The sequence below is a fragment of the Talpa europaea genome (assembly GCF_964194135.1).
Source record: "Talpa europaea genome assembly, chromosome: 5".
Classification (NCBI taxonomy): domain Eukaryota; kingdom Metazoa; phylum Chordata; class Mammalia; order Eulipotyphla; family Talpidae; genus Talpa; species Talpa europaea.
In genome coordinates, this window is record NC_140071.1 from 60894457 (window position 1) to 60966545 (window position 72089).

Consider the following 72089-nt stretch of genomic DNA (forward strand, 5'->3'; position numbering starts at 1 on the left):
CTGCAGCACAAATTCAATCCCTGGCTAGGGAGATAACCACATGGTGCAGCAGACCTTTCCTAACTCACCCGCTGCTCCCCTCAGCAGTGTATTTCAGTAGATGTGCCTGTTCTGCTCCCCATTATCTCTGGAGAGTCCTCTTACCCCTCACACTTCTGGTCTGTACTCCAGTTCTTGTTTGCATAAATAATCTTTAAAAAAATGTCCTAGAGCAAAACTAAACAAGAACAGTCTTTTTTTATCTCCTGTATAAACTATTTTATTAGCCTCCTATGAGGTTTCTCATGCTTCCACTTAAGATTTTTAAGTATTTTACACATAAAAATCTGATTATTTTAAAACATGAGATAAATTTGACATAAATATGAAAATTATACCAATGGGTTATAATTCATGGAATAAAAGAAAATCTGTTAGTATACATAAATATAAATCCATAAACAAGTAACAAATGAAGAAAAGAAAGCCCTTCTTTGTAATAGAAAGTTAATAATACAGAAAATATGATGTGATAAGAGAAGATGCTAAAACTAGTGGGAGAGTTTGATGAGAAGCAGAATATTATACATTTTCAAAATATACCCCCACCACACCGATTATACAATTACAAAGGAAAAAGTAGTATAACAAGTAAACCTTGTTCATCTACACCTTGTTCATATAATAATGGAGTAAAGTGGATGTCAGTGAATCTGAGAAAGATACTATGCCACTTTTATGGTATTCTGTCAAAAATACATTACCTAAATCTAATCATAAAGATATATAAGATATTAAATTAAGAGACATTATATGAGATAACTGGCCGATATTCCTCAAAATTTTTAAGGTCAAAAAAAGGCAAACTAAACAAATAACACTAAATATGAAAACTAAATCCAAATACAAATCTGGAATGAATCCTGGATCAGGAAAAATAGGTATAAAATGTATTATTGGGAAAGTTGTCCCAATTTATAGAGATTATAAATAATAAAATATTTGTATTTTGTATTAATGGTAACACTATAGCAATGTTAACATTGTAGCAATGTTAAATCATGTTAAAATGTATTAATGTTAAATTTTCTTTGTTTTTTGTTTTTTGACCTTTATTTTCTCTCTTTTCCTTTTTTTTTAAAAGATTTATTTATTCATGCATACAAGAACTGGGGTACAGGCCATATAGGCCAGATGTGCAGGAGAGTGAGAGGATTCACCAGAGACAGAGTGGGAAACAGAACAGGCAGACTGACTGAAATACATTGCTGAGGGGAGCAGCGGGTGAGACAGGAGAGGTCTGCCTCGCCATATGGGATTCTTGCTGGCCAGCCGGGATAGAACCCACGCTGCAGAGTCTGCCTACAGCTTCACAGGTCTGCGCTCAACTGCCTTCACCACCAGGGGAGGCTCTGACCTTTATTTTCTTTTGACTTACATGATAGCAACTACCCATTTTAATTAAACAATTCATTCCTCACTAAAATGATTAAGTTCTTCAAGACAGATTCGTTGATATCATTTATTTAATTTGGTGTCCCTTACTATAGATGGATAAAATTTTCTTAATTTTTCTGCATAGAAATTTATTGAAAGTTTTCAAATTATTTTGCTATTTCAGTGCCTACATTTAATTTATTTTTTAAATTTATTTTTAATAAGATTCAGTAAGTAAACATTGGCTTTCTTTTAATATTTATATCTCTCCATTATGTTTTTCTAGTGTGACACTAGATTTTTATTATGTATTATTATTTAATGGGTGTTTTTGAGAGCAGGCCCAGAGTCCGAGGAGCCCAGGCTGGCTCTTCCTTGGTTCTTGACTTCATCAAGAAAAGAAATCAACATCGAAACCATAGTTAGAGAAAAGCAGATTTATTGATAGGTAGGAAGAAGAATAGGAAAGCTCTCTGAGCAGAAAGGGGTTCTGAATGGGTAGCTGCTGAGGCACAGGACTCTGGTGCTTATATGGGTATAGTGGGCAAGGAGTAGGGGTTTGGCCATTGGGTATCTCCGCAATATGTCTCTTACTGATTGGCTGGGCCCACAGGGGTCTCCTTGGCTACTGGGCCCAGTGAGTTTGTACAGGGTCTGCTAAGCTACCAAGGTCCAATGCGTTTGCAGGGTCTTCTTGGCTACTGAAGCCTACTTAGTTTACCCACATTACCTGGCTTACCTTTCCAAAATTGGCTTTTGTTTATTGCTTTAGCATTGCATTATTTTGTTGGTGTTCTGGACATTCCAGTCTTTACTAGGACGTGGGTGGCACTCATTCAGTAATTGGGGGCTTAACTTCTTCCTCATTATTTCTCTCCTAAACCAGAGTTATTTTGTATTTCAAATTCTAGCATGATAATGGTTCAATAAATATTGATCATTAAATGTTCAACATTTGTTGAATAAACCAATTTGGAAGTGAGCCACAGAACAGTTACTGTTGTGATATTTGTCATGATAGCTACAATTTATTTTGACAAGTAATATGTTAAGTCTTTTATGTGCATTATTGTATCTTTACCTTACCTACATTCCATAGTGTGATGAGGTAGTTGTGAGTGAAGTAACTTCTGAGGTAGTTTCCAGTGAACTCCATCTCCTGATACTTTACATCCTTGTGTCATCTCCTTCCTTTACGTGTGCTAGCTGGAGGAGCAACTTGTATCTATCAAATAAGATCCATCAAAATCTGTGAAAGGTGGGGTGATAAAAAGTAGTAACATTGCGGAAGTGAAACTGGACAATGCAAACATGGCCAAATTATCAATTCCCACTGGTATCATGTACCCAAGATAAGATACAATGGAAAGGACACATCACTTATTCTAATAATGCAAGACCTTAATATAATCATGAGAAAATATTAGGCAATCCTAAATTGAAAGGCATTCTATAAGATTACCATCGCTTCTCAAAAAATGACAAGATCATGAAACACAAGACTAAGGAATGATCAAAGGGACTAAGGAGATGTGGCAACAAACATGACATCCTGGATTAGATCTTGGAACAGAAGAACACTGGTAGAAAAACCTGTCAAATATGAATAGTTGTAACTTAGTTTTAAAAAATGTAATGGGATGTCAATTTTGAGAGTAGGTTGTGGAAGACCGTGACTTCTGCGGCAGCCCTCCTGCCTGCCTGTGCCTATCCAGGTGCTTCTTGCTGCCAAGTTCCTCCCTTTGTAGGGCAGCAGCTCTTCTGCCCATATGTGACCATTCAGGCTTCTCTTTTACCAAACCTGTCCTTTCAAGGGCAGCTCTTTCTGCCCATTTGTGTCTATGCAAGTGTCCTTTATTTTCTCTCCCTTTTTATACTAAACCTGCCCTTTTGGGCACATATATATCTCTATTCTATTTTGCTTGCATTTACTCTCTAGCTCTTGTGTGCTGCTCTGATGAAGCAAGTTCCATGACGGGAGCGCACATGGAGAGACCACTTGGAAAGGAACTGAGAAGGCCTATGGTCAAGCCTATGAGAAGCTTTGTCAAACAACCCTTGAGAAACTGAATCCTCCCAACAGCCATATGGTAACATATGAGTGAGGTTGGCTGCAGATTTCTTTCTATGCAAGCCTTAAGATAGCTGCAGCCATAAGGGACACTCTGATTCCAGCTTTGTGTGACCAACAGCCATAGAACCCAGGTAAACTGCATCCATAGGTACTGGATGATAAGTGTTGTTTTAAAACACTAAGTTTAGTATTAATTTGCTATATAATTATAGATAATTAAGAGCTCTGTTTTCTATGCAATTAGTATGGCTATTTTTCAAATAAGGGAAGTGACTTAAAGAAGTTAATTTGCCAAAAATTACATAATTAGTAGATAAAACTGGAATTTAAACTCTGGTCTCTTAGAGACAAAGTTTATTGTTTTACTCATTGCATTATAATGTGCTCATAAGGTCTTGTAAAATAACAGTTATATTTCTGTTTAAAAATTATTCTAAGCCAGGGTAAAGCTTTACAAAATATCTAAACATATTGCCAAATAAATTTAAGAAAAAATACTTAACTATGACAACATTTTGGGGGAGGGTGTTGGGGGAAAATGGTGATCATTCACCATAATATAAATGAACAGTATTATCTCAGAAACTTGTAGTTGCGTTTGGCAATTAACATCCAGTGGCCCCAACAATGATAGACAAAAATCAAACATTTAATAGGATTGGGTGAAAATAAATTAGAGCATCTCAGGATGGCTCAAGAAGAAAATGACCACAAGGGGGCAGTAGCACACATGAGCCGCATTTTCACAGGTTGAAGAGATTCCTTACAGCATGGTACCTTTCAGAGGCTAGGGTACAAAGGAAGGAATTAGAAGTATTATAACGAAGGAGAAGCGGACTAAGGAGCTTCCATGGGAGGGGAGCATCTGAGAGGGGACTTACGTGTCTAGGTGATGTCTCTGTAGCAGCAGGAAGCACAGGACAGGTTCTTCTGATTCTCTGCATAAGGGTGAAGGAGGGAGACCTGGAGTCCTCAGTGGCTTTTTCAGTCTTTTATTGCAGGTACACAGAAGACAGGGTGTCGGGATTGGGTGGGGGGGAGGGGAAGGGGGGGTTGGGGGAGGTGGGGCCAGGAGGCTGGCATGCCTCCCAGTCCCCAGCAGGTCTTCACTCTTTCTGGGCTCTCCCGTGTTCTCTCGTGGCCTTTGTATTTCTGCACCTTTCGCTCTTTTGCTTTCTTCTCTGCTGTTCTGCATTTCTGGCATCCCGTGTCACCGCCCTTATAAGCTCAGTCTCTCAGCCCAGGTGTACCCACCTACGTATGCCCACACCCTACTCCAGGTGTCCACCATCAGGCATACATTCAGGACCCCAGGGATCCATCAGCAATCCTAATGGTAGGAGGGCAGAAAAGCCTGATACTTTACTTACCCTACTGTCATTCAGCCGCCAAGCAGGGAGTCTGGGTCACAGCCTCCAAAGGGCAGCAGCAACTTGGGGTCGTTTTTTAGGTATAGCAGATGTTGCTATAGCAGATGTTAGTCACAGTTGTGCATGTCATTCAAAGCAGGCTAAATGGTCAAAATTCTATTTATTCAGGATATGTTGAAAACAATTGAGTGTGCAAAACTTTTAGTTTGACACTAATGGTCTTTGAGCTAACAAGTTGCAGACTGCTGTGAAGATATAAATAATCTAGGGGTCATATATAATATGTTTATATAATAGATTCATATCAAAATACATCTATAATTGACTTGGTCCAATGGCAGCAATTTGCCTTTTAAAGCATCTTGGATCAGATAAAATCATAAATTTTGGTTTCTGGCACATAACTCTGAACCGTCAAAATAGTATTTGTTCAGGCATATAAGAGATACAGATCTCTTGGAGAAAGGTATTTGTTTTTGGCCAAACATTGCTTTAGATTCTGTTCTAGGCAATTCTATGAGGAGGAGGGATTACTACCTTAGCAAAATATTTAAATTTTGTTTAAATATTTAAAATATTTAAATATTTTAAATATTAATATCTTTAATTTGTTTAACTGCATCATCTTCTGCTACTGACCATCATTCATAAATAAAGTATGAATCTTCTCAATAAGACATACAGTTTTCATTTCAGACACTGACAAGAAGGTGCCAATTAGATTTGTAAATCTTGTCTGTTAAAAGTATAGATAGGGTGTAACAATCTAAGGACAATGTTAATCGTAAAGTCTTCTAAATTCTCTAAACTCTATCTTCAAACCAGAGCTGTAGAAATTAAGAAAATTTAGTTTCCTAATAGAAATATCTGATGAAGCTGTAGCTTAGTTGTCTATATTTTTAGGGTAAACTATGTCACACTGTAGTAAAATCTTATTCAAATAAAATATTTATTTCTAACTCCACTACATACCGGATAAGGATTTTAGTGTTTACCATGCTGTACATAGTCACTGAGAAGCTACTATCTTGTAGTTGTAACATCTATAGTTACGCACAGACACAATAAAAGGAGAACCTTATGATCTGAAAGTGACCCGTTCTGCTCTTATTTCATTGGCCAGAATGAATAACATGTAACTTCAAGGGGACTTTAAAAATTTGAGAGTTTGTCACATTTTGTCTTTCACCTTGGTCCATTTTATCTAGGTTGTCAATTTGGGGGGGTATAGAGTTGTTCATAGTGTTCATTATTTTTTTAACGTCCATTGGATCTATAGTGATATCCCCTCTTTCATATCTGATATTAATATTTGTGTGTCCATTTTTTTCCTTCATTTTATCGTAAGTTTGAAAGAACCAGCTTTTGACTTCATTGATTTTTCTACTGATTTTTGTTTTCAATTTAATTGAATTTTGCTGTTTTTAAAATTACCTCTATTATCTTGCTTACTTTGGATTCAATTTGCTCTTATTTTTCTAGATTCCCAAAGTGGATGTTAGATGATTTATCTTAGATCTCCTTTTCAAATATATATATCTATATTTATATATAATGATAAACTGACACACAAGTTTTGTGACCTTGATCTATCTATGCACCAGTTTACTCATTTGTATAAATGAGGACAACAATATTCTATCCAATAGTGTTATTGTTAAGATTAATTGGACTCATTAATTTTTAAGTCTTTCTGAAGAATTTTTTAGTAGTAAGCACTCAAAAATATCAGTGCTGTTAATATTATTTAATCTATCAATGAAATGGAAAAATTTTTCCCTTAAGACTAAGTCCCATGAATAGTAGTACATCTTAGTAGCAAAGAGTTTGTTTTAAATTGGAGATATAAGCTCATCTGATTGTGCTCCCTTGCACTGGCTTCTATCTAGAAAAGATACCTGAAATAAAAGGTAAAAATCTCGCTTCGTTTGATTTTCTTGCTCTTATTTATTATTGGAATTTTTATTGTTGATTATAAACTATTTTATAGTAAAACAAACTTATGAACAAGTAAATAGTTACTCGTATGACTTTAAGAAAGTTTGTATTGGGGCCTCCCCGGTGGCGCAGCGGTTGAGCGCTGGGTTGCGAAGGTGCCCGCGGCCTCTGTGGCACCGGTTCGATCCCCGGCTGCTCCCAGGCCACTGGAGGAGGGTCCCGCATGGCGCGCAGACCTCTCCTGCCGCCCGCTGCTCCCCTCAGCAGTGTGCTTTGGTCCTTCTGCCTGCTCTGCTCCCCGCTCTGGCTCTGGTGAATTCTCTCACCCTCCCGCGCTTCTGACTGTACCCAGTGCATGTATAAACAAAACAAACAAACAAACATAAATAAAACATGCCTCTAAAAAAAAAAAAAAGAAAGTTTGTATTACATATCAACAATGTATTTTGAGCTTAACAACTTTCATTTTCAACTGTTATAAGGTACAGTCTACATTAGCAATCTAAAGTTTAAGTCAGGCAATTGCATTACAATTAATAAGACCCCAAATACCAGATATTTATATTACTCTCGCACATAGAGATACACATACACGCATATACACACAGTTACATTCCGAGAAATGCATCATTGAAGTGATTGTGTGAACATCATAGAGTGTAATTACAGAAACTGAGCTTATACAGCCTACCACACACTGGTAGACAATACTATGTAACCTATTGAGACCACCCTCTATATGCAATCAATCCATAGTTGATAAGAAAATTGTTAAGAAGCAGTGCATGGCACAATGGAATAGCCACAAAAAGAAGGAAATCCTATCATTTTTGACAATGTCAATAGACCTTGAGGACATTATGTTATGTGAAATAGGTCAGGCATAAACACAAATATTGTATGATCTCTATTTTTTTAAAGATTTATGTATTCATGCATACAAGAGCTGGGGTACAGGCCAGAGGTGCAGAGTGTGAGAGGATTCATCAGAGACAGAGTGGGGAGCAGAACAGACAAAATGACTGAAATACACTGCTGAGGGGAGCAGCGGGTGAGACAGGAGAGGTCTGCTGTGCCATGTGGGTTGGCTCCCTGGCCAGGGATCGAACTCCTACAGCAGTAGCTGAGTAGCTGTGAATTGCTTCATAGTGCTGACATTTGACCCCTTGTACCACCAGGGTGGTCCCTGTATGTTCTCTTTATATATGAAATCTAAATAAAACAAAACACTAAACTCATAGATACAGAATAGATTGATATTTGCCAAGGGCAAATAAAGGTAGTCCAAAGTATAAAATTCTAGTTATAAAATAAATAAATCCTGGAAATATAATGTGCAACATGGTAACTATAGTTAATAATAATTCATTGCATATTTGCAAGTGGCTAAGAGAGTAAATCTTAAAAGTTCTCATCACAGAAAAAATTTTTGTAGCTAGACCTATGTGGTGATCATTTTACAATACACCTGAAGCTAAGACAGTGTTATATGTCAGTTATATATCAATTGAAAAAATAACTTCTCAGGCCTCCCTGCTGGCGCAAGCGGTTGAGCACCACTGTGAAACTGTCTGCAGCCTCTGCAGCACTGGTTGGATCCCGGCCAGCCAGCGAGATTCCCACATGGCAAAACAGACCTCTCGTCGCACTTTGCTCCCCTCAGCAGTGTAATTCGTCAGTCTGCATGTTCTGTTCCCTGCTCTGTCTCTGGTGAATCCTCTCACCCTCCCGTGCATCTGGCCTTTACCCCAGTTCTTGTATAAATAAATAAATCTTTAAAAAAAATAATAACTTCTCCAACTCCTTGAAGCTATGAACGTCCATGTGATACTTCTGGACAATGTGTTAAGCAGGTAAACAAAGAAACTGGGCAGGGCTTTTAACAAGTGTCCTTTTGTGGTTGTCTTTGACTCTGCACCTTTCTCTTTTATTCTAGTAGCATTTCCTTTTGTTGTGCAGAAACTTTGTAGTTTAATGTAGCCCTAATTATTATATTTTCTTTTGTTTTCCTTGCTGCTAGAGATAAATCCGCAAAAGTATCTCTTTAGTTTGTGTTGAGTGTTTTGCCTTGTTTTCATCTATGCATTTTATGGGTACAAGCTGTACTTCCAAATTTTTATCCATTTTGAGTTGATTTTTGTGTACAGTGTGTGATAGTAGTCTATGTACATTCTTTTGCATGTGACTGTCCAGTTTTCCCAGCATCAGCATTGAAGAGGCTTTCTTCACTCCAATATATATTCTTAGCTCTTTTGTCATAGATTAACTGTACATACAATCAGTATTTATTTATGAACTCTCAGTTCTATTCCATTGGTCTGTGTGTCTGTTTTTGTTCCAGTAACATTCTGTTTTGATTATTATAGCTTTCTAGTATTGTGTGAAGTCCAGAAGTGTGATGCCACTATTCTTTCTCTTTTTTTTGTAAGAATCGCTTTGGATATTTAGGGGTCTTTTGTAGTTCCATATGAAGTTCAGTAATCTTTGTTCTATTTCTTTGAATAATTCTACTAAAACTTTGGGCAAAATAGCATCCTAACAATGTCAATTCCAGTCTTCCAATCCATGAGTAAATGATAGTTTCCATTTCTTTGCTTTGTCTATTATTTCTTTTAACAATATCTTGGCTGGCAGTTTTTACCTTTAGTATTTTTGATTACATCATTCTACTCTCTCCCTGCCAATATTATTTCTTCAAAGAAGTCTGATTTTAGCCTGATCAGGGTTCCTTTATAGATTGTTTCTTTTCTCTAGCCAGTTCCAATATTCTTTTTCTTGAACTCTTAAAAGTTTTCTACATATCTTGGTGTAGGTCTCATTTTGTTTAGGTACCCTGGTGTTTTTTCATCCTTATGAATGTGTATATTTAATTCTTTCTCCAGGTTCAGAAAATTCTCCTCTATTATTTCCTCAAATAAATTCTCTTTTCTCTTATTTTTCTCTTCCAACTCTGAAATGTCCATAATTCTTATGCTGCTTTTCCTTGTGTTGTCAGATAATTCCCAAAATGCTTCTTCATTTTTCCCCCTTCATATCTTTCTTTTTCCACTTGGTTTCTTTGTTCATGCTCATTCACAGTCAATGATTAGGTTTCGCACTTGGTCTATTCTACTTCCATAACTTTCTCTTGAATTTTTCTTATCTCCTCTTTTTTTTTTTTTACATCCTGCATTTTTATTTTTTATATTATTTTTTTAATTTTTTTACATCATTGTTCATTTTAAAACAATATTTGCTTCCCGCACCTCCTCAGGTATAGTTTCCTTCACCAATGCACCTGTGCACCATCACCTCAGTCCCCTGTGCCCCTCCCGCCCTCCCTCTGATCCCTCTCCCTCCTCCTCCCCTGCTGTATGTCTCTGATTTATAATTGTCCATTTTTGCTTTGTTGTGTTTTGCACTGTTACTATTTTTTTACACTGATGTCTTATTTGGTTCCCCTATATTCCTGCTGTAAGTGAAACCATGTGATATTTTTCTTTTTCCTTCTGGCTTATTTCACTGAGCATAATTCCTTCTAATTCCATCCACATTGCTGTGAATGGCATGCTGAATAATATTCCATTGTGTATATATGCCACATCTTCTTTGATCTAGCCATCTATTTTTGGGCATTTGGGTTGTTTCCAGGTTTTACCTATTGTAAATAGTGCTGCAATAAACATAGGGGTGCAAGTGTTCTTTTGAATCAATGTTTTTGTGTCCTTTGGGTAGATCCTTAGAAGTGGAATTGCTGGGTCATATTGTAGGTCCATTTTTAGTAGACTGAATAATCACCAGACAGCTCTCCATAGTGGTTGGACCAATTTGCACTCCCACCATTAATGTAGGAGAGTTCCTTTTCTCCACATCCTCGCCAATATTTGTTGTTGCTTTTTTTTTTTAATATGTGCCATTCTTACTGGGTATGGTGGTATCACAATGTGGTTTTATTTTGCATTTCCCTGATTCTAAGGTGCATCCTGCATTTTTGCTATTTTCTTAGTTACTATTTTGATTTTGATCTTTTGTGTTTTAATTATATTTCTCATAGTATTCATTTTTTTAAAGATTTATTTGTTTATAGAAGAACCAGGGTATAGGCCAGATGCATGGGAGGATGAGAGGATTCACCAGAGACAGAGTGGGGAACAGAACAGGCAGACTGACAAAATACACTGAGGGAAGGAGTGGGTGAGACAGGAGAGGTCTGCTACGCCATGTGGGACCCTCGCCCGCTGGCCAGGATGGAACCAGCACTACAGAGGCTGAGGACAACTTCATAGCACTGTGCTCAACTGCCTGCGCCAGCAGGAGAGGCCCAGTATTCATTTTTCTTCTGAGTTTTCGTGTATGTCTTTGATCTGTTTTTCTGTGTTTTCTCCTTTTTCTTTGAACTTCTTTATCATGGCAATTTTGAATTCTGTATCTTCTAGGTTTTTGTATTTGGGTTCTGTAGATTTTTTCTCTTTCTATGGTTTAGTATTGCCCTTAGTACTCAAGTTGCCATTTGTTGTGATTTTTTTGTCTCCCTATCATTTTCTTTTTGCATCCTGCTGTTACTGGGACTGCTTCAGCTGGTTGTGGCTCCAATCTCACACTGGGGTGAGAGGTCTTACTGGGGCTGCAGGCTGCCCTTGCTGTCAGAGAGACCTCCATACTTCTGCGTGGGCATGACTCCACTCCCTATGCTGGATAGGGGGTCTAACAGATGTGGTAGATGACTGCTGCTTCTGATGGTGGAACTTTAGGGCTTCCAAAATATTTTATGTTAAGTCCATGATTGATGACAAAACTTTCTTACCAACTTCAATAGTCATTGTTGCTTCTTAAGTATTATGCCAAATTAAACAGATTAATGTCATTTGGAATCATTTATTCAAACAATAGCATTGAAGTGAAGAAGATGAATAACATCACAGAGGAAATTAAAACAAAAACAAAGGCACTGGATAAGTGTGTACTTGTTCTTAAGCTAATAAGTAAAATGGAGGGGGGGGTGTTATGGTTCTGAATTGAAATGAAAACTTTTCATTTAAAGTGAGAAGATAAATCTAGTTTAAAGTATCGTAAGATTCTTAAAATAAATCTAAGCAAGGAAAAAAAGGGTAAAATGTATATTAGTTTTCTTGGTTATGTGTAACAAACCACAGACTGAGTGGCTGAAAACAACATCAATGTATTCTCTCATAGTTCTGGAGATTAGAAAGGGAAATCAAGGTATCAGCAGGGCCATGCTCCCACCATTTCTTTAAAGAAGAACCCTTCCTTCCTTCCTCCTGGATATAATCCTTGGTGTTCCTTGGTTTATCCATTCATCACACCTATCTCTGCCTCATTCTTTTTTTTTTTTAAGATTTATTTATATAAGCAATGGGTACAGTCAGAAGTACGGGAGGGTGAGAGGATTTACCAGAACCAGAGTGGGGAACAGAACAGGCAGACTGAGGAAACGCACTGCTGAGGGGAGCAGCAGGCATGGCAGGAGAGGTCTGCGTGCCATGTGGGACCCTCGCCCGGTGGCGGGGGATCGAACCGGCGCTGCAGAGGCTGCAGGTAGCTTCGCAGCCCAGTGCTCAACCACTGCGCCACCAGGGGAGGCCCTTTGCCTCATTCATAACATGGTATTCTATCCTGTGTGTTCTGTGTTAGAAATTTTCTTCGTAAAAGGATGCCAGAAATGAGGTTATAGGACACCTAATCCAGTAAAATCTCCTCTTAATTTTATTACATCTTAAAAGTTTCTATTTCCAAATAAAATCACATTTACAGTTAGTGTTAGCAGTTGGACATCTTTTAATGGAGGATAAAATTTAACCTAAAATTGAACAAATTTTGCTGAAATGGGAGACATGCAAATGAGGATGCCTGGAGCAAGTTGGGAGGCAGCCTTGAAAGAAGTCTTTTGAACTTTTATTCAGTCCCACAGAAAATTAATATTTATATTTAGCAATCTACCATGTGAAAATCCACTGAAAAAACACAGATTTTGGTGCCAATGACAGTACAGATAAAATAAACATTCACTTATTCAACTAATTTTTTTATGCTTAATACTTGAACATAATAGGCACAGAGTGGTGAACAACACAATACTCCCTTTTAATGTTTAATAATCTAGCAAGGAGCCAGGCAGGTAAACAATTACAACACCTTGCATAACAAGATCAAACTGACCTGTTGAAAAGACTTCTTTCACAATAGGTAGAAGAGTAGGTTGGAAGAAGAGAGAGACTAGTAAGTGATGATTTAGATGATTATATAACAGAACATCAGTTGCAAGAATTGGGTGATAAAGAAGTTATTTTGAGGACAGAGAGGAGATACATTCAAAAGATCTCCTGGCTTGAGAAATTCTCTCAAGTTACAGTCACCAAAATTACAGATTTACCTGAAGTTTTACCCAATCTTTTCTTAGTCCTCTCTGTTGTGGGGGGCACAGGGAGAAATTTCTCTATTCCATTGGAGTTTTTCTTAGCTTGGTTAGTTGAGCAGATTAACATCAGGCAAATTAGTAAGAGGAAAGGCCAAAATTTAATAACATACACAGGAAAAATCTACATGCTTGTAAATTCTAAAGAATAATGGAGCAGACCAGGGATATTTTATCTTTCATTGATAGACCTGGGACACCAAAGAGGCCAGAGACAAACTGCAAATGTAAAATAAGAAGGAGTATTTTATCTTTACTCTGAGAATTGAGATGAATTTCTTAGAGGACATATTTACTGATAAACCTATAACTGGGTAAGACACCACCTCCCAAAAAAACCTGCATTCTTCTAGCTCAATAAGGGGGACTGGTGGTTGTTTTTCTGATTGGGAAAAAGGCCGGCTGGAGATTAAGATATGATAATCTCCTCTAAGATTAGAGCAGATGATGGATTTAGGTAAGGACAGAAGTTTCCCCTCAGCCTTGGGGGATTTCCTTGCAGTTAGCTCAGAATACTCTGCATACCAGAGCAGGGCATTTTTGGGAAACCAGTCCTGAGACTCTGGGGTGTCTTATATGGGTGCCCACAGTTGCAAAGTACTCATTTCTCTTTACTACAGTACTTTAAACTCCATCCTATCCCCCTGCTGAGCAATCTAGCTCTATTAATTATGTTCTTGCTATTAGACAACCTCTTCATACTTGTCCTCACCATTCTTTGAAAATGCTCGAGCCAGCCACCCATCACAACACACATCTACAACCTCAGGGAAACTCAGTGCTCTGGTCAACTGCTGTCTTTATCCTCCATTCACAGCTGTATTTAGAGAAGTTTGCATTTCATGGGTCCAATTGTTCATCACCAATGCATTCCTTAATCTGTTATTTGGCTTCTTCTCCTACTAGCCCTTAATTGCTCTCATTGCAGTTTCTAACAAACTCTTGTTTGCTAAATTCACTAAACACTTGAGTGACTTACTTCTGACCTGTCAGCAAAATGTGGCAATATTTCCTACTCCAACCATCTTCATGTACTCTCTTGTCTTTTACTGTATACTTTCATTACTTCTTTTCTTCTTTCTTTTCCTTCTCAGTCTCTTCCTCTAGTCATTTCTCATGTTATATTCTTCAAAATTCATCATATGTGTTAGTCCTTTTTCTTCCCTTCAGTAAATGTACCTTTGGCAAAATCAAGCAACAAGAATTACTAGGTTTATGAAGAAAATACTGAAGAGGTAAACCACTCAAAAACCTATACAACTTTATAACCAGAGCCCTAACAAAAGCATGAATAGTCTCAAATCTTAGAACAGAAAAATCTCTATTTCAAAGCAAAGTGAGGGGCACCCTTGCCTGCTTCAAATAGGTTCTGCCATCCACTGCATAAAAACAAACATACTCCACTATGTAAGACCTTCAATAGAAAAGCAGTTTAATGCAATTAGTGTGTAATAGAGAGAAGAGAAAGAGAAGGGATATAGTTTCCAATTAAAGCACCCAAGGCTACCTATCCCCTCATGGACAAAGGCCCAGTTAAATTAGGTTGGCCCAAAACAGGACCACTGAGACCTGAAAACTTGCCACAAGTATAAGGTACCTTCTGGTGAGGACCCGTAGGAAAGGGACAGGAATGACCTGGCAAGTGTGGAAGGAAATTAGTTAAATCAAAACCCAAGTCAAGATAAAGGCTGCCATTGTCAGCCTCTCCACAGGTCTATCACTCACGTCTATGTCTCTTTCACTGTCTCCTTCCATCTTCCCCAAGTCCCAGGTACAAGTCCAAGGCTGAGAAGTGTCATGACTCCTTCACATGACTCTCTGCTCCATGTGCCTCTTCCAGGTATTCTTCTCATCTCTTCTCTTTCTTCCTTCCTTTCTCTTCTCTGCTGCTCCTCAGCCAGTTCTTCTCTCTTTCTGAATCCTTCTCTCAATCTTTTCTAGCTTCACCTCCCTGTCCAGCTCCACCTTCCTTAGGCTGGGGCAGGGAACCTGGAACCCTCCCTTTCCCTAGAGATTACCCTGTAACATCTCCACTAACCATTTCACCCAGCAGCGTTCAGTCTTTCCATTTAGGTTTAAAATGAGGGTTCACCTCAGTCTTTCAAAATGTGCCTCCTTCAGGGGATGAATTCTCAAAAGACCTGTTCCATCAAAAATGAAAAATCTGAGATTTAGAGATAGCTTTGCTGCTTCTTCGTTTGCCACTGCAATTCCAGTAGCTACATTAACATTTTAGCAAACATAATGATTCTTAAAAACATTTACTCATTAAAAAATGACCCCCAAAAGAAGTACTTCTGTAGGATTTATAGCTACTTTTCCTTGACTATTGAATTCTAAGGTTTTTTTTTTTTTAATAGAGAATATAAGGTTCTCTGTTTCAAAAGTTGCTAAATTGGTGTTAATCAATGGAATTTCTGGGTTATGCATCATCATTTCTTTGCTTACTGAACTAAATTTTATTTATTTTGTTTTTTAAACATCCTTGTTTATGTTTTCACAGTATAGAATTCCTCAGGTGCTGTTGCCATAGTTTTCCCACCATCAAAGTGCCCACAGTCCACTGTGCTTTCCTCCCTACCTGTTCTCCATTCTCCCCTTCTCACTGTCTCCTCTCTCCCCCTCCTGTCTTTAATATCCCAGACCTGTGCTTTCAAGGGTCAGTCTTACAGTTTGTCTTTGTCTGATCCTTTGTTGGGTTTCTCTAGATTCCACATATAATTGAAACCATCTGGTATTTTTCTCCTTCTGGCTCACTTCACTTAGAATAGACCCTTCCAGTTCAATCCATGTTGCTGCAAATGGCATGAATTTATCTTTTTGGATTGCTAAGTAGTAGTCCATTGTTTATATATACCACATCTTTGTGATCTACTATGTGCCCTGGGCATTTGGTTGTTTCCATTTCTTGGCTATTGTAAGTGATGCTGCTAAAAACACAGGAGTGAAGGTTTCCTTTCAAATTAATGTTTCTATGCTCTTTGGATAGAGACCTAGTAGTGGAATTGCTGGGTCCTATGGTAGATCTATTTTTATTCTTTTGAGGAATCTTCACACTTCTTTCCATATGGACTGGATCACTCTAAATTCCAGCCAGTAGTGTAACAGGGTTTCTTTTTCTCTACTCCTTCACCAGGACTTATTGTTTGCAGGGGTTTTTTTGTTTGTTTGTTTTTATTTGTTTTTGATAGGGGCCATTGTCAGAAGTGTGAGGTGATATCGCACAGTTGTTTTTATTTACCAATTCTCTATGAACTAGTTTTTGACATAGAAATGTGTTCTGTTTTAATGGAAAACTATATTCAAATTAAAAGTCCTAACACTTCTCCTAAATTATAATTTTTATTATACCCCTGTTGATTTGTTTTCTTAAAAAATATGTATGAAGAGAATATGTATTACATAGACACATATATTAAAATCTACTCAAAGTTGATTTGAATATTTTTGTTTTATCTTTTTTCTTAACCATGTAAATTTTCAAATATATTTGGATAGTAGAATATTTAAAAAAATAAGTAACTAAAATTATTAAACTTTAATTCTCCTAGTAAAACCTATATTGTACACTGACGTTTGAAATCTCAAATACATTAAAACATTTGAGAAGTATTTCACAAGAAGTTATTTTATTAGGAAAATACTGTAGATACATATCTACTTCTTAGGTAAAATCATAGGTGGGTGATTTTTCTTATCTGAATGTTAGGCACAGCAAGAGGTCTTGTAGAATCTTAAAAGGGAAAACTCTTGTTTTTATATTCTGATCCTCAAATGTTCCTCAATCCTGCTGGTTCAAACAGAAAAGAGTCAAGTAGTCAAGTAGAATTTCAAATAGAGACTATTTTATACATTTTCATAAATTCATGTTAAAATTTACAAAGAAAAATATATAGTAAGTTATAAAAACTTCCAGCTTCACATTCCCTCCTGCCAGCTATGACCATGAACAGAGCAAGGTCTACCCTTATACCCACAGTCATGGACTAATGTGAATAACAAAGGAGAATTTTTGTCAGTTGTTCCTTCTCTTGAGAGAACATAGGAAATATTGTTGAGAAGTTTTTGTTTTTTAATAAGCTGATCTTTATTTTAATATTTAGAAAATTACTATATAATTTGAATGGAGGTACAATGATGTATAATTTTAACAAAAACTTTTGATGGAATCACATTTGAGCTTAAGAAAAATTTCACAAAATCAAATTTTTTACATTCAAATTTGAATATTTTTCACAGGCAATAGCTATGATTGATCATAAATTGAAATAAAAACACAAAAATGGATATCAATTCATGTATCAGATTATCTATATCAATAAAACAACTCAAGATGGAAAATAAAACTGCAAATGATCATATTGAATTTTATGTCTACTGAAATTAAAGGATCATGAAGATATGTATTGTTAGTGCTGGCCAGTTGTCCAGAGTTTTCTGAGGAAACCTTTCCATGATCAAATAAAAGATAAATGAAATGCTGATTCTTAAAAAAGCTTAAAATGGCTTCCCTTTGGAGAATACATATGACTTTAAATTTTTTTAATACATATTTTTAAAGATTTATTTTATTTTTATGCGTACAAGAGCTGGGGTACAAGCCAGAGGTACAGGAGGGGGGCGGGTGAGAGGATTCATCAGAGACAAAGTGGGAAACAGAACAGGCAGATTGACTGAAATACACTGCTGAGGGGAGCAGCAGGCGAGTCAGGAGAGGTCTGCTGCACCATGTGGGTAGTTTCCTGGCTGGGGATCAAACTCGTGCTGCTGTGGCTGCGGATAGTTTCATAGGTTGTGTCTCTAACCCCTTGTACCACCAGGGAGGCCCTGACTAAATTTTTGTTGTATGAACTAGTTTGAAAAATCTAATGTTATTTTGAAAATATTTATTTTGAAAAATTAACATCCCCAATAACACAACAACCCAAATAAAAATAAAATAAACTGTTTAAAATCTAAATAATCCTATTAAACCAAAGGCCATTAACTAATACATGAAATATTATTATAAATGGTATTAACTTGTGTATTTTTTCACTTCAACTTCATCCCTTTCTTTAAAGTTATCTTTCTATTAAAAGTATTAAATGTGTATCTTATAATGTCTCTTTGAAAATACAAAACATGGAGACTATATTATTATGTTTGTACTCAAAATACGCTAAAACATACATCATGTAAATTACATTCACTTATTAAACGTATACCTGTATCACAATTATTTTAAATTTTATTAATACAATATTTCATTGATAGACTGATGATATATAATTCTTACACAATTATGTTCAAGTTATAACTTAAGTTATAACTCTCTCAAGTTCTTCTCTTCTTCTTCTTTACTGTTGGAGTCCTTAGAGGTATAGGCATGATAGTCTTTTTTCCCCCTGGTAAATATTTGAATAGGCCAAATGCAGTAGCAATGAAGATGATAGAGGCTGATTTGCACATTAAAACTGAAATTAAAAAAGAAATCATCTGATATATCAGTTTATTCAAAGCACAAATGTACATGGAAAAATGTCATTTAGTAATGGAAATATAATTATATTTCAGCTCTAAAAGCATCAGTTTTTCAACTGTAGCATGTAATTAACATCATAAAGTTCTACCAAGTTATTTAAAGGGATTTTTTTTAATGTTTATAAAACCTTTCAGATTTCTTAGGTATATAGTTTAAGGAAAATGAAAGATGTGTTATTGCTTCACAGAATTTATTAATTTTGAAACATAAAAATATATTTTTACTTTGAAAACTTAACTATGAACAAGAACTGGAAACTGTTTAAGTCACTTCAGGTGACTTTACTCTTTTTTGAAATAGTCATCATTTCCCAAATACAATCAAAAATATTATAGAAAAATTGATTATGTAAGGCTTATAAATTCATTTCTATTTTCAGAAAAAAAAATATTACAAGTAGTACTTGTCCTTTGTATGCACCTGACCCTGTCATTTAAAGTAAGAAAGATTGTAGTACAGAATATAAATTAACTGATCTAGTGGTATCAAAATTGCAAATAGGAGACATTAGTAAGTGTATGCCATTTATAATACAATAGTGTCTCATACATTTCTGATATATACTATAAATAACGCCAATGCATATTAACAAGAGAATGGATAAAATATAGTATATTCACAAAATGACATAGTATACTCAAACTTTTTTTTTTTTAAAATAGCACAAACTACTGCTATAAAAATAGCATGGATGAATCTCCCAAAAGCATAACTTTCTCATCAGTTGAGTATGCATCCATGGATTTATTTCTTTTTCCATTCTGTTAAATTGGTCAATGTAGTGACTCTTAGATCAATAGCATAGTGTATTAGCTATATTATCTTGATAATATATTTGGTATCTGAGTGCATATAACCTTCATTTTTTTTTCTTCAAGTTTTTTTTAAATAATTGATAATTGATCATTCTTGCCCCTTTTACTTTCCATATGCATTTTAATTTCCTTATCAATTTCAAAAACCTGAGATTTTTGTGATCACATTGATATTATGTATTCACTTAGAAATGGCATTTTAAACCCTTTCTACCTCCTATAATCATCATACCTTTTATTTATTTTTAGGATTTAATTTCTTGCAAATAGATTTTGTATCTATCAGTGTAAAGTTACCAGGCAACTCTCAGCAGATTTTTTCTTTGTACTTGATTGTGTTATTGTATTTCTTATTTTTGTATTTGATTGTGTCATTCAATATAAACACACAACTGATTTTTGCATACTGATTATATATTAAGTAATCTTACTAAATCCACTTAATTCTAACATATTATGTTTCTCGATATGGATGCTAGTAACAGATGCAATCAATTCATAGAAATTATTTATAATATATACTCTTTATGGAATACATATTTCAATAAAAATTCTACCACTGATAAAGTGGTGAACATGGCAAGTTAAAAAAGGAATGTTTATAAAAGACCTACAAATATTTCTACAGCAAATAAGCTAGAACTGACGAATTCTTTCAGTTGAGGTAAATGGCATTTAATTAATAATCCCAATGGGAACTTAAGATTTGAGAAAGATCAGAATTTCCTTGTCAAAGGGAAATGATGTATTGATATGAAAATTTTTTTACTATTTTGAATGATAAAACATTTAAGAATCTGATGAATACCATTGTCTTCCTCCACAGAGAATAACAAAGTGTACAAACAAAATATTAGGATTTCTAAAATATACTAAAATTCATTGTGGGTTCCTAGAGTTCATGGATCCCTATTGAATAAGCTTTTCTCTAGAGTAGTGGTTTGTATAGAACTTTCTGAAAATGGTGGTGTTCTTCACCTGTACTTCTAATATTCAGATATGACTATTAATTACATGAAATTTAACTAGTTTTATTGAGGAACTGAATTCTTTTTTAAAAAAGATTTATTTATTTATGCATGCAAGAGCTGGGGTGTAGGCCAGAGGTACAGAGTGGGGAAGTGGTGAGACAATTCACCAGAGACAGAATGGGGAGAACAGGTGGATTGACTGAAATACACTGTTGAGGGGAGCAGTGGGCAAGACAGGAGAGGTCTGCTGTGCCATGTGGGTCAGCTCCCTGGCCAGGGATTGAATTTGTACTGCAGTGGCTGCATATAGCTTTATAGTGCTGAGACTTAACCCCTTTTGCTACCAGGGAGGCCCAGAAACTAAATTCTTAAATGCATTAAATTCAAATATTTACATAAATTCTATAGTTCTTTCATTTTTGAAATATCTCCTGTACCATAAACAACAAGGTCTCCATTTTTCCATAGTTTATTATTACTGTAACTTACTATAAACAACCATAAATTTCAAAAACAATTTTACTTCTCTTCATTTCTTCAATTGATATCACTTACATAGTCCTACAAATAAGTACATCATTTTTGTCTTGTTATACATCCAACAACTTCCAATGACTCCACAGTGATCAATATCACGAAAATTACAGTAAGCTTCTCTTGCTAGTTTAAAAAGTGTTGGTCCAGGTATACTCCCTATGAAAAATGCATTAACTGTAAATTTTCCATAAAGACACTATAGGTTGGGATCAGAATGATTCTTCTCTTAAAATTAAGGTTATACATATACATGTAATCATCACTGTAAACCCATCATCTAAAAATAATCTGAGTTTATACATAAAATTTGTAATAACTGGAAAAAATGATTGTATTTAAGAAAATACTTATCCCTGTGGGTATAAAAAATTAGTAGGTTTGCATCTTTATTAGAAGTGTGCCTGTTGTTATTTAGTTGGCATCTCAAAAGTTTTGTTAATTTTTTAATAAAAATTTTAAGAAAAAGTATTTAAACAGAAATAATCATTGATTTTGTGAACTCTGTATCACCAAAGATTTCAAATTTTTCAATCTTCAATAATTGAATTTTTTTTTTTTTACTATATATGTGTTACTTACCAAGGTGAGATAGATTACTGAAAATGCAAATGCTTTGGAATTTTTGTAGTATCCCCACATTCAGACTGATCTTATATCCAGAGTTGGGTGCTACTTAAGGGAATTCTCCAAATTAAACAAAATAACTAATGAAGCGTATCCTTGAATAACATCCTTTCGTTCAATGTCCACAATTTTTTTCTCTTCAGTGTTGTAAAGAACACTATTTAACAAAATGACCTTATTCCGGTACCTGCTATACTGAGACACATCTTCTCAGCAATAACATCATTTTCAGCTAAAAGTTAATGAACAGTCATTAAAAATAGAAAAATCACCCCAAAAATTAGAACTGGATTTTCATAACTACCATGTCTAATGATTTATCATTTCATTAAGAAATTGTCTATGCCCTCCTGCTTTATGATTCTTTATTCTTTCCAAAGGCCAATATACATCACCAAATTTCCAATCTCAGAGAGTGCTGGCATTCTGTTTATAGGAAAAAACTAGGTCTACTATTAATTTTTTGATGTTCCTTCCTTTTTTTTCAATCCATGCTAAATCTTTGTAATTCCAGGACAAATAATGGAAATACTGACTTGTCTCACTGTGCACTATAATCTCCAAACCAAATTTAACATAGTTCTTATTTAGACTTAAGTACAAGCTTCTCTTTTTCCCCACATTTTCTTTTTTTAACCACATTTATCTTCTATAAGCATTTCTTCCTCTAATAGCAGATATTTTTTAATATAAATCAGATAATAACTATTCTATGTTAAAATTCCCTGATGGATAAACCAAGATCTAGAGATACTGTGTATCCAAAATATCTCTATTCCACCCTCTCTCATTTGAAAATACATCAGTCTCACTTGCTATTATTTCTCCTATGCTCATTCTTCCACTACAAATCTGACCTTTTTCTAGTGGGTCATTATGTAGCATAGAAATATGCTGTAATTTTAATCCAGACTTAGAATAGTATATAATCTAACTATAAAATATTTTCTCTGATCCTCACGTGAGTCACACTTTGGTTTTTTCACATTTTTATTCTATTTATAATTTGTCTTTCACCCTCAAAACAATTCAATCTTGTTTTCTTATCCCACCAACCAATAATTTGAAAGTACTTCATAAATCAATGGTCCAAATATATTGAAGAGAAAAAATTTGTGGTAACAATGGTTATATGTAAAGCTAGTTTTTGCTATTCTAAATCTGTACTACATTGTCATCAGCAAAACTAATTTGTTCTTTAACTTACTCACAAACATAAGACTTGGTGTCTTATGTGATGAAAATTTTTATAGGTATTAATCTAGGTTAGTGATTTCCCAAACTTGCAAGCACTATAACAGGTATCTGCTAAGCTCATAAAATGTTTAGTCTAGCTTATCAAACCAATTATAAGAGCTTGGTTGATTTTCTTCTGAAACAAATGATTATCACTGGTAATTGAATATAATTTTAATGCATATTTAATATTCCAGATAGGATGTGTTTTATGTTAGATAGTTAAGCTGCACCCTCACTCACTTGTGTGTGTCAGTTTACCACTGTTATTTACTCAAAATATTAAATATACATGTAGATATGTATGCAGTATCAAAAAGGAACAATTCAATGTAATAAAAGATTGACAAAATCCATACCAAATAGTCTCACTATCACATAGCTCAAACCCAAGGCTATAGCACGATGCTTTTCTGATACAATCCTGTAAGCAAATGGCAATGATATCATCAGTACATCATTATTGTTAGCTATAAAGCATGTTTACAAATTTCAAAGTTAATTTTCCCCCTGCGCATCAAACTAAATATCTTTAGAATTCAATATGACTGAATTAAAAAACTGCATCTCCTCATTTCTTCATATCCTGCCCCTTATCAGCCAATTCCAAAGCTTCTTGATCTTCACAAGAGGGAATCATTTTTGGTGTAAATCCTATAGCCCAGCCTTCTTTTCCTTTGATGAAAATAACTTGGCACTAGTTTTCATTCTTTTCTTTTTTCATTTGGGGCTCCCTCCCTGCAGAGTTACATCAGACTGACTAGGCCCCTAAACAAAAGAGTCCCCTTATAGGTCTCTTTACTTCTTACCCTCATTCCCCTCTGGAACCCAGATCATAACAGACAGGAAGTACTATACTGTATTTTGGGATTCCTAACAATCTTTGTACATGTTAAATCATTACTTAATTCAATTTTACTTGAATTTTCCTAATTGGATCTCTTTTAACATTTCTTATTGGATCTGTTAACCTCTGTATTCAAAAACTAAAATAAATGATAATTTCCCACATATAAAGAATGAAAATATCTGTACTTCCCACTAATGAAATCAAGCATTTGTTTTAAAAAGAAAAATAATGCATAATATCACATATTAGTAATATGGAAAATAAATTGAAAATACAATTAAAACAACTTTTAAACATTCTAGGAAGTAAAAAATAAGAACTGCATGTAAAATAAACCATGAATAATTTTAAAAAGTTATAAACTTTTCTTGTTCTAGAACATAGCCTACTATGATCAATATTTTCATCCAATATTATTCAATTTATTAAAATACAGAATACATACATTGCTTTTATACTATTTTGCAAAAAATTAGATTAATTCCACCCATACCAACCTGGTAAAATTATATATTGCTTCCTCAAATATTTACTACCAGGGTAATCAAGACAAATTAACCAATTCTCAAATGATAATATTTGCACTGTCCCTTTTATGTAGTATTCTCCCTCAGCTTCATCCCCCACAGGTCTTCAAATTATTCTACTTATAATGCATATATGATTATTTTTATTTCTGAGGCTTACTGTTTTCAATGGCTTCCAGGTGTACACAGGATAACATCATTCATTTTAACATGACAAAGAAAATACAACATGATCAACACCCTTACTCAGTCAAATCTTGTTCTGTTCACCATAATGTTACTTTTAATATAGCCAAGATATTTAACAGATTTTTGCCTCTCCTTCCACTTGTTTTTCCTTTTAAGAACTTATCCCCATGGGCCTCCCTGGTAGAGCAGGGAGTTAAGGCACTGCCCTATGAAGCAGTCCACAGCCTCCACAGCATAAGTTCGATCGACAGCCTGCCAGGGAGCAACCCACATGGCGAGGCAGACATCTCCTGTTTCTCTGCTGCTCCCCTCAGCAGTGTATTTCAGTCAGTCTGCCTGTTTTCTTCCCACTCCGTCTCTGGTGCAGCCTCTCACGCCCCCCACCCCTGCCTGCACCCCAGCTCTTGTATGCATAACTAAATAAATCTAAAAAAAAAACAAACTTATCCCCAGTTTGCACTTTTTCAAAAATTTTTAATCTGCATAACACAGTTTAAGTTTCATGTCTTCTATAAGTAATTCCAAGTAATCTTGCATAGAAATTACCTTTCTTGCCTTTTTGTTCCTGGGTCAGTTATACAATCTTTAAGATTGCTCTAATTATTCACTGCATTTCTATTTGTGTGTTTTTCACCCTCCCATGAAATTCTAAGCAACTCAAGTCAAGTTCATATCCTAGTGGTCTTTGTACTTTATTCATACATATCCAGACACATATATATGAAAAAACTATTTCACAGTAATTGATATGTCCAAGTTTCATATCTACTCTAAATTATAAGTGCATTGATGGCAGAGACCCCATATTCACTGATTTCATTTTTTTTAAATATTTATTTATTTATTTATTTATTTATTTATTTATACAAGAACCAGGGTCCAGGCCAGATGCACAGGAGGTAAGAAGATTCACCAGAAACAGAGCGGGCAGAACAGAACAGGCAGACAACTGAAGTACACTGCTGACGGGAGCAGCGGGAGCGACAGGAGAGGTCTGCTGCACCATGTGGGACACTCACCGGCCTGCAGGGATCAAATTAGTGCTGCAGAGCCTGTGGACGGCTTCACAGCGCTGTGCTGGGCTTCACAGCGCTGTGCTCAACTGCCTGAGCCACCATGGGAGGCCCCTGATTTCATTTTTTTTTTTTTTAAAGATTTATTTTTTATTTATTTATACAAGCATTGGGTACAGTCAGATGCAGTGGAGGGTGAGAGAATTCACCAGAGCCAGAGCGGGAAACAGAACAGGCAGACTGACGAAATACACTGCTGAGGGGAGCAGACGGCTTGGCAGGGAGGTCTGCGCGCCATATGGGACTCTTGCCAGCCGGCCAGGGATGGAACCAGTGCTGCAGAGGCTGTGGGCAGCTTTGCAGCCCAGCACTCAACCGCTGTGCCACCAGGGAAGGCCCCTGATTTCATTTTTTTTGCATGCTCTTATTTATTCCTGTTTTATACTCAGCTTTCCTTGGGACAGAAAACTATTCCATATGGCTTAAAGTTTTATGTTGACCTTTTGAAAAAATTTAATTATGACAAGTTATTCTGCTTCTATGATAAAAAATATTTAAAGTATTTCATATTTTGTGGAAGAACAAGTGAATGTAGGTTTATTTTAGAATAATAAAAATTTACATAATGAAATTCTAAAAGTTAGAGTTATTAGGTTCCTTTGTGGGGTGAAGCTAATGTTTTTTCATAGTCAAATTGTCTATTAGAATGTCTATTAAAATTGTACCCCTTAATATGAAATATAAAAATTAAAGTAAATAATCTATAAATTACTATAACTTATGAGTCAATATTATAACCATATCTGTGTTATAATTAAGAATTTTCCAGATATGTAACAAACAAACAAATTTACTTTTCAATAAAAGTTAAAGTAAATGTGATATCTATAAACTTCAATCATATAAATAAAAGAATCAAATCTATTCATGAATTTTTAAAATACAATAATTTTCCCATATATGAATTTTTCATGCATTAATTATTTAGCTAATTAAAACTAAATGTGATATCTATAATTTATGCAAATAAATTCATTAAAACAGAGAATTAAGCATGTGCATGGATTTTGACAATGTAATAATTTTTCCCACCATTAGTTGCTACTTTGAAACACAGTAAAATATTTGCTACAATTTTCCAAAATCTTCCTAAGATTGTCACTCACTCTTATGTATTAAAGAATAATATATACATACCTGAGGATGGCCAGGATGCTTGGTATACCAGTAAAACAAGAAAATATAACTGTAGATAACACAAAAGCAAGGAACAAAGGAAGTTTATAACATTTGGGATCACATGTCCCAGATCTAGCATCAATAGAATCACCTTGCTCATCCAATGTTATTAATCCATGTTTAATGCAAGAGCAATTGTAGTATACCTATAAATATTAAATTAATCATTTAGTAATATAGTCATAAAGCAAAAACTCTTATTAATGTAATATAAAATTAAATCATTAACTTCAGGGAGACTGCCAGTATTATTAGTAAATAACCTAACATTAAACTTGCCATATATTATTTAGAAATGAGACATTAGTAGTAATTAGAAGGTATTTTTGTTAATAAAAGATCATATATGTGCATTTAATGATTCTTAGGAAAAAGTCCACTAATTTAAGAAATAGTACAAAAATATTTATAATCAATTGATGAAATAATATTAGAAAGCTATATGAATTGACAATGAAGAAAAGTACAATGAGTGAAATGAAATTATAGCTGGGATTTGGTAAACATGGACATTTAGCCAATTTTGGAGACTTTAGGAACATGTCAGAAAATATGTTTATTATATGTAATGATGAGAGTGCTGTTATCTATTAAAAAGAGAAAACACAGTGCAGAGGGTCCACAGTACTTTCAGGACCACAAAGAAAAGTTTAATTTTAATATGTTTTAAACTCAAAGAAGAAAAGTGAATAAAATATAATGACTGTATGATAATGAATCCAGTCTGGACCACATTTATCTTCCCACCTGTAGTGCCAGGAAGGGCACAGAGCAGGTTTTCTATGATTGGAGCAGATGGGTAAAGGAGAGTCCTGGAACCCTGGTGTTTTTTTCAGGCTTTTATTGAGCTTTTAGCTGTAGTCGGGCTACCAGGTACACAGCCTGGGTGGCGGGGGGTGGGGGGTGGGGGGTGGGGGGGAGGGGGAGAGGTGGGGGAGGTGGGAGGCCAGTAGGCCTCCTGGATCCCAGCAAGTCTTTGCTCCTTCAAGCTCCTTTGGGGCTTTCTGGGGCTCTCTGGATCCCTCTCTCTCTCTTGGTGAATATAAATACTGCAGCCAGGGCCCACAAGGGTAAACAACACAACAGAAAATTACAATGTAACAAAGGCAGGTGCCCACCATCAGGCATGCAATCCTAAGAAGGGAGGCAGAAAAGCCTGAAAATCATTCACCCTACACTACCACTGCAGTTGGACAGTAAATTTTTTTTAAGTGAAGGTGGGGGCTTACAAAGACAAATATCTATAGTCAATGAAAGTCATGATATAATCATGAGTAAGAATCATGAAAATTAGGGGTAGTTGTTATAAGATTGATAAATAGGACAATGAATATGTAATTTTCTTTGAAAAAAAAACTAACAAAATTTGGAGATAGAGACCAGTTAATAATTTATTAATCTATTGAAAAGTTCTAAACCAAAAAATATACAAATTTCGAAAAATATGGAGTCAGTTTACCAATGAAGAACTAATAGGAATAAAAGATGGTTTGAATCTGAATGACTTAGAAAAATGATGGTCCAAAATAGAGAAATATACAGTTGTGTAGTTAGAAATTTTTCATATGCCATGTTCAAGATTTAGTATAATATTACAAGGAAAGCAAAATGACAAGTTTGATCTTTTTTAATTAAGTGAAGAATAAACAAAACTAGACTAAAAAGTGATTATAAGCACTTTAGCTATGGTTAATATTTTCCAGAAAATAGATAGAAAAATAGACAAAATATTTTACATTATGTGGAATTTAATCAGGAACTTGGATTCTACAAAAGCATAAATGTTAGAACTGAAAATGCAATGAATAAATTTACAATCTCAGTAAAATAGTATTAACAGCAAAGTAGATACTGAAAAGAGAATATATAAAAGAAAATCAATAAAAAAAATCTACATTTAAACAAATAGATTAAAGGAGATGGAAAATAAAAGAGCAAAAGAGTATGAAATACAGTGTAAAGGTCTATTTGTAGGATGTGTTAGAATTCTAACTAACTTAGAATATAAAGCCTGCAAATTTCAAACAACTATGAGATAATGGATTTTACTCCACTTTCCAACTCCATTATATGGCATATTGACTTTAAGAAAGAGAGGATAAACCTTTCCTAATTAGGTGAGCTTTGAAAGGTACTGCACTTTTACTGAAGTCAGAGATTCAAAGTTTGTGACTTAGAGAAGATACTCTGTTGATATGCTTGAAAATGGAGGGTCATAAAGAATGGGGATGCCCCTAAAATTTTTGCCCCTGCATTTGGCACTCAGCAGATTGCTAACAAGGAAAAGGCAACCTTGTTTGTCTCTGTGTTTGTTTGTTTACAACCCAAAGGAACTGAATTTTGTCAATAACCTGAATGGAATCAGAAGTTGATTTTCCCCCAGAGCTTCCAGAAAGGAACATAGCTGAACTACCACCATTAGTCAGTCTGTGACACTGAGAGACTGAGCAGAGAACCTAGAATCATTCCATGCTGTAGACTTCTGACCTTAGAACTGTGAACTAATAAGTGCATAGGCTAAGGTAACTTATTATGTAGCTGGAGTAAACTCATACATGGACTAAACACACACAAGAATGGAGAGAGGATAAGGAAACAAAAAGAGCTGACAATTTTCAAACCAAGACATACAAATCCACAAACTAAAGATACTCTGAAGTTGACGCAACATAAATTTAAATTTAGTGAAAACCACAGCTAGGCATATCACAGTTTAAAACTGCTAAAAACCAAAATCAAAGAGAAAATCCTAAAAGCAGTCAGACACATAAGGGAAGAAAATGGCATCTTTTAAATGCCAGCATGGGGTGGGGTACCACTACCAATATGGAATTCTAAACCCATTGAGAAAGTTGTTGCTTTCTCCTTCAAAAATGAAAGAGAAAAAATGAAAGTAAAAGAGTGCCAAGGAGAGGTGTAGGTCACTGTCTGTGGGTTATCACCCATGTCCTTGCAAATGCTGACCAGTAAGGCTCTGGGTACAACAATGGGATTTATTAATAAACAAGAGATTGGAAAAAATGAAAGAGTTTCTAAGGCCATAAGAGTCCCTACTGTCTACAGTATTCAATAGACCAAGACAAAGGCTGCTTTTGCAAGATTGCACTGTCCCTTTGATGAGAGCCTGGAGCTTGTGCATACTGGTCTGCAGTGCACCAGGTTCCAACTCATGGTGGCAGCTGGAGGTGCTCACAGGTGCTGAGGTGCACTACAGCAGACCACATCAACAGTCTGAAGACCAGTCTGGACAACACAGAATTCCGCACTGGATGGTGTTGGAGGCAATAGCACTGGGATGATATGCTGCCACCAGACCAGAAGTGGTGGGCAGCTCTCAAAGGTGGCTAGACACAGACACTGGCCAGCAGTGCTGGTCAGCACAGGTCACTAGGAGGTGGTACCAGGGACACTAGTGCTACAGCTTGTTATAAAATGTTAATACAAGCCAACAGCAAACAGCTCTTTTTAAGAGACACCTGGTCCAGGCCAGTGGTTCTCCTTGTAGTTTGTCAGAGCAGGGATGGAGACAAGTGTAGTGGCCAAGTCTCTGCAAAGGTCTATGCATGTTTGGAAATTTGCAGAGGTCTAAAAGTCTATGGAAGTCTGCAAAATCTACAATGTTTGCAGAGTTCTGCAAAGGGTCTGTGGAGCTCATCTGCTGAATCCTCTTCTGAAGCTATCTGATGAATCCTATTTGGAGGCTGTCTGGTGAACGCTTCTCTTCCGAGGCTATCTGCTGAATCTAGTGAAGGCCATCTGCTGAATCAATGCTCCTCTTTGGAGGCCATCTTCTGAATGAATCCAAGCTGGTTGCTGCCCTACTTATATCCTCTTCAGGGTTCTAGCCCTTCATAGCTGATTGGTCCATTTTATGATCCTAACTGTTTGATTGGTATCAGTTAAGCAACAATCAGCTTCATTTTCAATTCACATAATGGACCCACCACCATGAATGGAAATGGAGAACCTGATTGACTCAATAAGCTCAAACTGATTGGTCAATTTGCAATCCTGGTGACAGAATTGAAAGGGAAAACCCTGCAATCCTGCCTGCATACAATTTGCACTGAGGCCAGCTGTCCCTACCCGCGGGATTTGGAGGCATGAAAAGAGAAGGGCTGAGGATTGAAATGAGGGGCTTGAGATGACTTGCCGCTAGCGGTTGCTTCTTTATTTTTCCTTTTTCCTATTCTTTCTCTTACATGTTTTCTTTTCCCTGTCTTTCTACCTTCCCTGGCCTTCTCTATGCTCCTCTCTCAGTACGTTTCTCAGTACCCTCTCTCGAAGTCTCTATGCAGTATCCTTTCTGCAGTCTCCTTCTCGAAGTCTCCACTCCTTATCCTCTATGCAGTCTCTTCCCACTCTCTCCCGTAGTTCCCTTCTTATACCCTCGTAGCTCCTCCCATCGTACCTCCCTGTCCCACGTGATTTACAGGAAAACTCAGTGGTTTCTCAGAAGGCGAAACAGTAAACCAAAACTTATTGCGTGCATGCACAAGATGGCGCATGCTCCAGGCGGCTCCGGATATCTCCCTCTTTTTTTCTTTTAAATGAGACACTTGGCCTGTCTTAGGTTGGCATATCCCGTAACCAGCCTTACCCATCATCGCTAATCTGGCGCACTTGGTCCGGACCGCTGTCTTAGGTTGGTCTGGATGGGCTACGCTCTTACCTGTCTTTGGCTCACAGGTTCTCTAGGGCTAAGTTGATCCATCTGGATGCCACTGGGGAGTCCTGGTCAAGTACCATGGCGCCAAGTACTTGCCTGACCGCAATGGCACGTTCTTTGTTTCGCTTCTGTAGCCGACGGAGAAACCATACACTGAAGGCACAAACAGCCAAGAGCTAAGTCTATCACCCTGCCCCAAGCTTGCAACTGAGAGGAGTCCTCTAAACAAGGCAATGACACCCTCACCCGTAACAGGGGTAACACAAATAAAACTGTACAGAGGGTTACAAGGTATGTGAGCGGTTAACAAAAGTGTGTCTATCTCTTCTTACATTAGCGCTAACTGCTGACTAAGCATAAAAAGTCCATTTCATAAATGTCCATTCATATCTTGCGGTGTTGGTAAAGCAGAAGCAACATTGGCAGCTGATGCACAATCGCCCATCGTACTGACATCTGGGACGCTTGTGTCATCAAGGTTAGCAGGGTCAGGTGTATTGACAAACCAAACCAATGGAGCAGGAACCCAGTGTGGCGTTTCCACATCCTGTGGGAAAAGACAAATGCTGCCAGGCAGCTGTATTAATACTGGCGCGGGTGGTTGCCACTCATTATTGACCTGGTCCTTTCATCTTGCTTGCAACATCGTGACCTGCCAAGGGTCTGGCGACCAGTGCTGTAGCGCCCCCACTCTGCCCCAAAGACGGGCAGGAGGCCTTTATATGCCCTTGCTAACCACAAGCAAAACAGACACGGTTTCGGGGTCCAGTTACTGGACCACGCAAGGCCTGAGCGATCACCGCACCGGTAACTTGAGCTTCACAAATATCCTTACAAATTCTCACATAATCATCCAAACTAGCCCGAATTTTCCAGGGTCTAATAGCTTCCTGACACCACTTATTAGCATTTTCAAATGCAAGCTGTTAAACTATCAGTAGGGAGTCATCAGTGTTACCTAGAATTCGGCCAGCTGCAGTCATCAATCTTGCTAGGCGCTCTGCATATGGTTCTGTCGACCCTTGAATGACCTTTGTTAATTGAATGTCGGCTCCTCCTCTATCTCCTATTGCCTTCCAGGCTGACCATCCAGCTGCTGCAACTTGGGCAAATACAGCCGTATCATAATCCTTTTGTCGGTCGTTACTATCATATTGACCTTCTTCTGCTAACATATTCTTGTTTCTAACCGGAAATCCAGCATCAGCATTGAGTTTAGCTGTATGAGTGCAGTTCTCTGAAAATATACCTTTCCATACCAAATAATCCCCTGGGGAAGTAACCGCTCTGACGAGCGCCTTCCAATCATTTGGAGTAGGATTCATGCCGAACCAGCTATCCAATAAGGTATGTGTAAAAGCGCTCTGGAGGCCATACTGAGTAACCACCTCCTTTAAAGCCTTCAAATCTTTAAAAGCTGTGGAGACATGTACTCTAGTACGCACCCCTTGAGGATCTGTCCCTTCCACGACTGGATAAGCATAATTAGGGGCCTGGGAAGCCAGGACTCTTTCCATCATAGAGTACAGTCTTTCCATTAATGGAATATCAACCCTGTCGAGTGTTCTAGGAGGTGGCGCAGGAGGTGGCTCCCCAGGTGTTTTCCATCTCCTTTTATGCTTCCCTGGCTTAAAACAACTGAGGCCTTACTCATCCAGTTCCTCCCCATCTCGCGACTCATCAGTAGAATAATCTAGGGGAGGGGCTGTTGGTATTTTTTGAGCAGAGGAAGGGGGACTTACCAATGTAGAACTCATAGTGGAACTTCTATCTTCTTCCTCTGTTTGTCTCGCTGTCCTGATGGCCTCAGTGGCTAACTGAGCGGCAGCAGTGCCACTGGCATTAAGAGCATCTTCCACCACTCCCCAGACCATCAAAGTAGTGCCAGGAAGAGACTCAAGGCCATATAATTGCTGATGCAAGACAATATCTCCTTTCACCTTATTCCAATTGTCACTATCGACCTGATCCTGCTCCAGAAACCATTTACTAGTGATACTAAGGGTCTCTACAAATCCTTTAAGAACTTTTCTACTAAGAGGAACCCCAAACTTTTTTAGGAGAGCTTCCAGGGAAATTACTAACTGCCCCTTGGACATTGAATTGCCCATGATCCCAGCTACCTTACCTTACTTTACTTTACTTGCTGGCTCACCACAGCTGGTCCTTCAGCGGTTCCTTCATTCTTTTTCGTGCCCCACATTGGGCGCCACCTGTCCCGACCCGCAGGATTTGGAGGCACGAAAAGAGAAGGGCTGAGGATTGAAATGAGGGGCTTGAGATGACTTGCCGCTAGCGGTTGCTTCTTTATTTTTCCTTTACCTTTTCTTTCTCTTACATGTTTTCTTTTCCTTGTCTTTCTACCTTCCCTGGCCTTCTCTATGCTCCGCTCTCAGTACGTTTCTCAGTATCCTCTCTCGAAGTCTCTACACAGTATCCTTTCCGCAGTCTCCTTCTCGAAGTCTCCTCTCCTTATCCTCTACGCAGTCTACTCAGTCTCTCTCCTTATCCTCTATGCACTCTCTCTCCCACTCTCTCCCGTGGTTCCCTTCTTATACGCTCGTAGCTCTTCCCATCGTACCTCCCAGCCCCACGTGATTTACAGGAAAACGCAGTGGTTTCTCAGAAGGCGAAACAGTAAACCGAAAATTATTGCGCACATGCGCAACACAGCGCATGCTCCAGGCGGCTCTGGACAGCCAGCGAAGGCTTTACAGCTCTGCACTCAAGGGAGCTGTGGCCAGAGCTGGTCACAGTGAGGCCAGAGGCAGATTGCGCCCAGCTGCACCTCAGAGGGCTGGGTGCAGCAAAACAGAGGGGACCTGAAGCAAGGCTGAGGCATGGGTACCAGCAGCTGCAGGTTGTGTCAACACTGAGAACACACCATGTTGGCCTAGCACTCTGTTAGCTACCCTCCCTACAGCTGCTGATACCCATGCTGGTACCCATCCAAGTTGCCCCAGCTGGGCTTACCACTCCTCCCAGTGGCCCCAAACCAGGAACTGTGGTGTTTGGCAGGGGTACCTCCACTATTGGAGCCCTTAGGTTGGCCTTGAGGTTGCTGCAGCACAGAGGGGTGAGCCTTATTGCTGCAGTCCCAATAGGGGACAAAACCCAGGCAGGTAAGTTGGAACCTGGTTCCACTGTTGCCCACCAGCACCACCCACCACCAGTGCTAGTGCAACCACAGTTCAACTGCAGCACAGGCCAGCCAGATGCATCAGCTGGGAGATGGGACTGTCCACAGGCAGTGTGCTAAGGTAATATGGTCAGGTGACTGGGCCCCTATATGGTTGCCATCACTGTGGCTTAAGCAGTGGGGGCCTCTGTGTCAAAGGAAATGTATTGTTCTTCAGGAAGAAGGAAAGTAATCTCATGAAAGTATGAAAATGTAAATAAGTTAAAATATTCTAAGGATGTGTCAACCGAAAGAGATCCTGCAGCCTGATTTCTTATAATCCTTAATGTTGTGAATGAGATTGACTTCCCCATTCTATTGAATGAAGCTCCTATTGGACAAGAGTAGGTGCTGGACAAGCCCCTCATCCAATGATACAGCAATCATTGAAAGAAGATTATGAAGATAAGCACAAGATTTTTTTTTTCATGTCTATGTATAAGGAAATTTAAAGATTTTAGCATGGATAAGAATGTATATAGAGCTTCCATATGATCCAGCAATTCCACTCCAAGGTATTTACCCAAAGGACACAGAAACATCCATTGCAAAGAGCACCTGCACCCCTATGTTTATAGCAGCACTGTTTACAATAGCTAAGCTTTGGAAACAACCCAAATGCCCAAAAACAGATGACTGGATCAAGAAGATGTGGGACATATACACCATGGAATATTACTCAGCATTCAAAAAAGATAAACACATGCAATTTGCAGCAACATGGATGGAGCTGGAAGGGATCATGCTCAGCGAAATAAGCCCGAAAGAAAAAGAAAAATACCGGATGGTCTCACTCATAGCAGGAATCTAGAAAACTTAAATAAGGGACCAGGAAAAAGAATAACTATAAGAAAGAAAATATCAACATTGACAAACAACTATGAACCAGAGACACTCTATGGCGGGTGGGGGGCGGAGAAAGGAGGGCTTGGAGTCAAAATAAGGGGGTTGTAATTGTATGGGGAATAAAAAAAAATAAAATAAAAAAAAAGAATGCATGTGGTTTCAATGATAAAAATTGCCCAGGTTATTGATACAAGCAGATAATCTATTCAGTTTTAGTAAAGTTGTGATTTTCACAGAAACTTAGAAATCTTCAGAGGTATAGAATTTCTAACCACTCCTCTTGCAAATTTTTGCAGATGCATTACTGATAAAGGGCTTTATTGCCTACTAAGGAGGTAGTACAATACTTATGGGTCAAGAAATATGCCTATTTTTTTTCTCTCTTCCACTCACCAAGACTAGTAGCCAGAGAGGGGAACAACAAAATTTCTAAATCCTGGGTCCTACTTCTGTGCTAATTAAACAGGAGAAGCTAAAGTCCATTATTTAGCTAAGCTCAATTGTGCAATTTGGCATCAAATGCATAGCAAAGTGTTAAAATGCACTTCATGACAAAACAGGATCATTTGCCTGTAGGTTGGCAGGAAGCTCAGTAAATTAAGGCATTCTGATAGCAATGACCCCAAAGATGAACAAACAGAATTTTAAAATGAGTTCTCATTCATGTAAAGGGGCTGATTTCCACATTTAAATGAATGTGGAGCAGTGACATAGAAACAGCAAGAAGGTAAAGCATAGATATATTGAGTTGCTCAGCAGAAGGAAAAATCAGGAAAGCTGTTCAAAAGGTTAGTATTGGTCAAAATATTGATGTGGGAAATATGGGAGTTCAAGATTATAGTGGATTGGGAAGATAATTACTTTTTAGACTGCTTCTTCTGAATTTGTGATGGGAAGCCGTAGATAATAGTCATTCACTGCTTTAAATCCATATAATTGAGATGATATAGACATGGAAGCCTTAATGTAGGAATTGACTTTAACATTCCCAATTCCCATAAACCCTTGTATTGTGGCCACATAAAACAAATGTTATTTTTTTTGGTTTTAAAATTTCCCAAATGCCCAAAAATAGATGAATGGATCAAGAAGATGTGGTATATATACAATGGAATATTATTCAGCAATCAAAAAAGATAAACTCATGCATTCCCAGCAACATAGATGGAGCTAGAAGGAATTATGCTCAGTGAAATAAGCCAGAAGGAAAAAGAAAAGTATTGGATGGTTTCACTTATAGCAGGAATATAGGGGAACCAAATAAGACATCAGGGGAAATAATAATAACAGTACAAAACACAACAGAACAAAACCAGACAATTATAAATCAGAGACATACTGCAGGGTTGGAGGCAGGAGAGGTATCAGAGGGAGGGAGGGAGGAGCACAGGGGCTGAGGTGAGGGTGCATTGGTGAAGGAAATTCTATGGGGACTACACCTGAGGGGGTGGGGACAAGCAAATATCGTTTAAAAATGAACAGTGTTGTAAAAAATAAAGTAATTAATAAAAAAAAATTTAAAAATTTAAAAAAGGAAAATAAAGAGAGAAAAGCTTTTATCATAGTGAGGTAGGAGTAAGATGTAAATACCATCTACAAATCAAACACCTTACTAGGGAGGCCAAAGTACAATAAACAATAATTACCTCATGATCACTTATTGTTTTAGATTGTGCACAGCCTGCATAGCAAGGAGAGAAATACCCAATATCATCTCTTCCACATATAGCACTATAAACTGAAGATGAACACTGACAATGAGAATTGCAAGGAGCTGTCAGGTTCCCCAACTGCCCTGTACTGTAAAAAAAAGAAAAAGAGAGATTGAAAGTAATTGCATTACACTGTATTCTACTTTTTATCATATATATTAAGATATAATGAGGTCCATAAAAATACTATTACTGAAATAACCTCTAACAGCTTTATCAAGGTCTTACTAATACAATAAACTGGAGATTTTTAAATGCACAATCCGGAATTTTTGATATGTATATACATTTGTGAAACCATCACTACAATCATGAACATAATCATTGCCACAAAATTTTCCTCATGGTTCTATTTTTGTTTTTATATTTTTTAATTTTATTGATCTTCCAGTTGTTTATATAACTAATTTGGGGAGTGCATCTCTCTCACTCCAAATGTGCACATACTTCACTCAGCCTCCACTAGAGCTCCAGAGCCACACCCTATCACCTTCCCTCTCCCTCTACTCCCATTCCCACTGGGAACCAGTACATTTTTTCACAAAGATCTCATGACCCATTGTAATTCTTCTGCCCCTGGCATTTTCTGAGCTACAGTCTGTCACTATTCATTAGTTCATACAAGTTTTTGTGTATTTAAGGGTATATTTTGGGGGTCTTTAGTTTAAAATTTCTGTCCATCTCTGCAATTTAGAATATACCACTTAATTGTTATGGTCTTACAATGAATTTGATGTCCGGTAGGGAACTCTTCTAGCTTGACTTTTTAAGGCAGTGTATTATTCTTGGACTTTTGCTTTTCTACATGACTATAAAAACAAACTCTTAAGATTTTTATTAGCATTGGAAGGCATGCATGTTAATTTGTAAAGTGACAGCTTTGTGATATTTGCATAAACATGCTATAGTATTCAGCTTATTAAATATTACTTTATGTGTATTAGATAAATTTTACTTCTATCCATATAGGTTTTGAACATCCTTGTTTTGAAACAAGATTAATTACAAGATATCTTTTCACTTTTGTTAATTTGCAAACATTTTTTCACAAAAATTATATTTTTCCTTTTTTTGCTATTATAAAGGAACAGTAATTTTTATTTAATGCTTTTATATCCAGGAAATTATAACCAATCTCTAAATATAGATTTTCATAAATTTTCCTTAGACAAAACTATATTTTCTGAGAATTATTGAATCATTCTCTTTCTAGTATATATAACTTTTACAAGCAATACATGTGCTATTACCATGTTAAGCATTCAATATAGTGTAGAATAAGATAACATGTATCTTTTATTTATCATGATTCTACAATGGGTGTTTTAAATATATTTTAAATTTCTATTTGCACTGGAATATCTGTATCAGAGTAAGGTTTTCCTAGTTATTACTAGTTCGCTTAAATTTGTTTTTAAACAAAAGGGTTTGGAAGTAATTTCATCTTAGTGATGGAGGAAATTAGAAAAAGAGTGTAGGCAGTTAGTTAGGAACAGGGTGCCCCAAGCCCCAAGTCCATTATCAGCCTGATTGGGAAACAATAGCAGACCAGGAAGGCACTCTCCCACCCATTCAATCAAAAATGGAATATATAGAAGACCAATAGAGTAGCACAATAGCAATGGAGGAAAGCTGGTTTCAGAAAAGTAGGCTGAGTAATGTGGGAAAACTCAGTAGGTCTCAGTAGCCTGGGAGACCCCCCTGGGGCAAGTCAATCAGCAAGAGACACAATAGGGAGATACCTAAAGCCTTGCTCACTGTACCCATATAAGCACCTGCTTCTCACCATTTGAGTGTCTACCCACTCGGGACCCCTCTCCCATCGGAGAGTTTTCCTATCCTTCCTACCTACCTATCAATAAATCTCTTGCTTTTCTGTAACTGGTCTTAATGCTGAATTCTTTTGTTCTCAAAGACAAGAACCAAGAAAGGAACCACCTGGGGTCCTGGGACTCTGGGCCTGCTCAACAACAACACCAATTCATCTGGTGTCATGACTCAGATTGACATCTGTCAATTATCTGTCTCTTTCTGTCCATCTCTTTCCCCCTTCCTTTTCTCCTTCCTTGACTTTGGTCTCCTCCCACACTCTGCTGAGCACTAGCCACACTGTTCTCCTGATTTTCCTGGGAGCCCAGTCAAACACCTGTAACCTGTCTGGTGAGTTCTGTGGAACTCTGAAAGCACCAAAGGGTGAGCATAAAAGATTCCCCTCTATCTCTACTGTGCTGTCCTTTGCTTTAGTCTTTAAGCCATTGAAAGGTCTCCCCCAAAATTAAGGGGACCCTGTCGGCCTGTTAAAAACCACAGGGTGGTCACTGGCCTAAAGTCTCAGGGATAGGCTGTGTGGTGTAGAGGAGAAGAATCTTTCATCTCTTTGAGGGAGGAACATTGTCCTCTCTTGTACCACTTTCTGTTTCCACTGTGACCATCCATCTTAGTCACGGGCACCTGTGTGTGAACACAAGAACAGAGGAAGAGCTCGCCTGGCGTCCTAGGACTTGGGTCCTGCTCCAAAAAAACTCCTATTCATTATTCATAATCATATCTTTTTTTACTTGGTGGAAAAATATTTGAATATCTCTTGTTTTCTGTGCTGTTGATTTTCTGTAAACAAACAATAAAACTATGGGGCCTCCCTGGTGGCGCAGCGGTTGAGCGCTGGGTTGTGAAGCTGCCCACAGCTTCTGCAGCACCGGTTCGATCCCCGGCTGCCTGGTGAGGGTCCCACATGGCGTGCAGACCTCTCCTGCCGCCCACTGCTCCCCTCAGCAGTGTACTTCGTCACTCTGCCTGTTCTACTCTCCTCTCTGACTCTGGTGAATTCTCTCGCCCTCCCGTGTCTCTGACTGTACCCAGTGCTTGTATAAATAAATAAATAAATAAATAAATAAACCTAAATAGACGCTGGAAGATTTTCTATCATGCATGTTTCCAAATTTAAACCTTTATTTTTTAAATTACTTTAACTGTCATAACATAATATAGATACTTTTTTTCTATACTATCTTAACAGTGATGATTTTTAAGTGGTAAAATACATTTCATTTTTATTGGGTCTCTGATTCTTTTCTAAATCACTAACCTTTTTATTTTCATTGTGTTTTTTTAATATCATTTATCATTTTACTAATGGATGAGTTGAAATTCTTGGAATGTAATTCTGTAGCATCTTCTTGTTTGTATCAGTTGATTTACATCTTTGGTGTATTATTGCATATGGTTTTACTCTATTAACAAATTGTTTTGAACTAGTCATTAATTACATGAATTATTATTCCATTAATTATAACTCACAAGGAGTTATAAAATAGCATGGAGAGGACTCTTCATTCAATTTCCCCAAAAGTAACACCTATACCACCTTTAATAGCAGAATTTTAAAGCCAGAAAATATACGATAGGAAAATCTAGACTTTATTCAATTTTAGCAGTGATCCATGGACTCATTTGTGTGTGGAAGGGTTGGGGGGAGAGATGAGATTTTCAAGTAGTTGTGTAATGATAGCTCATTGTAGTTTAAATATGTATTCCTTAAGAGCTTAATGATGTTGAACATATCTCATGAGATTATTTGCTATCTGTACATGCTCTTTGGTGAAATGTCTGTTTATGTCTTTGCCTGTTATCTACTTAGAATAGTATCTTTTTGAAATGTTTGAGTTTTGAAAGTTCTTAATATAATCTATATTAAATTCTTCTGTCCTTCTGTGAGATACACTGTTTGCAAATATTTCCCCCAGTCTGCAGTATGTTTCTTTACCCTGTTAGCATCATGTTGTACATAACAAAAAATTTAAATTTTGATGTAGTCCAATTTGTCATTTTTTTCTTTTATGAGATTACACATTTCTAATATTGAATAACGCTTCATCTAGCTCTAAGTACCAAGGAATTACTTCTTTATTTCTTCTAAAAATTTTTACTGTTTACATTTAAATCTATTGAGGTTTTTTTTTGTATAATGAGTTACATTTAAGTCAAGGATTTAGGTTTATTTTGTTGTTGTTGCTGGGTTTTTCCTTTTTTTTTGCCTATGATATTCAAATGCTCCAGTAACATTTGGGAAATAATTATCCTTCCTTCATTGAAATATTTATAATGTTATCAAAAATCAGTTTGCTGCATTTTGGTGGGCATATTTCTGTGATATTATTATTTTCTATTTATAATCATGTGTATATCCCTCCACCAATGTCACATATCTTGACTACCTGAAAGAGCTATAAGTCTTATAATATTTTTCACATTTTATTCCTTTTCAAAATCATTCTAAATTCTCTAGTTCAAATGCATTTCCAAATCCTTGTTTGAATTTTGATAAGATTTGTATGCATTTACAGATCAATTTAGGAAGAACAGACATCTTTAGCATTGAGTCTTCCAATCCATGAACAAGATGTATTTCCTCATTTAGAAAGATCTTTTATTTCTTTCAAAGCATTGAGATTTCTAGCATATACTTCTCCACATGTTCAGATAGATTTATAGCTATGTATTTCATTTCTGATTGATTATAAATAAGATTTGTATCAATTTTGATGGTCATGTTAATTGCACATATATAAAAACAAAATTTTAACATGTTGATCTTATATCTGGTGAAATTGCTAACTCACTTGCTAGTTCTCAGAAGTGTTGTTCCCCATCTTAGAGAAGAGCACTAAGTCTTTCAGAAATAAATATGGTGTTAACTATAGGTGATTAGCAAATTTTTAAAACTACATTAAGTCTGTTCTCCATTAATACTAGCCAGAGCAATAAGATGAGAGAAAGACATACAAGGAATGCAAATAGAACAAGAAATAAAACTATCACTATCTACAGACAATATGAAAATATATACAGAAACCCTAAAAACACCATAGAAAAACTAATCAATAAGTAGCAGGATACAAATCAACACATGAAAGTCAGTAGTCTTCCTATATGCAAACAATTATCCTGAAGAAGAAGAAATTAGGAAAAGCATCCCTTTTATAATTGAAGCAAAAAAAATCAAATACTTGAGAATAAACCTAACGAAAGAGGTGAGGGACCTATACAAAAAAAAACCCTATAAAACATTATTAAAAGAAATAGAAGACACAAAGAAATGGAAAGACATGCCCTGCTCAAGGATTGGAAGAATTAATATTATCAAAATGGCCATCCTACCAAAAGCAATTTACAGATTCAACACTATTCCAATAAAAAATCTCAATGACTATGCAGAAAATCATCAAATATCCTAGGAAGAAAGCAAGAAGAAAGGAAAACAAGAAATACAAAATAGCCTATAATACATTTAAATGGCATAAAGACATACTTATCAATAATAACTTAAATGCAACTAGATTAAATTCTCCAGTCAAAAAGACATGGTGTGGCTAAAAGGATAAAAACAAACAAACAAACAAACAAACAAACAAAAATGCATCAATATGCTGCAGAGACTCATTTCAGATGTAAGGATGCACAGAGTCTGAAATGGAAGAAATGGAAAAAATATTTCATGCAAATGGAAACCAAAAGAAAGCTGGATAGCTATACCAATAGTAGACAAAACAGACTTTAAGACAAAAATGGTCATTTTAGGATGAAAAGGAAGCAACGCAAAAAGAAATTGTAATATATGTAAATATGCACCCAACACAGGAGCACCTAAATATATAAAACAACTGCGACCATACCTAAGGGGAGAAATAGATGGCAAAGCAACAATTAGGGGCTTCAATACCCATTTTCAACAATGAATAGATCATACAGATAAAAAAAAATCAATCAAGAAATATGGGGCTTACATGTTAGACTTAATGGACTTATTATAGGGCATTCCATCCAACCACAGCAAAATATATTCCTCACAAGCAAATAAGAAACATTCTACAGGATAGACATATAGAATATTTTTATATCCCATTTACTTTTGATGAATAGTTTCACTGCATACAGCATTCTAGGTTGATGGGTTTTTTTTTCCCCAAACCTTTATTTCATTTCATTCTCTTGATTGCATAGTTTGTGAAGAAAAGTCTGTTGTAAATTGTCCTTGAGTTTCTATATGTAAGATTTCACCACCTGTGGCTTCCTTTAAGATTCTGTCTTTGTTTTTGACTTGTCATTTTAAATATGATAATCCTGGATTTAGGGTTTTGTTACTGGTGTTATATTGTTATTTATCCTTGTGGGTATTCTCTGAGCTTCCCAGATCTGTGGTTTTGTGTCTGGTATTAATTTTGGAAAATTATCAGCTATTATTATTTCACTTATTCCTTCTCTTTTTTCTCCTCCACTGATATTTTCATTATGTATTTATTACACCTTTATAATAATGTACAGTTCTTAGATATTCTGCTCCAATTTTTCTTATTTTTTTTTCTTTTTTCATTTGAGAAGCTTCATTGACATGACTCACTATCATTGAAAATTTTCTTAATCTGTCCATTCTGCTGATGAATCCCATTTAGGTTACAGTTGTCACGTGTGCTATTATACCTACATTCTTTGAAAACCACCCAGAAAATGTTATAATTTTTCAGCAGTCATATGTATTTTAAAATAAATTAGTCTATTTACTCATATGCTTATGATTTCTTTTACTTTTCCTTTACCCTCCAAGTTTTCCTCTAGTTTCATTTTATTTCAAATTAAAGAGATGTTTCAATTAGAGTATCTATGACTCAATTTTATTCTTGAAGAATACGTTCAATGGATAATGAGTTATGAGCTGACAGCTGTGTTCTTTCAGAAGTCTAAAGATTTTTTTCTACTGTCATCTGAAACCATGGTTTCTGATGAGAAATTCACAGTCATAGGTATTACTGCTCCAATCAATACTACTTTAACATTTATATTTGAATAAACCAAAATTTATATCTCTTATGTGTCTATTATGTTGCATGTTTTATCTCATAGTTTTGGGTTATGTTCATTGCCGATGTAAAACTTTTATCTTTGCTGTAAGAACTTTGCCTAAGACACTTTTCTTCTCTGTATGATATTATCCTTCCTTTAAGAATGCTAGATCTGGGGGCTCTCTGGTGGTAGAAGGGGTTAAGTCTCAGCACTATGAAGCTTTGGGCAGCCACCACAGCATGAGTTCGATCCCTGTACAGGGAGCTAACCCACATGGTACAGCAGACCTCTCCTGTTTTGCCCACTGTTCCCCTCAGCAGTATAGTTCAGGTAATCCGCCTGTTCTGCTCCCCAACTCTGTCTCTGGTGAATTCTCTTAATCTCCCCTCCACGCCCACACATACCTCTGTCCTATACCCCAGATCTTGCATTCATAAATAAATCTTTAAAAAAATAAAGAATGCTAGGTTATTAGATACAGTTCTGACTAACTATATTAATCTAATTAAAGATTAAATAAACTCCTGGCTAGGCTATAGAAATTTAGGAAGTCCCTCATTCCTAACTTTTAACTTAACAGAGATATCAACTGAGAATATGTGATCCTCACCTCTAATCCTCTTCCCAGAACATTCTAAACCCCAAATATTTTTATTTTACAGAGCATCATAATAGTACTGATTTTTTTTCTGTTTTTTACAAAATTTCTGCTTACTTTTAATCTCTTAACTTCATGAATTAGCAAATGCATTGAGTGAAAACACAACCAAGTGTTTTGTCATCTTTACCTCTCTTTTCCCTCTGATATACTACCCTAGCATGTACACTAATTTTTGTCTAAGTTTATAAATCTTTCAAATTTATGATGGTTTCTTGTCATTTTATTGATACTTTTTAAAAAAGATGTATTTATTTATACAAGAACCAGGGTACAGGCCAGATGTGCGGGAGGGTGAGAGAATTCACCAGAGACAGAGCGGGGAACAGAATAGGCAGACTGACTGAAATACACTGCTGAGGGGAGCAGCGGGTGAGACCGGGTCTGCTGCACCATGTGGGCATCTCCCCAGCTGGCCGGGATCAGACCCACACTGCAGAGGCTACAGACAGTTTCACAGTGCTGCGCTCAATCACCTGTGCCACCAGGGAGGCCCTTATTGATACTTTTTGCTAAGAACCTTTGCCCAAATTTTCAGCTTCTCACTAATATCAACAATTAGCAAACATACTTGGAAACAGGTAACTGCAGAAAGTTGAGTCTCCTCTCAAGTACTTGCCTTAACTCAGAATTTTGGCATTTAATTTCTTGTTGACCAAACAATTCTTTGATGCCTTTAAATAAATATTTTAAAATTTTAGTCAATTTTTCTAATCTGTCTCATCAGGACCATGGGTCTGACATTCGCTACCCCATTGTAGCTGGAAGAATATTTATTTTCTTTTACTATTTCACTTGCTCATTCATTTGGTTTACAGTTCTACTTCTGTTCTCCTATATTTAACATCAATTTTTGCTCAGAGAGATGAATGTTTACATATTTACCCTAAAAGATGCATCATTACGTACTGTTAGATGGATTTCCATTCCATTTTTTGATGTCTGTAAAAAGGCAGACATGCCAACTCAGGAACACAAGATAACGCTGACTTTGACCAGGCAATTGGTTCTGTCTTTTAGTTGTGTTTCACTTTAATATAGAATATACTTTTAGGTTATGAATCACATTACTGTTTTTTCTTTAGAATGTTATGAATGCTTAAACAGTCATATCACAAGCTATAATTATAATATTTTTGTCCTTAATATGAAAGGCAAAACTATGGTTTATGCTTCTTTTACATGTCCAATAATTTCTAGAAGGATATGAACACTTAAAGGTTAGTAGATAAATAATTATTAATCGATAAATGCATTGTTGGGCTAAGTTGTAAAAATCTATATATAAAGATTGTATTTACCCAGCATAATCTTCATTGATCCCAGCAAATGGTATGGAATTACAGTGTACAAAAAATACAAAAATAAGCAAGATAATTGATACAACAGATGTAATTATTATAAATCTCATAAGGGCTTTACAAGACATTTCTAACTTGGAAGCAATGACACCTCCCAGAAACTGGCCAATTGCACCTCCTGGAATTAAAATTATTCCTAAGAGAAATAAGGAAGAAAAAAACACAGTTAGAAATAATCAGCTAAAATAACACAGAAATAAGTTAGAAATACAGTATAGAAAGTTCATACATCGACAAAATCCCATTACTCTAAATATGCAAAAACATAGATTTAAACAAAAAGACAGAAAAACTTAAAGACTTGATACATATCTCATCAAACTTAAACTTTAAGAGAAATACATATTTATGTGTGGGGCTGAAGTAACATATCTAATGTACTATAGGGCAGTGATGATGAAGCATTTTGTTCCTATATGGTAAAGACATCTAAGATAAACCCAGAACTTAATCTACACTGAAGAGAAGATGAGAAATGTTTTTATTCAGAGCCATTATTGGATAGGTGCCTGGATTTGCAGTTTAGATTAAAATGCATGCCCATACAGATAAGAGTTCACTAAGATTGTTTACCAAGAACCAGACTAAACCACCATTGTGTATGGATATGTAATGTTAACCATCTCACAACAAAGTGGGATCCAGAATAGCCATTATGAGAAACAGTTTTCTTTTCAATCAAGTATAAGTTTACTATTAGAAAGGAACAAGCACAAAAAGGAAGTAAAAAGAGCATGAAGAAAAGAAAAAGTGCAATCAGAAAATAATTATGTGAAGATAAATTCTTACAGATTAAATTCATATATTGATGTGATCGCCTCTGTTGCAAATACGTATAGGTTTGAAAATAGGAATCTAGGGAGAGAAACTTGCAAATAAGTAATTTTAGATTGCCCAAAAAGACAAATGACAGAGAACTTTGCATGAAAATTAAGGAAAGAAATGAATGAAGAGAAGGGGTAAAAAAAAAAAGAACAAGAAGGAAACCTGGATATTAAAATATGTAATTATTAAAGTAAACTCTCCAAACAGACTATAGACATTTGAAAAGTGAATTAACAAACTGGAAGAGAACATTGTGTGATTAATCCAATATGTAATAAAAAAAGAAACAGGACTAAAAGAATAATTAAAATAAGCAGTTAAGAAACAGTGGATATAAAAAAGATAAACACATGCCATTTGCAGCAACATGGATGGTGCTGGAAGGGATCATGCTCAGCGAAATAAGCCAAAAAGAAAAAGAAAAATACCGGATGGTCTCACTCATAGCAGGAATCTAGAAAACTTAAATAAGGGACCAGGAAAATGAATAACTATCAGAAGGTGAAAATCAGAATCAACAAAAAACTATGAAACAGAGACACTTTTGGGGGGGTGGGGGGCGGGAGGGGAGATCAGAATGGGGGGATTGCAATTGTATGGGGAATATAAAAATAAAATTTATTATTTAAAAAAAAAAAAAAAGAAACAGTGGATATGGTGCACAGACCTCTCCAGCCACCCGCTGCTCCCCTCAGCAGTATACTTCGGTCCTTCTGCCTGTTCTGCTCCCTGCCTGGCTCTGGTGAATTCTCTCACCCTCCCACGCTTCTGACTGTACCCAGTGCTTGTATAAATAAATAAATCTTTAAAAAAAAAAAGTGGATACATGTGAAGAAATCTGATAAACTATCTTAGACAGATGCTTAATAGCAAAATAAAAAACAGTAAGTCCTCTTAATAGTATGTACCTTTGATAAAATGTGATAAAAGTGATATTATACCTTTGTGGTCTTCCTTCCAAAATCTATAGCTCCTGTTTAACCATAAGAAAACAAACTCAGACAATTATCAATTAAAGATAATTCTTTAAAAACACCTGAGCAGTGCTCCTCAAAACTGTCAAAGTCATAAAAAACAAATGAAGACTGAGGTGTTGCCAAGAGGAGCTTAAGGAAACATGACAACTAAATATAATGCATCTCAAATGAGATCCTAGAACAAAAAACTATAGTATAGAAAAGCTAAGGAAATCTGAATAAAATACTGACTTTAAAAATAATGTGTTGATATTGGTTTATTAATTGCAACAACTCTACCATACCAGTGCAAGATGTTAACAAAAGAGGAAACTAGGTAGGCAGTAAATGGAAACTCTATTCTATCGTCAAAGATTTTTTTGTAAATCCAAAACTGTTCAAAAACTTATTTAATTAAATAAAAATGACAGGGAGTAGGATTAAAATCTCAACAAAATGTTTCACAGCACTTATGAGAAATATAACAAATGGAATACCAGAGAAATGGTATTTGAAAAACTGCAGTTAAGAATGAGAAATAATTAAAGAAATAATAGTCCTGGGAACAAAATTCCATTCTAACTACTGAGAAAGATTAAAAAATAAATAACAAAATCTATCTTTAGACATAAATAAGACAGGAAACCTCATAACATCAATAATAAAGCGAAAAATTGTAAAAGCTGCCAGAGACCATGTTACTTGAAAAAGAATGATAATTACAGCTAGAGATTTTCACAATACAATAGCTGAGCCCTTAAAGACCAGCCTAAAAGGAAACAAAACAGGAAAATTCAGTACACAGAACTTCCAATCAGCTTTTTATGCAAATATTTTATTAGTGTACAGAACAGTACTCAAATCACAATTGTATACATATTGAAAAAGTTTCAAACTGAACAAATCTACCTAACTGTCATCCAGTTTAAAAATCAAACATTACCAGAATACTAAAGGCTCTTTCATGCTTATAAGAGGATTTTATAAAATACTGATCATAAAATATGCATACATAATAGCTTGTTTTGATCAATATGATGTTTAAAAAACTCATCCGTATTTTTATATATAACGATAGATTGTGCTTTCTCAATGCTGAGTAGTGATTCGATTATATGTATATAGCACAACTTCTATTTTCTGTGATGTTGTGAATTGGGCTGCTATTTTAAAATTTCATGTACATGTCTTTTGTAAGCATTTGAATTTCTGTTTGGTATATTCAAGAAGCCCATTTAAAACCAAAAGACAAAAGCAAATTTTAAAAACGGTGGAGTAATACTTGCAATACATGCAAATAATTCAAAGATCAAGGAGGAACTGCTATATACGTAAAAGATAAACTAGACTTTCAACTAGAAGTGACAATCAAAGACAAAGATGGATACTATAGAATGATCGTGGGAACAATTAACCAAGAAGACATAACTGTTATTGATATTTATTCACCTAATACAGGAACACCTAGTTACATAAAGTAACTATTAACACCGCTACAACAACATGTCAACAAAAATACACTCATTATTGAAGACCTTTACAGACCACTGACATGAAGGGTTAGATCTTTCAGACAGAAAATTAACAAAGAAATAAGGATCTTCAACGAGCTGTTTGAACAGTAGGATTTACTGGACATTTAGAAAGTAAAATTTCAAATAAACTCTGCAGCTGAAGAAACTAGAATTACAGGAACAACAGCATTCAAAAACCAGTAGAAGGAAAGACATAATAAAAATTTAAGCAGAAATAAATCAAATAGAAAACAAAAAGACAATCCAAAATATCAGTGAAAGAGTTGGTTCTTTGAAAAAATAAACAAAATTATCAAAACTTAGGAAGAAGAGAAAAGAACCCAAGTCATTAGAAATGAAAGAGGCAAAATTACAACAGATACTGCATATTACAAAAGTCTCTATGCAAACAAACTGAACAACCTAGAAGAAATGGACATATTTTAGACACGTACAGCCTCCAAAGATTGAATCAGCATGAAACAGAGAAGTTAAACAGTGCAACCACAAGTGCTGAATTAAAAGGGTAAAAAAAATCTCCTTAAGAATCTATAAATGGGATGGGCGGCGGGAGGGAAGGGATTGGGGTCAGAATTGGGGGGTTGCAATTGTATGGGGAATATAAAAATAAAATTTATTATTTAAAAAAAAAGAATCTATAAACAAAACAATAAAACTCTGTTAAAAGAAATAAAGAAGACACAAAGAAATAGAAAGATATAACATGTTGATTGATCAGAATAATTGACATTACTAAAATGGTCATATTCCCAAATAATTTACAGATTCAATGCCATACCTATCAAAATACAAATAACATTTTCCAAGGAAATGGAACAATTACCAGATTATCATGGAACCACAAAATAGCTCAAGCAATCCTCAGGGAAAGAAGAAATATTGAGACATCATACTTCCTGACTTCAAACTATATTATACAGCAACAGTAATCAAATACTATGGTACTGGAACAAAAACAGAAATTCAGACCAATGGAATAGAAAAGAAAATCTAGAGAAAATGTAGAGATAAACCCACACAAGTATGGAGAGTTAATAGTTAACAAAGGAGCCACAGCCAGACAGCAGAGAAAAGACAGCCTTTTTAATAAACAGTGCTGGGAAAAATAGATAACATAGAGGCATAAAAACAGTAAAGATGTACAAATGTATAGGAAGGATGTATTCTAACATTAAAAGAGTGGCTACCGATGGGAAGGGGGTGGGGATGGGGGGTGGAAATGAGGGGAGAGAGTGCTCACAATATTTATTGTGTTTGAAATATTGATACAATAATGACAAAGTGCTCATACTTTTAAAAGCTGAGCAAATGGTATTTAGGTATTCAAATTTTAAGCAAACGCAATTACTCCCACTTCTGCTGACATGGACATAGTTCATTAATTCATATAAGAAAACTTCATAAAAATCTCACAATTAGTACAATTAGCAAATAAATCTACCTGTAAGTGTGGTTGCCTCACGGGGTGTTAATATAAACTGATTTTCAATATATCTAGGCAAAAATTCAGCACCTGCAATAAAAACTAAAGATTCTGAAGCTCTGCACAGAGCTAGGAACAAAAAGATTGGAATTTTCAACAGAATCTGAAATAGAAATAAGTTACATATGATTATTTCATTTCAATAGAGGAACAGATATACCAATGCTAATGGATATACCATATATTAATGACCATATATTAATGATATAACAGATATACCATATGTTAATGACCAGTCCACAAATATTTGACCTTTCCCCAATCTAAACTGACATTACATATATTTAAAAATAAAAACAGAAATTTATAATTCACTATATAAAGGTTTTGTAGCATGTGTATGAGCCATTTTTATTTATAATGTGCTTTATAAAATTACAAATTAATTACCTAAGAATGTACCCATAATTTTAGTTTGTGGGTAGAGAGGTTTCTAGAAAGAATAGGGAAAATAGATGTCATTAATCAAGTAACCAGAATTTCCCTTTACTTTTGTTTGTCTTTTCTTTCTTCGTAAATCTTTTCATTTCACTAAAAAGCAAAGCAAAGACAATAAAAGCAGCAATCAAGAAAAATCACTAGGATTTCAGTCAAGATTATATATTTTCCTCCTAGGAATTCCATATATATATAAAAAATGAAGCCATTTAAATTCTGTCTTTTAAAAATTAATTAATTAATGGTAACATAAATGATAGATTTATCAATGGTAACATTGGTTTACAACACTGTGTATGATTCATCAGTTCTCACACCACACCTACCACCAAGGCACCCATAGTCTTCCACCACAGTCCATTGGGTCCTATTCCCATCATCCTTCCCCCTATGGTAGCCTCACATTTATGCATTTTAGTACAATTTTTCAACATATTATGATATATAATGATAGTTTACTATTACCTGTTATACTTTTATACACAATACAGAATAAATTATATTACAGAAAATTATGTCAAAATAGTAATTTTCAAATTACTACATTTTCTGAAAATATTTAGTGGCATTTTTTGAAAATATTTAGTTGCATTCTAAATTTTATAAATATATATATAAATGTTTATATATATTTATAAATATAATTCAAATTATCTTTTCCTACTCTTTTCATTTAAATTTATTGATTTGCCAATTATTTGCATAACTATATAATTGGGGGGACATACAACTTCACACCTCTATATGCACATGCTTTACTCACCTTTTATCAACATTCTAGTGCCAGTATTATCTTCTCTCTCCTATCTCTTCCATCTTGCACCCAACCGTGGGGTAATCAGTATAATTTTTAGAGTCTAAGAATTATTTTGCCAGTTTGTTTTTAGATCTTTTCACACTGAAAATTAATGAAACCATCCACTGTCTTTCATTTCCTGACTTATTTCACTTAGCTTAACCATCTTAAGATTCATCCATTAAATCACAAGAGGTCCTGTATCCTTTTCAATAATGGCGTTGTATTCCATTGCATATATATTCCACAATTTATCTAGTCGTCTGTTGATTGGTATTTATGTTGGCTTCATGACTTAGCTCTTATGAATAATGCTGCTATAAATATAGGGGTGCATATTTTTGTATTTGTCTTTTCATATTCTCTGGTGTCAATGTGCTGGGAGGTGTTGGCTTGTGTTTGTAGCCCCTTCCATATCCCTCCCCCCTGGCATATCAGACCCTAGAATCTTCAGTCTGTATGCTGTTTCGGGGCTTCACAAGGTCAGCACCAATCTGGAGGGGTGGAGAAGGAGGCATGAAGCTCATCACACTGTCATTCTTTACACTGGGGACCCAGCCTGGAAGAATCACCAGCACCTCCACACATAGTTTCATTCACTCAACAGTTTGTGTCTCCAACTGCTCAGCCTTTCCTGCCTCAGTGCTGCCACCAAATAGCAGTACTGCAATATGTATGGCAGCCTTCCACCTCCTATCTAGCCTCCAGTTATTTCTTTCCATCCATCTCTTAATGAATCTCTTCAGTGTCACCTATAGAGCAGTTTGTGCTGGTCTTTGATATCCAATAGGTGCTACAGTTTCATACTCAGTCATGGGAGGCTCTGGATATCGTGTTGGTCTGGTTAGCTTTCAGATTATCTTCCCAGATGAACTAACCTCTTTTAACACCACATTTCTTCTATCCTGGGTAATATCTGTATCAGTTAGGGTAAACAATTATCTTTCAAAAGACTTGTCTTCAGAATGTGTTTCTCTCAAATATAGTAGATCCTGAGAACTGTGGTTTGAAATAGTCCCAAATATAAATATTCTTTGAGGTTACAGCAGGTCCAATCCTTCAGTCCATGAAGACCGCCTTTCTGTTCTCCCTCCACACTCTACCAAGCTCTTCCCTGTAGCCAACAATGCTAAGTGCAGCTTCCAGCATATGGTCATGGGTGGCAATAAATAAATGTTTGAATAGCATATTACATCAAATGAATGTTGATTATATTTTCTACCTAGTAAGTTAATTTCTTTCAAAGGTAATTAAATACTTGACTCCCAATAGTAAATATCTAAGTAATTAGGATACTAGCTTCCTATGATATGGTCTGTTATCCATTAGCAGTCTCACCGCAATGAATAACACCTCATATTCGTTTGATCCTTTCAAACTCACAAAGTTCTGTCATAATATAATATTCACTGACATCTTTGTTCAATGGCATTCTAGTATATAACTGTCTTCCCAGTTAATAATGTATGAGACTTAGGCATTAAATGAGTAAAATAAAAAGTAAAAGTGTTACAGTCTCTGCCTTACATATTTAAATGTAGCTTTCCCCTTATAAAATATTATTCCGTACTTGCTTTTGGTTCAGTTTTAATTTCACTTTTCTTTCCATCCTGTATTTCCCTAGTCTCTAATAATTAACTTTTTATCCTTTTAAAATATATTTCTAATTCATCATATTCTTATATCTACAGTGATAGCTATTGTTCTTATTCACTGTTCTACTTTCCATTTTCTAAGCTAAATCCACTCTACTTTTACATTATAACATTTCATCTCATAGATACTATAACTATAAAAATGTTAAATATTTTTTCTCCAGGGCCTCCCTGATGGCACAGGCAGTAGAGCACAGTGCTATGAAGCTGTCCACAGCCTCTGCAATGCCATTTCGATCCTGACCAGCCGGGGAGATACCCACGTCACGGCTGACCTCTCCTGTCTCGCCCACTGCTCCCCTCCGCAGTGTATTTCAGTCAGTCTGCCTGTTCTGTTCCCCACTCTGTCTCTGGTGACTCTTCTCACCCTCCCACACATCTGGCCTGTACCCCAGTTCTTGTATGCATGAATAAATAAATCTTTAAAAAATATTTTTCTTCTGTTCCATATTGTATCTTTTACTTCACTTCAGTCCATTTTATCTATTTTAAAATATAAAAACTAATTTTACTGACATTTCATAAAAATTTCTTCCCTTTATGAATTAGCTATAATATATGATTAACATAATGAAATACATTAGTAATACAGAGAATCCACCCTAAAAATAAATAGTTCTCTGGCTCTCTTTAATTAAAATAAAGGTTTTTTTTAATCTATATCTGAAAAATCAGGTGGTACGTATTTCAATAAGATATTAGTCAATAAGTCGTATGTTGATGGTGATCCATTTTACTACCAGGAATAATTTTCTTGCTAGAATGACTTTCTACAGTCTTTATATTAGGGGTTTCACAACAGTCATTGAACTTCAAACAAACAATATCAATTAAGTCATGAACTAGGAGGTGTTGAATTAAAGAATAGTGAAGGAATATAATAGAACTTTATTCAATCAAGTTCCTCACACTAGTGTTTCTAATTTTAATATTTTCTAGTTGATAAACTTCTTTTCTTATTAAGATAAGTCTTGTTATAAAGTTTTCCCCTAATTATTTTTGGACAGTTTCCCTCCCTAATCTAAATTCAGAAATATGCCCAGTGAGCATTCATATCATTTACATATTTATTGAGTTTTTACTATATTTATGCACTAATCTATAAACTTTACATTCTTATAAGAAAAGTACATGGATTAATATGTCCATTCTACTAAGAAATTCATCTTTGGCATGAAACAAGGCAAACAATGGAGATTTCTTTAATTTAGTAGATTCACTAAATAATGACTTTTTATTCTCCTATTGTTTTTCTGTGATTCAACCTGAGATAATGTTACAGGCAAAAGCCTAAATACATGGGCTTTTCTTTTGGATATTATGTATCTATCAGTTATCTAGATTTTAGAACAATCATTTCCATTTAGCAAGTTAAAATGATTATTTTATTTATGTATTTATGTATTATGCATGTATGTATGTATTTATGGTTCCAGAAGCTCAGATCACATTGCTAGTGGAAGGTTTTTTTTTTTTTTCATTCTGATACAAATAATTGTCGGTAGCCTCTGTTTTTATAAATGCCAAGTGGTTTTTAATTGGGTCAAATATATTAAACTGAATAAAAAAGTCAAACCATTTCTGGTACCCAAGGAAGAACTTCCTAAAACAACACTAACATTATTCTACCTTTTAAATTCTTTTTAACTCTCATCAATTTTTGTACTGTCATGTTTAAAAGTTCTTAAAACAAAATTCATATCATTTATGTTATTTCCTTAATTAAAATACATTAAGGACTTTTTATTGCATTTAGAGTGAAGCCTAAAGTTTTTACCATATCCCACAAGTATGAGCTAGAATTTGCCTTCCTCTCCAACTTATGATTCTTTTTTTTTAAAGTTTTATTTATTTTTATTCAAGAATTGGGGCACAGACTAGAGGCACAGGAGGGTGAGAGAAGTCATCTGAAAAAGGCGGGGAGCAGAACAGGCAGACAGCCTGAAAGCACTGCTGAAGGGAGCAGCGGGTGAGACAGGAGAGGTCTGCCGCACCATGGGGGTATCTCCTTGGCCAGCCAGGAATTAAACCGGTGCTGCAGAGGCTGTGGACAGCTTCACAGCACTGAGTTAAACCTGCTGTGCCACCAGGGTGACCCTCCAACCTATGATTCTACCATTCTCCTCACCAACAATTATGTTCCAAACACTCAGGTTTTCTCTGAAGTGAACATTCCCAAAGTCTTGTTGCCTCAGGTTCTTTCCACATGTGTCCTTTGAGCTCGGAACTTTTTCTCCCTTTTTTTCCCCTAAAGGTTAGGTTAATTGAGCAATAATTTACATAAAGTAAAATTAATTTCAGGTATATGATGAAATTTAATCTCAGAGTTTTGATGAGTATATACTTTTATATCCACTGCCAACAGAATTATGATATAGAACATTTTCTTAATCCCAAGCAGTTCTTTTTGTTCCCTTTGCACTCAATCCCCTCTTTTCATCCCCAATCTCAAGTAACCACTGATCTGATGATAGGGTTTTTCCTATTGTTATATATATGGAATGGTACAGTGTATACACTTTGTGTTTTACCTCTTTCACTTAAGCATAAAACTTTTCAGCCATTAGTGTTGTGGCAAGTATTAATATTTTGTTCATCTTAAAAAGCATATATCAAAATTCATTTCTTCATTCACCAGTTGATAAACATTTGTGTTATTTTAAGATTGGAATAGTTATGAATAAAGTTTCTATAAACATTCAGGTACAAGTCTTTACACTGATGTTTCAATTTCTTTTTTTTTCTTGATGCTGCCTTTATTATCAACTTACCCTTTCCTGGTCTTTATAGAAAAAAAACCTTTTTTTAATTGGAATCTAAGTAAGTCAATATTTACCATCAAACAAATAATTCTATAGTGGTGGATTTTCAGGCTCTGTAGTGGTATGGTTTTCTTAATCAGGATTCTTCACATGTATAACTCCTTATGTTTTAAGCTTCTCTATAAAAATATACCTTGTTCAGTGGAAATCATTTTCCCCCCTTATCTAATGTAGGTTTAATGAAGAAATTTCTCTACTCAGTTGTTAATTGTTTTTAAGTGAGACTCACACAAGAATAAAATCTCCATTAAAAATCTGGACAGCAGTTACTGTAGTGCCTTCAATACCTAGCACAAGTCACTACACAATAAAAATGATAAATAAGAAAAACTAAAATAACAATCATTTGTATTGTATTACTATGTGTCAGGCACCATTCTAGGATCTTTAAAAACACATTAAATTCTAAATACATCTTTAAAATACTTCTATTATCACCATCATTTTATAGAATAGAAACTAAGACACATAAAATGGTTATTTGTTCCAAACTATTTAAGGACACTTTTAAATAGTGAGCATCAATTTTTAACTATTCTCATTCAGAAATTCAATAAGTATAGTTTTATAAGGTTTAATGAAAATGTAGCTTAACCTTTTAAAAGAATAACAAGTTGAATTAAATATCAATTTAATTTACATACTAATTCTTACTTGACAAAAAAATAACACTTTCTCAAATTATTGTGGGTTTTTTTTTGACAGCTGTCCCTTTTTTTATACTTTACTTATATATATATTACATCATTGTTCATTTTTGTACAATGTTTGCTTTCTTTTTTCAGGTGTAGTCCCCATAGAATTTCCACCACCAATTCACCCATGAACCATCGCCACAGTCCCCTGTGATCTTCCCACCCTTGTTTTGATCCCTCTCCCTTCCCCTCTTCTGTAGAATTTCTCTGATTTATAATTGCCAGTGTATTTTTGTTTTGTTTTTTATTGTTACTATTTGCCCTCTGATCCCTTATTTTGTTCCATTATATTCCTCTTATAAGTGAAACCATCTGATATTTTCCTTCTTCCTTCTGACTTATTGTACTGAGCATAATCCCCTCTAGTTTCATCCATGTTGCTGTGAATACCATTAGTTTGCCTTTTTTGATTGTTGAATAGTATTCCATTGTGTATATATATACCACATCTTCTTGATCCGTCATCTATTTTTGGGCATTTGCATCATTTCCATCTCCTACCTATTATAAATAGTACTGCAATAAACATGGGGGTGCAGGTATCCTTTTGAATTAGTGTTTTTGTGTCCTTTGGGTATATCCCTAGGAGTGGAATTGCTCAGTTATATGGTAGCTCCATTTTTAATAGTCTGAGGAACCTCCACACAGCTTCCCATAGTGGTTGAACCAGTTTGCTTTCCCACCAGCAGTGTAGGAGAGTTCCTTTTTCACCACATTGTCACCAACAATTGTTGTTGCTAGTTTTTTTTTTTAAATATATGCCACATCCTCACCAACATTTGTTGTTGCTAGTTATTTTTTTAAGTTTGTGCGATTCTCACTGGTGTAAGGTGGTATCTCATTATGGTTTTGATTGGCATTTCCCTGATTATGAGGGATGTTGAACTTTTTTTTCATATACCTGTTGACCATTTGCATTTTCTCTTTGGAGAAGTGTGTTTTAAGCTATTCTGCCCATTTTTGACTGTATTATTTACTTTGTTTTTGATGAGTTGTGTGAGTTCTTATCTTTGTGATCAGTCCCATATTTGTGTGGTGTGCAAAAATTTTCTCTCAATTAGTAGGGTATCTCTTTGTTTTGGTTAATGTCTCCTTTGCTGTACAGAAGCTTTTTAGCATGAAGTAATCCCAGCTGTTTATCTTTTTTATATATTTTATATTTTTTTAATTTTTATATTCCCCATATAATTGCAACCCCCTGATTTTGACCCCAATCCCTCCTTCCCTGCCAAAGTGTGTATCTGGTTCATAGTTCTTTGTTGATTTTGATTTTTTTCTTTCTTATAGTTATTCTTTTTCCTGGTCCCTTTTTTAGGTTTTCTAGATTCCTGTTATGAGTGAGACCATCCAGTATTTTTCTTTTTCTTTCCGGCTTATTTCACTGAGCATGATCCCTTCCAGCTCCATCCATGTTGCTGCAAATTGCATGTGTTTTGATTGCTGAGTAATATTCCATTGTGTATATGCACCACATCTTCTTGATCCAGTCATCTACTTTTTGGGCATTTGGGTTGTTTCCAAAGCTTAGCTATTGTATATTGTGCTGCTATAAACATAGGGGTGCAGGTGCTCTTTGGAATTAATGTTTCTGTGTCCTTTGGGTAAATACCTAGGAGTGGAATTGCTGGATAATATGGAAACTCTACTTTAGTAGGTTGAGGAATCTCCACACACCCAGCTGTTTATCTTTTCCTTCACTTTTTTTGCTTTGGGGGATGAGTCTTTAAAGATGTTACTGAGATGTATGTCATGTAGTGTTTTGCTTGTATTTTCTTCTATATTATTTTATGGTTTCAGGTCTTATGTCCTAATCTTTTATTCATTTTGAGTTGATTTTTTGCATGGTGTGAGGTAATGGTCTAGTTTCGTTCTTTTGATTGGGTGGTCCAGTTTTCCCAGCACCATTTATTGAACAAACTGTCCGTGTTCCATTGCATATTCTTTGTCCTTTGTCAAAGATTAGCTGTCCATATATATGTGGTATGTTTCTGGGCTTTCTATGCAGTGCCACTGTTCTGTGTATCTGGTTTTGTTCCAGTACCATACTGTTTTATTTATTATGGCTTTGTAGTATAGTTTGATGTCCAGGCGTGTTATACCTCTGTTCTCCTTTGTTTTAGTCAGGAGACCTTTGGCTATTCGAGATTTTTTGTGGCTCCATATGAATTTCATCAATAACATTCTGTTTCCTTGAAGAATGTTAAGATTTTGATTGGAATAGCATTGAATCTGTAAGTTGCTTTTGGTGATGGCCATTTTGATAATGTTAATTCATCCAATCCATGAGCAGAGGATGTCTTTCCATTTCTTTGTGTCTTCTTCTATTTTTTGTAACAATGTTTTATAATTTTCTTGGTATAGGTCCTTCACCAATTTTTGTTAGGTTTATTCCCAAGTATTTATTTATTTTTGTTTCAGTTATAAGAGAGATGGTTTTCTTGATTTCTTCTTATTTAGATTTATTGCATTTAGATTTATTGCTCTGTGTGCGTCTTCCAGTATTAGATTGAAAAACAGTGGTAAGGGTGGACATCCTTGTCTTGTTCTTGATCGTATCAGAAAGGCTTTCAGCTTTTCACCATTGAGAATAGTATTGACTGTGGGTTGTCATATATGGCTTTTATCATGTAAAGGTATGTTCCTTCTATCCCAAGAATTTCAAGGGCCTTCATCATAAATGGTTGTTGAACTTTGTCAAATGCTTTCTCAGCATCTATTGATATGAACATATGGTTTTTATTTTTCTTTTTGTTGATACATTGGGTTACATTAATTGATTTTTGGATGTTGAAACATCCTTGTGCCTCTGCAATAAATCCCACTTGGTCATGGTATATTATCCTTTTGTTGCATTGTTGGATTCTTTTGGCTAGGATTTTATTGAACATTTTTGCATCAGTGTTCATTAGGGCGATTGGCCTGTAGTTTTTTTGTATGTGTGTTGTCTTTGTTTGGCTTTGATATTAGTGTAATATTGGCTTCACAGAACACATTTGGCAGTATTCCTTCTTTCTCAATTTTTTGAAAGATTTTGTGTACGATGGACACTAGTTCATTTCTGAACGTTTGGTAGAATTCATTTGTGAAGCCGTCTGGTCCTGGGCTTTTGTTTTTGGGGAGTGTTTTGATTGCTGTTTCAATTTCACTGCTTATAATTGGTCTGTTTAGGTGTTCTATTTTTTCTTTATGTAGCTTTGGATGATTATATTATTCTAGGAATTTGTCCATCTCTTCTACATTGTTGAACTTGTTTGCATATAGATGTTTCATAGTAATCACTGATTATTCTTTTAATTTCTACTGAGTCTGTTGTAACTTCTCCTCTTTATGATCCTATTTATTTGTGTTTTCTCCCATTTTTTCTTTGTGAGTCTGGCTAGAGGTTTGTCTATTTTGTTTATATTTTTAAGAACCAATTTTTGGTTTCGTTGCTCTTTTGGGTTGTTTTTATCTTCTATTTTATTTATTTCTGCTATGATTTTTATTATTTCCTTTCTTCTACCAGGTTTTTGTTGTTGTTATTCTTTTTCTAGCTCTTTGAGATAGGACATTACGTTGTTTCTTTGTGTTCTTTCTTGTTTCTTGCTGTGAGCTTATATTGTTATATACTTTCCTCTTATTACTGATTTTGCCATGTCCTATACATTCTGGAAAGTTGTGTTGTCATTGTCAGTCAACTCAAAGTATTTTTTTAATTTCTTCTTTGATTTTCTCTTTAATCCAATGGTCTTCCAGTTGTGTGGGTTTCAATCTCCATGAAGTGGGAAGGTTCCTTGCTTTCTTTTTATGGTTTATTTATAGTTTGATGCCTTTATGATCAGAGAAAATAGTTGGAATGATTTTGATCTTAATGTATCTGTTGATGTCTGTCTTGTGGCCCAGTGTGTGATCGATTCTGGAGAATGATCCATGTATATTTGAGAAAAATGTGTACTAAGATTTTTTGGGGTGCAGTGTTCTATAGATGTCTGTTGAATCCATGAGGTCTAGGTCTTTATTTAGAGCTCTAGAGTCCTTTATTTTTTGTCTCATTGATCTGTCCATTGGTGAGAGTGGGGTATTGAAGTCTCCTTCTATATATGTATTTTCTCTAATGTCTGTTTTCAAAGCTGATAATAATTGTCATAATATATTTTGGTACTCCTTCATTTGGTGAATATATGTTGATGAGCATTATATCTTCCTTATGTATTGTCCCCTTGATCATAATGTAGTGTCCATCCATGTCTCTTTTTACCTTTTTTAGTGTGAGGTCTTTTTCATCTGATATAAAGTATAGCTGTTGCTGCTTTCATTTTTGGTCCATTTGCTTGTAGGATTGTTTTCCAACCTTTTACTTTCAGTATTTGTTTATATTTTGTAGTTAAATGTGTTTCCTGGAAACAGCAGAAGGTTGGACTTTGTTTTTTAATCCAGACTGCTACTCTATGTCTTTCAATTGATAAGTTTAGTTCATTTACATTTAGGGTTAATATTGATATGTTGGCATCTGCATTTGCCATTTTGTTTGTCTTTTTGTGAGTTTATTCCTTGCCTTATTCTGTTCTTATTCATTCTTCTGTTGGCTTTGGCTTCAGAACTTCTGGTAGTATTTATTTTTTTGGAGAGGGGGTTTAGTAGTAATGAATTTCTGGATATTCTGTTTGTCTGAGAAGTCCTTATTTTTCCTTCACAGAGGAAGGAGAGCTTTGTGGGGTAAACTATTTTTGGTTGGCATTTGTTGACTTGCAGTTTGTTGAATATGTCACTCCATTCTCTTCTTGCCCATAGTGTTTCTTTGTAGATGTCTGATGTCAGCCTGATTGGTTTTCCTTTGTATGTTATCTGTTTCTGTCCCCTCATCAACTTCATTATTTTTTCCTTGTCTTGCACTCTTGGAAGCTTCACTATTATGTGTCTTGCTGTAGTGTTCCTTTCATTGTGGTAATTTGGTGTTCTTCTAGCTTCCTGTATGTTTATTTTCATCTCATTCTTCTTGCTTTGGAAGTTCTCTTTGATTATCTCCCTGAATAGTTTCTTGTTCTCTTGTCTCTCTCTTCACCTTCTGGGATTCCTATAACTCTTATATTTCCTTTCCTCATGGTGTCAGATGGTTCTCAAAATGTTTCTTCATTCTTTTTCCTTTGTACTGCTCTTTCCTTTTCTTTTTGGGTCTTTTTCTTTTTGTATCTTTGAGAGCAGTCATTCATTCTTCCATTTCATCAATTCTTTCTTGTTTTTCACAAAGTTCTTTAGCCCCTCCATTAACTTTTTAATCTCTGTGTTTCCTTTATTTCCTTCTTTAAGGACTCAGCTTCATTCTCGTTGTCATTAATTATATTTCTTATGTTACTCTTTTCCTTTTTGTTATTATGTTTTTTAATCTTGGCAATTTTAAATTCTCTGTCTGGCAGGCAGAGAATTTCTTCCATTGTCATTGTTGTTGAGTTCTGGTGGCTGATTTTCTTTTTTGTGGTGTATCCTTTCCTTGAGAACTTGCTTGGTTATTAATATTTTTCCTTCTCCCTATTGTTTGTTTTCTAATTTGTTCTATGTGGTGGGCCACTGTGCAACTGGTACTGATGGGCATCTCTTTGGGATGCTCCTTCTGGGGTGTCAGGAACTGGTGGCCAGATCAAGTCTGGCACTGGTACACCAGACTCCACAAGGGTAGTGATACTGTGGATTTGTTGATGGGCGCTGTCCCTGAAGATCCCCTCCCTCTGTTACTTACTCAGTTCCAAAAGGGACTCGTGTTTTCCCTGGCTTCCCACAACCCCATGGGCAGGCCCACACTTTCTTGGGACCCACAGTTCTTGATGGTGGAACCCTCCCATTCTCTACTCAATTCCAAAAGGGAGCACAGGGTCACCAGCAGCCTTCCTCAGTCATGTGCTTTCCTGCTCACCTTTGTTTGCAGAGCCCTCCCACTCTCTACTCAGTTCCAGGAGGGGATGGTGAGGTCTCTGGCTTCTGAAAACGGTGCTGGGGCAGCACTTTCCTGGTACCCACAGTTCACCTTGATGTTGGAGACCTCCCTTTCTCTTCTCAGTTCTAGAGGGACTGTGGGGTCCTTGGCTTCTGACAATGGTACAGGGACCCTCAAATTATTGTTTATATAAACTCCAGTATGACTTATAGCATGACCACTCACTTTTGATTAATGCTTTGTTCTTGGTTACTTTTTTGACAGTGTGTTAGCGGGTATCACAAGGTTATTTACGGCTTTCCTAAACTTCCTCCTTCCTAGGACAGGCACCTATCATGCACTCAATACATTGCACAAGTCAATTACATATGCAGACCCTGTTCTGGAGTTGTCCCTTTATAATTAAGAAAAGTCTCTGATAAACCAGATCAGTGATTCTCAAAGTATGATCCTAATTTCCAGTGTTTTGAAATGGTTGTTGACAATTTTGCCAATTCCAGCTACTGTTTTTGGTAGCTGATTTTTTTTCAACTGTCCCAACTCTGCGGCCTTCCTGATGGCACAAGGGGTTAAGATGCAACCTATGAAGCTTTTCACAGCCACTGCAGCATGAGTTGGATCCCAAGCCAGGGAGATACCCACATGGCACAGCAGACATCCCCTGACTTGCCTGCTGCCCCCCTCAGCAGTGCACTTCAGTCAGTCTGCCTGTTCTGTTCCCCACTCTGTCTCTGGTGAATCCTCTCACCCACTATACCTCTGGCCTGTACCCCAGTTCTTATATGTATAAATAAATAAATCTTAAAAAAAATATCCTCACTCTGACATTTCGGAAGTTCCATCTTCTAATAAACTTTAAAAAGGACTAAGCTATCTTCTAGTTAGCTACTCAGATGGGGATTAATTAGAAGTCTAAAATTGTTACCCAAGCTTATATTAATTTGGATCCTAACAAAAATGTTTAAAGCACTCCATTTTGAACAAGAAATATTGGAACTGGATTGTTTTTATTTCTCTCTTACAGTAACCATAAAGTAATTTAAAGCACTCATGTTTTTTTCAATTTAATTTTTAATATATTTTTTACATCATTGTTCATTTTTAAATGTTTGTTTTCTCCCCCTCAGTTTTAGTCCCCATAGAATTTCCTTCACCAATGCACCCATACACCATCACCACAGTCCCCTATTAAAGAACTCATGTTTAAATTATCTGAAAAATGATTTTTAATAATTGTATCTTATTTTTGTTAATATGAGAGAGGTTAGACTAATTTATTACTGTATTTTTAAAATCTACACATATAAGTATTTTGGTAAATATTATAAAAATTAAAAGTAAATAAAAAAATCTCACTGAGGTATAATCCATTAATAAGATGGGTTCATGACTTGATAAAAAGTAAATTTTAATATTTGAATAAGAACATGTAAACAAAATTTCTGATTTTCTTTGACATTCTATTCAATTTAAGTAGAAATAAATTTGTATAATAAAAAGCACTACATACCCAATAAGTAGATATGTTATAACATATCTACAACTATATATATTATAATATACTGTGGTATATATATTAGAATATATTATATTTAGAACAGATTTATTAAGAAAGTATTAAGGACAGTGAAATTCATTTTGCCTAGAAATGTAAGGTAAGACTTCAGAGAGAGGTTTTCTTTTCCTAATGGAAAAGAAGTGAAGAATATTTGAAGTAATGAGATTAGCATCTACAAAGACTATATGTATCTAATCTCTCCAGGAAAGAGCAAATGGCAAGAATATGGAAAAAATAGTTATAAAATTCTAACATGAAGTAGAAAAATTCAGCTGTTGCTATTGTGAAGTGTCTTCAAATTTCCACTAAAAGAGTACAAAATACTCTAGCATGTAATATGGAAAATTATTGATAAAAATATCTATGTGAAAAATACATTTTGCAGGCAACATAAAGATGAGATCATGAATAGAAGATAAAACAAATTGAAAATAGAATCATATATACAAGTTGCATTTTTTAGTTCCACTAATACCTATGTTGTAGGCATTATTTCCCACCCAGAAAAATAAAAACTCTTCTCCATTTGATATTGATTCTTTTCCATAAAATATGATGTTTATGAGCATATTTAAATTCTAGAAATCTCTTTGAAGTCAGTTAAGCAAAATAAATAAGATCTCATGTACTTAGTAAATCATCTAATTAAATGTCTTATTATTTCTTCAGGGAAAAAGTAAATACAAAATAATATAAAAGTGAAATTTTAAAAAGTAGAAGGAAAATAATTGGCACAAATATCTGACACTAACCAAGTTCTTGGCAATATTGTTGTAGAGCAACCCCGATACAAAATGGGGTGCCTGACTGTGGGTCCTCATCCGCGCGCTTAGAAGGACTTATCAATGCTCTACTGCAGGCACACGTGAAAGGTTAATAAAAGGTTTATTTACAAGGGAAGGGGAAATGAGGAAATGTACAGCTCTGGGAGAAAAGTGGGAGACAAAGTTTTAAATGAGTCCTACCCTATCCGCTGATCAGGAATCCCAAATTGGCGCTCTCAGAGTTGGCCGCCAGCCAGGAGCAGTGAAGCCAGGAGGCGAGCGATCATGAGCCAGAGAGCCCCCAAGGCCCATGTGTCTGGTTTTTATATCCAACCTGGCTGCCCAACTCCACCCTCAGGTCCCAGCCACCCTCCCTTGGTGGTGATGGGATTTATCTTTCCCAATGTCTTAATGGCTTTAGTCTGGAGTGGGGGTGGGGTCCACAAAGCCTGTATGGGATTAACTCAGGACATCATTTCCCCCTAACAATATCACTTAGGTAGAATGGGTCCTATTTTGCATTTGTAAAATAAATAGGTCAATTAAGGCATCAAAGTTTCATTAAGATTTAAATTGAACACATGATCACTATTTTCTTAAATCAACTATTAGTGTGCATGTCAACTACATTTACTTGTTCATGTAAAATATTTTACTTTACCCAAACAGCAGCAAATTGATCCTTGAAACTAGTTCCAAGTTCCCGATTTTTAAGTATGTCAAGCTGAGGCTCTTTCAGTTTGGCAGCTTTTATCTGTGCTGTACCTATATGTTAACAAATAAATAAATCTTATGTTTAAATAACTAAAATTCATATGTAAACATTATATATATTAATAAACAAGTGAGTTATTTTTGAATAAACTAAAGTTAATCTAATTAAGTAAAAGTCACATTCTTCTAAAACAATCCTGTACTATAAACGTTCTATGATAATGAAAAATTTTACGTACAGGCACTGTCCAATATTATAGCCACCATATATAAGTGACTATTAACTACTTGAATCCAGCTCCCATGATTGGGTATATGGATTCTTAATTTAATTTAAATTAAATATAATTAAATTACATATGGGTGCAACTACAGCATTTGATAGTACAACCCTAAAATATAAAAGACTGATTTTTTGATATTATTAAACATATTTTATGCCAATCAGATATAGTACTTGATATTTCTAATGTTATATGTATTTTTCAATGTTTCCAAAAACATTTAACAGTTTATTTCATCTTATAGCAATTATATGAGGTAATACATTTATTAAATAATGATAGGCAAGTATATGTAAATTTGCTTTTTAAAGAAAACTTATGAAGTCTATATAAAGAATTTTTTCTAATGACAACAAAAATATGTATTAATGAAAGTTTGATACAAAAATTAAATAATATTTGGCTGAATGTGGTTTAATTTGTTCAAATAATACTAGAACATGACACTTATTTCCATGATAGAAAGAAATGTAGTTCATTCCTATTCTGAGAATGAAAGATGGGAATAAGGGTGCAAAAAAAATCTACTACTATCTTTTAATGAATTACATTTTTATAGTCACCTCGTATACTGGGTGGAAAGCACAACAATGGTATTAATGTCGACCATGAAGTAACTGAGACAATCATATAGTTAAGCCACCAAGACTGATGCCAGAGTTGAGTACTAATGTTGTTTCCACTGCTTTAATAGAGAAAAATAAAAGCACAAATATAAATTTTTATTTATATATTTATAAACAGTTTGCATATTTTATTACAAACAAAGCCAATCAGAGACAGTGAAATAAAAATAATAATTTCTGTTATTTTTTTCCTATTTATTATCCTGAGAATGAGTGGTTGTTACTTCAATTATGTATTCTCTTTTTACTGAGAGTTTCCTTAATTTTTCCCCTTTTCTTTTCCTTTTATTCCCATTTTGACTTAAATGGCAATGAGTAATTCTTTGTTCCTTTTTATCTGTTTTCTCCAACAGAAATTATATGCTTGGGAAACCATTCCTCATAATCTCATTTCTCCTTTAAGATCATCCCTGCCCCTTTAAGTCATGCACCTAGTTTTTTAAGACAAGCTTGGCACTCTAAATTGCATAATCTGTTATCTTATAACTGACCCTTTAAATCACAAATACATTAAGAGCTTTTTATAGTCTCTTCTCTGAACTCTCAGATTGATCATGAATTACACTTTCAGTGATCATTGCTAACCAACTTTAGGATCCTTAGTTAACCTCTGTCTTCTAACTTCCTTGTAATTTTTTTTTGGCGTGCTTTTGCAAGCCAAAAAACCTTCAGTGGAAAGGGCTGGGTAGCAACGTGAAGGATCATCTGTTGCAATTTGTTTTCTTTTTACTCACAATTATTTTACAGATCAGCATTTCTTTGCCTTCAAAATACCTGAAGCCATGATTTTGTGGGGAATTTTTAGAGCTGTGAAGTTAGTTTGCATTGTTTAGGTAGGAGATTTGTGGAAGTTGATTACTAGACAGCCAGCATTGCTATCATTTCCTCACACTTAATACCTTGGCCATCTAGCCATTGTGGGAAATGCCTGGAATCTCCCGGAAGTGCACTTTTTTAAAGAGTGCTAATTTCTCATGGTTAGTGTGTTGCCAACAGAAACCTGATAAGTAGCTGATTTATAGGTCTGTGCTTTAATAGAACATGAAGAATATTTCCAGTTTTATTCATCAATGGTACAACTCCTTTGATGTTATTTCATTATTTCAATTTTGTTACATATTTTCAATTTCCGATGATACAGGAGTGTAACCTTGATTTCTATAGACATATCCTGTAGACACATATATATCAATATGCTATGTCCAGTGGGTTTCTTCTCTGGATTATCACTATGGCTATGTGTTTCTTTATTACTTACAATAGTCAGATTTTTTTTCTTTATTTGTTTTGGAGCCTAGCTATATGATCTTTTCATTACACTCTTTATAACATGATATTTACATATGTGCAGATAATTGAGCACCTAGAAGTTTGAGGAAAATAAATAATAAAAAAAAACCCTACAAAGTACAACCAAATAATTTAAGGGTGCTTTATAAATATAAGAAAAACTTAGAAATTAGTAGATTTTCCCTCTACTGGAAATGATTTAAGAGAAAATATTTTAAAATAAGGATGTTCCACATAATAGTAACAAAATATGTGAAATTACTAGGAATAATTTAATAAAATATCTTCAATTGCACAAATTCATAAAACTCTTGCAGATCATTAAGGAAAGAACAGAGAAAATAAAACAACATACCATAGTGCATGGAAAGATAAAAATTATTCTCAATTTAACACATAAATTCAAGTACATAAAATCAAAATGTTTTGAGTGTAACTTGAAATCTATTAAATCTGTCAAGAGTAACTGCAAAAATAGCTTCACTTTTGATGAAGAATAGTAAGTGGAGAATTCCACAAACAAATAGCAAATTATATGATAAAGTTTTAGTTATTTTTATTAAAACATTGTATTGACCAAAAACTATGTAAATAGGAAATTTATTACAGAGAAGTTGTTTAATATCAATAAAAATAAATTAATTTTTAAAAACCATGGAATAATAAATGTCATTAGTACAATTATGTAACCCTTTGAAGAAAAAGAAGCTTGATCTATGCCTTATAATCTATATATAAAAATTAAAAGTTAAATTTAATTGTATAACCAAAACCAGACAAAACCACTACAAAAAAAGAAAATAACAGGCTAGTATCCCTGATGAACATAAACACAAAAATCCTCAAGAAAATATTAGCAAACCTAATTCAGCAATATAGTAACAGAATCATATACCACAATCCAGTGGGATATAGTCTAGGAATGTGAGGGTGGCTCAACATCTGCAAATCAATCAATGTTATATGCTACATTAACACATGAAGAATAAAATCATATGATCAAGTCAATTAAGAACCAAGAGGAAAATGCATACATTGTGCAAAATAAAAAATGATATAAAAATATATAAAATAAAATAAAAAAGATCAATGGAAGATAGAAGGCAACAAAAAGGTTTTCAAAATATTTTGAAATATCTTAGAATAAATTAAAGAATGAGGATAGAATAAAACGTTCTCAAACATGTAAAGTCAAACAAAAAAAAAAGAAGCACTTGACTAAAACTGTCATTGACTCCTGATAAAAGCTCTCAACAACGTGTGTATAAGAAGATATATCTTACACCATACACAAAAATCAATTCAAAATGGTAAAAGATAAAGTTGTAAGGCCTGAAACCATAAAATCCATTGAAGAAAAGATAGGCAAAGCATTTTATGACATAAGCTTCAGTGATGTCTTTAAGGATTCATCCCAATAGTAAGGAAAACAAAAGAGAACATAAACAACTCAAACTGTATCAAACTAAAAAGCTTCTGCACAGTGCAAGAAACCATAACTAAAATGAAGACACTGTACTGAATGGGACACAATGTCTACATTTCACACATCTGACAAGGAACCTAAGATCTATAAAGAACTCATATAACTCAACAAGAACAAAACAACCCTATCAAAAAATAGAAGAAATAGGGTCTCCCTGGTGGTGCAGGTGGTTAAGCGCTGCACTGTGAAGCTGTCCGCAGCCTCTGCAGCACCAGTTTGATCCCGGCTGGCCAGAGAGATAACCACATGGTGCGGCAGACCACTCCTGTCTTGCCCACTGCTCCCCTGCAGTGTATTTCAGTCTTTCTGCCTGTTCTGCTCCCCACTCTGTCTCTGGTGAATCCGCTCACCCTCCCGTGCCTCTGGCCTGTACCCCGGTTCTTGTATAAATAAATAAATCTTAAAAAAAAACCTATAAGGGAATCTTGTTTAAAAAAAATATATTGTTTAAAAAAAATCTTGTTTTAAAAAAAAAATAGACACTTCTTCAAAAAAGACAAAGACTACAAAAAGGCACATGAAAAAAAGTTTCATCATCACCTATCATCAGGGAAGTGCAAATCAAGACCACACGTGTCAGTATGGCCCAAATCAAAAATTGCAGAAACAAGTGCTGGTGAGGATGCGGAGAAAAGGAACCCTCTGTAGATAGGAATTCAGACTGGTCTAGTCCTATGGAAAGCACTATGGAGGAGTCTCAAATGTTAAAAATGAATCTGCCATATGACCCAGCAATTCTGCTCCTAGGCATCTACCAAAAATTTCAAAATATTACTTCAAAAGGAAACTCGCACTCCCAAGTTTTTTTGCGGCACTATTTACTATTACCAAATTATGAAAACAACCTAATTGTCCCCCAAATAGATGAGTGAATCAAGAATATGGGGTATATTTACACAATGGACTATTACTCGGCAGTCAAAAGATAAATTCATGCCATTTGTGGCAACATGGATAAAGTTAAAAGTGATGATATTAAGTGAAATAAGCCAGAAGAAGAAAGATAAATATCAGATGGTGTCACTAATATGTGTAATACAGGGTAACTGAACTAAGCATCAGATAAAGACAAGCTTAAATGTTAACCTTTGAAAGCTGACTACAAAACTGAAGCATCCAGAGGTTGGAGGGGTAAGAACAAAGAGGGAAGGAAGCACAGTGGACAATGCAGGTGGGTTATATGATGCAATATCTGATGGGAGCATCCAAATATTACCTCAATTAAAAGTTGATTAATTAAAAAATAATAAAAAAAAACCATCCTTAGCAGTAAGAACCTAGCAAAAGGAGAACAGCCAGGGAAGGACCATATCTCAATATAATACAGGTGATATGGACAAGCTCCCAGTTAACATCCTATTCAATAATAAAATGTTGAAAGCTTTTCCTGTAAGATCAAGAACAAGACAAGGATGCCCAAGTTAATTTTTATTCAACATAAAACTGAAACTACCAGTTAGAGCAATTAGGAAAGCAAAACTCATAAAAAAAATCCAAATCAGAAAGGAATAAGTAAACTGACTCTTTTTTAACATAACATGATATTACCTATAGAAAATCCTAAAAGACTTTACAAAAAATCTGTTGAAGGGTCCAAGCTATAACATCATTCTATCAAGCCATTTATTTCTGGATAATGAGGTGCTGAGTAAGACCAGAGAATCCTGAAGTAATATTGTCTCATTTCCTTTGTCTTATTATAAGCAATCTAATCAGTGGCAATATTGTATGAGAAACTACAGGAATGAACACGGTATCCGTTAAGTCTTTGAATGATGATCCAAACAGAGCACTGTAGGTAGATATTCTAGACTGACTGTTTGTGTCCCCCTCCAAATTTATATGTTGGGATCCTAACCCCCAGTATGATGGTATAGGGAAAGGGCACATTTGGAGGTGATTATACCCTGAGGGTAGAGCTAAATGAATGTGATTAATGACTTTATAAAAGAGATCCTACAGAACTTTCATGATCTTTCATCCATGTAAGAACAAAAGGAGAAGATTACAGTCTCTGAACCAGAAAGTAAGATCTCACAAGACACCAATTTCCTGACCTCTTGACCTTGGAATTTCCAACTGCCAGAACTGTGATAAATAGATTTTTGTTGTTAATAAGCTCTGTCTATGATAGTTTTGTTATAAAGTTTTTATGAATTAAGACAAAAATTCCTTCTGGGGTTTATATTTTCCCCTGTCAAGACAAATATCCTCTGTGTTAAAATGCAATTAAACTGATGACATTTTGTCTCCCAGTA